General features: G+C 37.6%; 4 protein-coding genes across 4 annotated transcripts; all 4 read right to left on the bottom strand.

Annotated features, from left to right (window-relative positions):
* Window positions 1-16101: 16101 nt before the first annotated feature.
* On the bottom strand, window positions 16102-17031 carry LOC102910678 (olfactory receptor 5H19-like). The gene has a single exon (XM_006981593.3). It carries the CDS (start codon window positions 17029-17031, stop codon window positions 16102-16104), a length of 930 nt encoding a protein of 309 aa, XP_006981655.1.
* Window positions 17032-26247: 9216 nt separating this feature from the next.
* Window positions 26248-27543, bottom strand: LOC102910997 (olfactory receptor 5H19-like). The gene has a single exon (XM_006981594.2). The coding sequence runs from the start codon at window positions 27532-27534 to the stop codon at window positions 26605-26607; it is 930 nt and encodes a 309-aa protein (XP_006981656.1). The 5' UTR covers window positions 27535-27543; the 3' UTR covers window positions 26248-26604.
* A 6086-nt stretch (window positions 27544-33629) lies between these two features.
* On the bottom strand, window positions 33630-34553 carry LOC102911301 (olfactory receptor 5AC1-like). The gene has a single exon (XM_006981595.2). The coding sequence runs from the start codon at window positions 34551-34553 to the stop codon at window positions 33630-33632; it is 924 nt and encodes a 307-aa protein (XP_006981657.1).
* A 16279-nt stretch (window positions 34554-50832) lies between these two features.
* On the bottom strand, window positions 50833-51765 carry LOC102911598 (olfactory receptor 5AC1-like). Its single transcript, XM_006981596.3, has one exon. It carries the CDS (start codon window positions 51754-51756, stop codon window positions 50833-50835), a length of 924 nt encoding a protein of 307 aa, XP_006981658.3. The 5' UTR covers window positions 51757-51765.
* Window positions 51766-72089: the final 20324 nt, after the last annotated feature.

Here is a 72089-nt window from a genome sequence, read left to right on the forward strand (position 1 = left end):
CAATTGGTTACCAAGAATCAAATGGTCAGCTCTAAAAAAAAGTTACATGTATACACACACACACACACACACACACACACACACACACACACACACACACAAACAGAGAGAGAGAGAAAGAGAGAGAGAGAGAGAGAGAGAGAGATATACTAAGAAGGTTATATATTATATACTTAAGACCATATATAGTCACAGTTTTCACATATGTATGTAGATACAGATGATAGATCAATTAATAGATTGATCAGTTAATTGATGGATGATAGATGATAAGTGGGTGGATGGCTATATGATACATAAATAGATAGATAGACAGATAGATGGTAGATAGATAGATAGATAGATAGATAGATAGATAGATAGATAGATAGTAGATAGAATGATAGATAGATAGATAGATAGATAGATAGATAGATAGATAGATAGATGGTAGATAGATAGATAGATAGATAGATAGATAGATAGATGATAGATAGATAGATAGATAGATAGATAGATGATGGATGATAGATGATAGGTAGATGGGTGGGTAGACAGACAGACAGACAGACAGACAGACAGACAGACAGACAGACAGACAGATAGATAGATAGATAGATAGATAGATAGATAGATAGATAGATAGATAGATAGCAAATAATGTGACAAATGTTAATGAAAAGAGAGGATCTGAAGTTGAAAGATAGCAGTTTGGGGTACACTCGAGGGTTTGGATAGAGGATAGTAAATGGAAAATGATGTAATAATATTATAATCTCAAAAATATTTTAAAGGGACTTGGTTATTAAGTAACATTAGACACAAAATGTACATTTGAGTCAGTCTTTGAGAAACTGAATGCATCAGTGGGAATGGGGCCTGTGGGTGAGCACTGGGACACAACAGGTGCAATGGGACTCTGCTTGGAAGACAGTCTTTCTTGTAAAGTTGCAAGCCATGTTTCCCTTTATCATTTGCTCCTTATTCTGTTTCTCATCTCTGTGAATACAGTCAGGAATTTCCCTTATGCTGTCCCTCATTAAATCACAGAATAATTTTTTTTTATATTTTTCATGGATTGTGATAAATTCTTTCTTCCTCCACCTTCCCTGCTTCTTACTTTTCTCCTCCCTCCCTCCCCTCTCTTCCTGTTTCTTCTCCCCTTCATCCTCTCCCTCCCCTCTCCTCATGTCTTCTTTCTGCCTTCCGTCCCCTCTCTCTCTCCTCTCTTCTTTTCCTTCCCCTCCCCTCTTCCTCTCTCTTCCTTTCTCTCCCCTTTCCTTCCCTCCGTTCCCTCCCCTCCCCTAGCCTTCCTTTTCCTAGTCTCCTCTTCCTCCTCCCCTCCTATTTCCCTTTCTTTTCTTCCCTTTGCTCCCCACTCTTCTTCCCCTTTTTACCTTTTCACTCTTTTCTGTCCCTCCATTCCTTTCTTCCTCTCTCCCTTTTCCCTCCTTCCCCTTCTCCTTTCTCTTTAAATATTTAAATATCTACTTACTCAATGAGGAAAACTTTTCATGTATAAAATACCTACAACATACCTAGAAAAACAGACTATATAACATTTTTTTCCAACTTTTGGAATAAATTGATTCTATTAATATATTTGCGCATCATTACCATTTTGAAAATGATCACTATAAATTCCTGGAATTTAACACATTTTCACAGTTTAAGTAATATCTAATAATCCTCAGCGACTGGGAACTCAACTGAAGAGTTCCAAGCTGTTACTGAGTCACTCTGCTATTATCTTAATATTTTCTGACACGTGTGTAGCTCTCAGTCATGAGAACCTGGTTCTCAGGCTTTATGATTCCTGCCCAAGAACAAGAACTAGACACTTCCCAAAGAGCTTACCCAAGTGACAATTTTTTTAACTAGTTTTCATTCTACTTTTTATGTGCTTATTTGAAAAAAAAAAAACCTGCATAAAAACACTCACATTCGGGACAGTGAAATGGTCCATCTGGTGCATGCCTCCACTACGTGACTTAAGTGTGATCCAGGAGGCCCATGTGGTCGAATGAGAGAACTGACTACCACAGATCTCTTGTCCTATATACACACTCAAACAGTAGCATGTACATGCATTTACATGCACACAGGATAAGTAAGAACTTATAAACATGTAAGCTCAGTCTTTTTTTCTCTTCTATATTATCCCAATGGCCACATTCCATTTTTGTTAAAATTTACAACATAACATTGAACTCTTTCCATATATGTACATCACAATATTTGACTTTCATTATTTCTTTCTTTATATTTTTATATAGTGCTTTGTTGTGTGTTTAGCTAGTTTCTTATGGATAAGCATTGAAGCATTTGCCTATACACTTTATCTGCTACATCTCTACAGATACTTTTTATTATCACAGGTTTAAATTATTATTCAGCTACTTGTTTTATATAAGTGACAGTGTCAGGTTTTCCTTCTCAAACAAAACTAAAAATCTCGTGATAGGTGAGTTAACATTTGTATGAGTTTTGAGATTGGTACCTTTGGTTTGACCTCAAATATTATTTCACACAAAATTTAACAAATATATGTTATAGTTACTATTACCTTGTTGAATATAGTCTTTTACTTGCTCTTTATAAAAGTTCTTATGGTATTTTGGATGCTCTGTACTCTGTTTTCATTGTGCATTTTATGTTAAGACCTTGAATAAATGCTGAATTTCTCTTATCTGTATTGTAAACTTTTTTATTTGTATTAAATGACATTATTTTGCAAGTAGGAATACTTATGCAATAGAAGCTCATTCTTCTTTCACTTTCTATTCTGTTCAATTTAATTGTCATTAGTTTTATTCTGATTAATGACATGAGGTTTACAGAGGTGTAACATAACATAGTAAACATCTTCCCTTTCCATGCTCTTCCCCAAAATAATCACTGTCTAAAAATCCCACAAGCTTAGTTCTAGATCTGTGGCCATGAACCCTCCTCACATGTTAACCACCTCTGCCTGATGAGTCACTTCTTCCCTTTGCCATCACTGTCCCTCCTCCCCACTATCTGCAAATCCACAAGCCTTGTTCCAGACTATACCCTAGGAATCCCCCTTGTTACTAAGGCACCACTGCTGGGTGAGTAGCTTCTTCTTGCCTTTCCTATACATCTCCCCATCCTCTCCAATTCCAACCTGACTGTAGCAATCTCAACACCCACAGGTTTAGCTTCGGAGAGGTGGGCTTCAAACATGCTTTCTTCAAAAGCTGTCTTTGACTGTCAAGTCACTCCTTTTCTCTACTGTCCTTTCCCTTGCCCTCTGCCATCTCTGCACCTACAGGTCTGACTCCAGACCAATGGTTTGAGAGACCTTTTCCTGGTCCACTTAAACAGCTCATCTTCTAGCTTTCCCTGCCCTAGTTCAGGTCATGAAATTGCCCAATGTAGGGAGGCCAGATTATCACATCAGACACACAACCAAAGAAGGAAGTCTACATCCCTACATCAAATTGTAAAATCAAACCAACATGAGTGGCCGAGACAGCGTTCCTCTTGTTGAACCCATTAATCTTATAGAAGTATTCTCTAATGAGAACTACCTATGAACACCAAGACATAGAATTTAAAAGAATAATCATAAATTTTATCAAAGATTTAGGTAATTAAAAAAGGCACAAGTAAACATTTCACTGAACTCCAAAAGGAGGACAATAAATGCTTGAGTAATGACCTGCCCCCAAAATGAAAATATACAGCTGGGCTGAATGAAATGAAGAAGATAATTCTTTGAATACTGATATTTTATTGAATACTGAATTCAATTAAAAGAGAGGAATGTTGAAGTAGATTCAAGTTTAAATGAAGATGAAATTGAAAAACTCAAACTCTCAGTAAGAAAACTTGGAGGACACACAGACAATACCTGCCAGAAGCCCAATTAGGCTACTCATGGACCTTTTCCACTATTTCTGTTACCCCAGACCCAATCCTCAGGGTTTCCCTAAGTGCTACAACACAACACCAGCTGCAGATTCCCCTCCTCCTTGTCCATGCCTCCTGTGGATCCTAAAGACCACCCCCACTTGCATTCCCACATCTCTTCGTCATTGTGTCCCAGCCCCCAACTCAGGCAGCTATCCCTTGTTCAGTCACAGACCATGTCTGCCAGATGATCAGGTAGGCTGACAGCAGATCTTCTCTACTCTCTGTTTCCCCAGACCCAGTTTACCCTATAGGGCAGTGGTAGAATTCATTCACAACAGTGGTTGTTGTCCTGGGTCATGTATCAACAAGCAAGACAAGACAGTCTTGGTTCATATGCAGCCTTGTATGAGTAAATGTATGATTCTGAGAAAGAAAAGTGGGTTAGCATCCCACATCATCATTCTAGTGGATTTCAAAGTGAGACACTCCTGCAAAATAGTTAATTGTCCGTATTTTTCATTGTCTTACCAAGAAGGAAATATTTCTGTGTTCATATCTGTGTTTTATTTTGAGTAGTGAACTTACACATGTGTATATATGCCTGTGGAAGTCAATTGTCTTCTTCAAGTACTTCTTCACCATACTTTTTGTATCATGATCTTTCACTGAACCTGGAGCTCACATACTGGCTACGCTAGCTGGATAGAAAGCCCCAGGATACTTCTAGGGCTGCCTGTTCAACATTGCTATTAATTACAGGCCTCCATTCCATACATCTTTTTATTTAATTCTGTTTATTTATTTATTTATTTATTTAGTTAGTTAGTTAGTTAGTTAGTTAGTTTTCTTCCAGACAGGGTTTCTCTGTAACAGCTATGGCTGTCCTGGAATTTGCACTGAAGACCAGGCTAGCCTGAAACTCACAGAGATCAGCCTACCTCTGCCACCCAAGTGCTGGGATTGAAGGCATGCACCACACTGCCACACCCATATAGTTTTTTCAATGGCTGTTGGGCATCTCAACTCAGATCTTCATACTTCTTTGCCAAGAAATTTTCCACTTGTACCATCTCCAAAAGCATTGTATACTTCAACAAAAACTTTATTAATTCTTTGATAATTCTATTCAACTCATTTTGATCACATTTACCACATCTCTGCCCCACATTCCTCCCATATCTACTCCCTTTCCCTACTCCTTCCCACTTTATTCCTCTCCCCTTCCATTATTTTTTTTAAAGAAGAGACTAGATCATAGTAGATTCCTGGTCCTTTGATTCTAAAATCCAAAAGGGCCTGGACAGATGTTCTGCAGAATCTAGAAGACCACAGATGCCAGCCCAGACTACTGTGCCCAGCAAAACTTTCAATCACCATAGATGGAGAAAACAAGATATTCTATGATGCAGTCAAATTTAAACAATATTTATCTACAAAAATAAACCCTAAAGAAGTAAAACTCCAACCCAACAAAGTTAATTATAGCTATGAAAATATAGGAAATAAATAATCTCACACCAGAAAAGTCAAAAGAAGCAAAGCACACACATACACACCACTACCACTACCACCACCACCATCACTACCACCATCACCAAATAACAGGGATCAGCAATCATTGGTCATTGATATTTCTCAATATCAATGGACTCAACTCAACAATAAAAAAGACACAGACTAAAAAAATGGGTACTAGAACAGGATTCATTCTTCTGCTGCATATAGGATACACACCTCAACATCAAGGATAAAGACACTGCATCAGGGTAAAATATTGAAAAAAGATATTGCAAGTAAGTGGACATAACAAGTAAGTTGATGTAGCCATTATAATATCTGACAAGACAGATTGCAAACCAAAATTAATCAAAAGAGTTGGGGAAGGGCACTACATAATCATCCAAGAAAAAAATCCACCAAGATGACATTTCCATTCTTAACATCTATGCTCCAAACAAAAGGGCATGCACCTTTGTAAAACAAACACAACAGCTTAAATCCCATATTGACCTCACACACTGATAGTGGGGGACTTCAGTGTTCCACTCTTACCAATGGATAGGTCATCCAAACCAAAACTAAACACAGAGATTCTGGAGCTAACTGATGTTATAAACCAAATGAATCTAACAGACATTTACAGAATATTCCACCCAAACACAAAAGAATATACCTTCTCAGCACCTCAGGGAACTTTCTCCAAAATTGACCACATATTCCTATAATCAAGCTACAATCCACGACCCAGAGAGGTTAGGTAAAGAGGAGAGCTTTAGGAGGACCTCCCTTGGAAGGGGAAATAGAACAATTTTGTACATGTTCTGGGGGTAGGTAGGGGCTGGAGTGGGAGGGATCAGGTAGGGGTTGAGGCTGGGAGTACAAAGAAAAACCACTGAAATTTGGAAGAACTGAGGGGTGAAAACCCAGTACAGTGGAAAATTCCTAGAATCTATGAGGGTGACCTTGGTAAGGACTCTTAGTGATGAAGGATAAGGAGTCTGAACTGGCCATCTTTTGTAGCCAGGCAAGGCTTCCAGTGGTGATACTAGGTTGTCATTACTACTGTATTATATGCACACATGTAACAAGTATGTGAATATACTCATGCAAATTTTTAATTTATTTGTTATGTAAGTATAACTTTGTACATGTTTATAGACATATTATTTTCCATCAACCTGGCTTTGCAAGACGTAGTCTGTAATCAAGGTCATCCCAAACATAAAACTCACATTCTTTTGTTGTTTATTTTTGAGATTGTGATTTAATTAAATTTCTTCCTTCCCTTTCCTCTATCCAAATCCTCCCACATGCCCCTCTTTGTCCTCCTTAAAATTCATGGCCTCTTTTTTCCATCAATCATTGTTGTATACATACATATATTTGTATATACATATATTTCCCCAATATAATTTGATGAGTCTGTGTAATGTTACTTGCATGCATGTTTTCAGGGCTGACCATTTAGCACTAGGTAACCAATTTGTGTGTTCTTCCCTGGAAAAGACCACCTCTCCTGCTCCAGCTTTATTCACCTAGGGTTGAGGTCTCATGGACTTTTCCTATCCAGTTTGTCATGTTCATTGGTATCCTCCTTGTTATCTCACTTTGGGGAAGTCATGTTGGTGAATCTTTAGAGGTATAGTGTGACTAGGAGATACAACCTCACAGCACATACCCTGATCTTCTGGCTTTTTGCAATCTTTCCATGTCCTCTTCTGTAGTAATTCATAAGCCTTAGATACTGGAGTGTTTTGTAGATATATCCATTGGGACTGGGAGCCAGAACTCTGCATTTTGATTGGTTATGGTTTTCTATAGTTAATCTTTGTCTGTTAAAAAGAGGTTTCCATGATGAGGGGTGAAGACTACACATATCTGTGTGCAATAGGAAAATTTTTTATAGATTATTGTTAGGGGTTGTGTTGGTTTAGTAAATTAGTAGTTGTAGATTCTCCTCCAATAATCATGACTCACTATCACTGAGTACTTAACTAGATTTTCAGTATCAGGCATAGTTTCCCTCTTATCGAGCAGGTATTAAGTGCAACTGCAGAGTTATTGGTTGCCATCAAGGTATTTGTGCCATTACTGAATTCTTAGCATTATCATGCCATGCTCATTGTTGATGTGGTTCATAGTCATCATAGCTAAATAAGACTGCTGGTTGCTTCCCTCCTTTCAAAGCTTTTATGGCATCTTCTGGTACCATGAAAGCTAGTTCTCAGGGAAAATGTCTTCAGGTCAGTTTCATCTCAGGTATCTTGGGCCATGTTTCTGAAGTGTGTGGTATCTACAGCATGACTGAATTACATTCTATCTCTCGGGGTTAATTAAGGGCAGCAGCAATGGCTATATGTTTTAGGAATCTTAAGTTCTGGACAAAACTCTGGAAAGGGGTTCACAAGTCTGGATTTGGGGTTTTTGTTAGATGTTCTTTGGCTTTTACAAGGAACACCATCAATACACTGCAGTCTACATGCCCTACCCCCATACCCATCCATCAGAGACCCCAGCCACTTCCTGAGACTCAGAGACTAGCCCCTAACTTCCATCCTGCCCAGAGCTCCCATCTGGACCAGAGACACTGCAATCTCCACACCCTTCCCACACACCCATTGGCCCCAGACCTCAGCCACTTCCTGAGACTCAGATACCAGCCCCCAGCTCCCATCAGGTCCTGAAATCCCATCTGGACCAGAGGTGGTACCAGAGTTAATACCCAGAGCGGCCTGCCCTAACTAAGGTCCCATCGCTGGGCACCAGCCACTCCAAGGAAGACCTGCCCAACTTGGCCTAAAGTTCTGGCCAATGGGCCGGACCCCCACCCAACACCCTGAAGGTTCCCCTCTTCCAAGACCCCCCCCCGCAGACCTTGCAATCTCCACACCCTGCCCCCACAACCCTTCCACCCAAGAGCCCTGACACTTCCTAAGACTCAGAGACCAGCACCCAGCCCTCATCTGAACCAGAGAGAGGCTTCCTGAATCTGTCACCTCTGTCTGGAACAAGAGTGCAGATAAGACCAAGAACAAACCCATGAGGAGATGGGCAGATGTCAAGGCAGAAGTACATACAACAAAATAAAGAGCAATACAGTATCACCAGAACCTAGCCCTCCTCCAACAACAGCTAGACCTGAACATCACAAAGTTAAAGAAGCAGAAGAAAGCAACCTTATGAATAACATCATGAAGAGGGTAGAGACTTATAAAGAAGAAACCAAAAATGAAGTGGAGGAACAGACAGACAAAAAATGGGAAGAACACTATAAAAAACTAGAGGGAAGGACAAATAAAGCAGAAGAAAAAAATAAATACCTGAAAGAAAATTATGAAAAAGCAATGAAACAGATGAGGGAAACAGTTCAACCTGAAAAGGGAAATAGAAAAAATGAGGAAGACACAAACAGAGGGAATGCTGGAAATAGAAAATCTGAGTAAATGAACAGGAACTTCAGATGGAAGTATAACCAACAGAATGCAAGAGATGGAGATGGAAGAGGGGATCTCAGGTGTTGAAGATATGGTAGAAGAAATAGATTCATCAGTCCAAGAAAACACTAAAGCCAACAAAGTCATGACCCAAAATGTTGAAGAAATTTGGGACACCATGAAAAGACCAAACCTACGAATAATGGGGATAGAGGAAGGAGAAGAATACCAACTCAAAGGCACAGAAAATATATTCAACAAGATCATAGAAGAAAACTTTCCCAACTTAAAGAAGGAAAAGCCTATGAAGATACAAGGAGCCTATAGAACACCAAACAGACTAGACCCCCCAAAAAAAGTTCCCTTGCCACAAATAATTAAGCAACTAAACATACAGAATAAAGAAATAATATTAAGAGCAGCAAAGGAAAAAGGCCAAGTGACCTATAAAGGCAAACCCATCAGAATAACACCTGATTTCTCAATGTAGACTTTGAAAGGCAGAAGGCCCTGGACAGATATAATGCAGACACTAAGAGACCATGGATGCCAGCGTAGACTAATAAACCCAGCAAAAATTTCAATTACCATAGACAGAGTGAACAAGACATTCCAAGACAAAGCCAGATTTAAACAATACTTATCCACAAACCCAGCCCTACAGAAAGCACTAGAAGGAAAATTCCAACCTAAGGAAATCAGATACACCCTTGAAAACACAGGCAATAGATAATGCCACAGCAGTAAATCCAAAAGAAGAGAAGTACACACACATTACCACCAAAAAATAACAGGAATGAACAATCACTGGTCATTAATATCCCTTAATATCAATGGACTTAATTCACCTCTAAAAAGACACAGGCTTATAGAATGGATACGAAAGCAAGACCCATCTTTCTGCTGCCTGCAAGAAACACACCTCAAATTCAAAGATAGATACTACCTAAGTAGTATAAAAGTATAAAAGGCTGTAAAAAAATTCCAATTAAATGGTCTTAAGAAGCAAAAGGGTGTAGCCATCCTAATATCCAGAAAAATAGACTTCAAACTCAAATCAATCAAAAGAGACCAAGAAGGGCATTACATACTCATCACAGGAAAGATCCACCAAGATGAAGTTTCAATTCTGAACATTTACGCCCCAAACACAAGGGCACCCACATATGTAAAAGAAATAATACTAAAGCTTAAATCACATATAAATCCCCACACATTAAGAGTGGGAGATCTCAACACCCCACTTTCACCACTGGACAGATCTGCCAAAATGAAACTTAACAGAGAAATAAAGTATTTAACTGATGTTATGACTCAAATGGACTTAACTGATATCTACAGAACATTCCATCCTAACAAAAAAGAATATACCTTCTTCTCAGCACCCCATGGAACCTACTCTAAATTGACCACATACTTGGCCACAAAGCAAATCTCAGCAGATACAAAACAATAGGAATAACCTCCTTCGTTCTATCAGACCACGATGGCTTAAAGTTAGATTTCAAAAACAACAAAAATTACAGAAAGCTTACAATGTCATGGAAACTGAATAATGTTCAACTGAATCACCAATGGGTTAAGGAAAAAATAAAGAAAGAAATTAAAGACTTCCTCGAGATCAATAAAAATGAATATACCACATACCCAAACTTATAGGACACTGAGTGCTAAGAGGGAAATTCATAGCACTAAATACCCACATAAAGAAGTTGGAGAAATCTCATACTAGTGACTTAACAGCACACCTGAAAGCTCTAGAACAAGAGGAAGCAAAGTCTCTCAAAGGAAGAATAGATGCCGGGAAATTATCAAATTGAGAGCTGAAATCAATAAAATAGAAACAAAGAGAACAATACAAAAAAATGATGAAACAAAGAGTTGGTTCTTTGAGAAAATCAACAAGATAGACAAGCCCTTATCCAAACTAACCAAAGGACAGAGAGCAAGCATCCAAATTAACAAACTCAGAAATGAAAAGGGAGACATAACAACAGACAATGAGGAAATCCAGAGAATATTCAGGTCATACTTCAAAAACCTCTACTCCACAAAACTGGAAAATCTAAAAGAAATGGATAATATTCTGGATAGGTACCACATACCTAAGTTAAATCAAGACCAGATAAACTATTTAAATAGTCCAAAAACCCCTAAGGTAATAGAATCAGTCATTAAAAGTCTCCCAACCAAAAAAAGCCCAGGACCAGATGGTTTCAGCGCAGAATTCTACCAGATCTTCAAAGAAGAGTTAATACCAATACTCTTTAAATTGTTCCACACAATAGAAGCAGAAGGAACATTACCAAACTCCTTCTATGAGGCTACAATTACCTTGATTCCTAAACCAAACAAAGTTACAACAAAGAAAGAGAACTACAGACCGATCTCCCTCATGAACATTGATGCAAAAAAATACTCAATAAAATACTGGCAAACAGACTCCAAGAACACATCAAAACAATAATCCACCATGATCAAGTAGGCTTCATCCTAGGGATGCAAGGGTAGTTTAACAAAAGAAAGTCTTCTACACCGTATAAACAAACACAAAGAAAAAAACCCACATAATCATCTCACTAGATGCAGAAAAGGCATTTGACAAAATTCAATACCCCTTCATGATAAAGGTCTTGGAGACATCATGGATACAGGGAACATATATAAACATAATAAAGGCAATTTACAGCAAGCCAACAGCCAACATCAAATTAAATGGAGAAAAACTCAAAGTGATTTCACTAAAATCAGGAATGAGGCAAGGCTGTCCACTCTCTCCATACTTATTCAATATAGTACTTGAAGTTCTAGACAGAGCAATAAGACAACATAAGGAGATTAAGGGGATACAAATTGGAAAGGAAGAAGTCAAGGTTTTGCTGTTTGCAAATGACATGATAGTATACATGAGTGACTCCAAAAATTCAATCAAGGAACTCATACAGCTTATAAACACCTTCAGCAACATAGCAGGATACAAGATCAACTCAAAAAAAAATCAATATTCCTCCTATATACAATTGACAAACAAGCTGAGAAGGCAATCAGAGATACATCACCCTTTACAATAGCCACAAATGATATAAAATACCTTAGGGTAACTCTAACTAAGCAAGTGAAGGACCTATATGATAAGAACTTTAAGTCCCTGAAAAAAGAAATGGAAGAAGATGTCAGAAAATGGAAAGATTTCCCATGCTCATGGATAGGCAGGATTAACATAGTAAAAATGGCAGTCTTACAAAAACCAATCTACAGATTCAATGCAATCCCCATCAAAATACCAACACAATTCTTCACAGACCTGGATAGAATAATATTCAACTTCATATGCAAAAACAAAAAACCCAGGATAGTCAAAAGAATCCTGTACAATAAAACAACCTCTGGAGGCATCATGATCCCTGACCTCAAGGTCTACTATAGAGCTACAGTAATAAAAACAGCTTGGTATTGGCATAAAAACTGACATGTGGACCAATGGAATCAAATTGAAGACCCTGACATTAACCCTCACACCTATGAACATATAATTTTTCACAATGAAGCCAAAACTGTACAATGTTAAAAAGAAAGCATCTTCAACAAATGGTGCTGGCATAACTGGATATCAACGTGTAGAAGGCTGCAAATAGATCTATATCTGTCACCATGCACAAAACTTAAGTCCAAGTGGATCAAAGTCCTCAACATAAGTCCAGTTACTCTGAACCTGATAGAAGAGATAGTAGGAAGTAGTCTTGAAAGCATTGGCATTGGAGATCACTTCCTAAATATAACACCAGTAGCACAGACACTGAGAGAAATAATCAATCAATGGGATCTCTTGAAACTGAGAAGCTTTTGTAGAGCAAAGGATATGGTCAACAAGACAAAGCAAGAGCCTACAGAATGGAAAAAGATCTTCACCAACCCCACATCTGACAGAGGGCTAATATCCAGAATATATAAAGACCTCAAGAAATTAGACATCAAAATGCCCAACAGTCCAGTTAAGAAATGGGCTATGGAGCTAAACAGAATTCTCAACAGAGGAAGCTCAAATGGCTGAAAGACATTTAAGGAATTGCTCAACATCCCTAATCATCAGGGAAATGCAAATCCAAAGGACTCTGAGATACCACCTTACACCTGTCAGAATGGCTAAGATCAATGCTGGAGAGGATGTGGAACAAGGGGAACTCTCCTCCACTGCTGGTGGGAATGCAAGCTTGTATAGCTACTTTGGAAATCAATATGGCACTTTATTAGAAAATTGGGGATCAATCTCCCCCAAGACCCAGCTATACCACTCTTGGGCATATACCCAAGGAATGTTCAATCATACCACAAGGGCACATGCTCAACTATGTTCATATAAGCATTGTTTGTAATAGCCAGAACCTGGAAACAACCTGGATGCCCTTCATCTGAAGAATGGATAAATAAAATGTTTTATATATACACAAAGGAGTACTATTCATCAGAGAAAAACAATGGCATCATGAGGTTTGCAGGCAAATGGATGGATCTAGAAAAAATCATCCTGAGTGAGGTAACCCAGACTCAGAAAGACAAACATGGTATGTACTCACTCATAGGAGGATACTAGATGTAAAACAAAGGTTGACTAGACTGCTACTCACAACTCCAGGGAGGTTACCTAGAAAACAGGACCCTAAGAAAGACGCAGGGATTGCCCAATGACACAGACATGGATGAGATCTACATGAACAACTTGGACATGAGTGGGGGTAATGAAGGGTAAGGTTTGAGGGAAAGAGAGCTTAGGGGAATGGAAGATCCCAGCTGGATCAAGAACAGAGAGGGAGAACAAGGAAAAAGAGACCATGATAAATGAAGACCCCATGGGAATAGGAAGAAACAAAGTGCTAAAGAGGTCCCCAGAAATCAACAAGATACCCTCACAATAGACTGATGGCAATGGTCGAGAGACAGCCCAAACTGACCTACTCTGGTGATGGGATGGCCTAACACCCTAATTGTCATGCTAGAAATCTCATCCAATGACTGATGGAAGCAGATCCAGAGATCCATGGCAAGACACCAGGTAGAGCTCCAGGAGTCCAACTGGTGAGAAAGAGAAGGGATTGTATGAGCGAGAATTGTTAAGACCAAGATTGGAAAAAGCACAGAGACAAATAGCCAAACTAGTGGAAACACATGAATTATGAACATCAATAGCTGAGTAGCCCCCAACTTGACCAGGCCCTCTGGATAAGTGAGACAGTTGATTAGCTTGAACTGTTTGGGAGGCACCCAGGCATTGGGACTAGGACCTGTCCTCAGTGCATGAGCTGGCTGTTTGGAACCTGGGGCCAATGCAGGGACAATTTGCTCAGCCTGAGATGAGGGGACTGGATCTGCCTGGACTGAATCTACCAGGTTGAACTGAATCCCCAGGGGAGTCTTTGCCCTGGAGGAGACCGGAATGGGGGGTGGGCTGGGGGAAAGTCAGGGGTGGGGGGGGCCAGGGGGGAGGACAGGGGAATCTGTGGCTGATATGTAAAATTAAATTAAATTATAAAATAAAAAATTAAATTAAAAAAAGAAGGAACATCATCACTCAGTTGAGAAATGTTTATTAAAACTCTCTCTCTCTCTCTCTCTCTCTCTCTCTCTCTCTCTCTCTCTGTGTGTGTGTGTGTGTGTGTGTGTGTGTGTGTGTGTGTGTGTGTGTGTTTGCACTAGTTCTTTTTTAGGTGAATAGTTAATAGTATGATTCTTTATGGCTTTTTAAGATATCTATATTTTTACTTTACCTTCTCTCTCTCTCTCTCTCTCTCTCTCTCTCTCTCTCTCTCTCTCTCTCTCCTCTAAGTAGCCCCCTTTTCTGTCCCCCCCATCTGATCATTTATATCCTTCAATTCCCCTTGCTTTCTTCCCACCCTCTGTATTTACTTCCCTTCCCTCCTGAATCAGTCTCCCATATTTGCACTTTGCTGATTAATTGTAATGTTCACTTTTGCTCCTTTTCCCATCTGTTACAAAAAGCCACCTGAAACTGTGAATATTTACAATATCCACAATATCTTGCAACTATTTAGTCTTAGGTAATGTGCATTTAAAGCATCTTTTCCTCAACTATACACTCTAGTGACTCTTAGACAACCCGATTTTAAACTAAATCACTTCACAATTATAAAATATAGGCTATTGAGTCCTTTCCTTGATCTTTTATTTACATTTCCTCAATAAAATTCCCCAACTAATTCTTTCATAAAAACTGTTAGTTTCCTTATTGGATGAAGCATTTTGGATGGTGGTAAAATGCAGAGAACCAGAGAGAGCATCAGAGGCAGCTAGATAGTGATTTAAAGTGTACAGCACTCTGAGCACAGAGTGACCTTTGACAGTCCACCCACTGTCATAAATACTGCTTTAGCACTCCCATCGTCCTTTCCTTGTCTGTGGAACTGCAAGTTCAATGCTATAAGAAATGAAAGCCATCATTCCCAACAGAATTTAATAAAAAAAAAAAACCTTTTCAAATTTCTGCAATATTCCTAAAGTTTGTGTGTGCTTACGGAAACATAGCAGTTCCTCATCACATGTAACTCTCCTATGAGTCTCCATGCTATCAATAGCATCATATTTGTGTCCTTTCCACAGGACCTACACTGCTACAACAGCTAATGTATTTATGATATCGTAATGAATAAAATACAAACCTTCTATTAAAATGTTTTAATTTAATTTCTGTTATATTTATTTTATTATGCAAGAACATCTTATTAAAAGTCTTTATATGATTTTAAATATTTTTAATGGAAATTGGTACATAGACGAGAATTTATTTTAAATGCTAGCTCTGGGGAACAGGGATGTGTTCAGTGGGTAAGAGCATTTGCTTCACAAGATGAGTAACTGTGATTGCATCCCCCACAACATAACATACAAATATCAGCAAGAAAGAGTTGCAGACTTCAGTTTTGAGAAGATCATGGCCCCACATATGCCTGTAACATCAGTGGTGAGGGATGTTAAAAGGAGGATTGCTGGGGTTAGCAGGATGCAAACACAGCTATAGGGAAAGATCCTTTTCAAGAAAGTAAAACTATAGACTGGATGCCTGGTGAACTCTTTTGTCCTTCCCATATGTGTGCATGGTCAAATGGAATTATGCACATAAATGTGCACACACCATACACATATACCCCATACATTTATATACACATAAACCAGCAACAAGGACGTTCTAGGGTAGATAAGTGAAAAATATTCTAGACAGTAAACAAAATTTAGATACACAAAGCCTGCATGATTTTGTGGTGTTTTAATAAAAATACAACTGATAATAATCTGAGACCTAAGCATTTCTCTTTAATAATTTCACAAGTGAACTTTTTACTTGCTTATTTCTCAAACTGTAGATAATTGGATTTAGCACAGGAATTACAACAGTGTAAAATACAGAGTCCATCATATCTTGATCATCTACTTGTGGAGACGCAGGCCGCACATACATGAAAAGAAGAGAGCCATAGTATAAAGACACAGATAAGAGGTGGGCACCACAGGTGGAGAAGGCTTTCTTTATGCCTTTGATAGATTTCTGCTTTAAGATCGAAAACAGAACAAGTGTATAAGAGACAAGAATGGTCAAAATACTAAATACCTGAATTGAGCCAGAGAAAATAAAAAGCATTAGGTAATTGAGAGAAGGGTCAGTACAGGAAATCTTTAACAGTGGCATAACGTCACAGTAAAAGTGATGTATTATGTTAGACTTACAGAAAGTTAGTCTGAATAAAAAACCTTCATGAAGCAAAACATGAATAAATCCACCCACAAAGGACAATATTAGCAGACGTACACAAAGTCTGTTTGTCATGATCACTGGGTAGAGTAAAGGCTTGCATATGGCTATGTATCGATCATAGGCCATTGCTGCCAAGAGAAAACATTCTGTGGTTGCACTGATTCCAAATGAAAAAAACTGTATCAAGCATTCAGAGAAAGAGATCAGTTTACTCTTGGCAAAAAAGTCAAGTAGCATCTTTGGTGTGACTGTGGATGATAACCAAGTATCGACAAAGGCTAAACACCCTAGAAACAGGTACATAGGGATGTGAAGGCCAGGGTCATTCCAGATGAGGGTGATCAGACCAAGGTTCCCCACAACGGTGATGAGATAGATCACCAAGAACAGCAGGAACAGGGGAATTTTCCACTGTGGTTGGTGACTGAGTCCTGTGAGAACAAATTGTGTCAGCAGAGTTGCATTCTCTGTTCCCATGTCCTCACTGGATATCCCTGAAATGAAAGGCAATGAAAGTCACACAGCATTCACTATGAGTTTGTAAGGTGAATTTCTGGGTATTGAAACTTAAATGCAGCCATATGCTTATAAGAATGTTCTTTTACTGTATCCAATGTTATCGTGATAGATGGAAACTTTCCTTGATATTAAAAATGTGGAGAAATTTCATTTGTTTTGGTAGAAATTTTAGTATTTAAGTCATAGATTATGAGTCAAGAGAAAAGATGTGCTGTGCACCTGCACAACAACTTAGGGTAAAATGAACGGTCTCAACCAACCGCAATATAGTGGCTAACTTGCAGGTGAAAGCTAGTAGTAGCTGGCAATATGCTTCAACATTAATTCTAAAGTTATACAGTAGCAGAAAGAAATAGGTTTCAGGGGTGGGGGGCTGAAAGTAACAGTATTAGAAAGTCCTTATTGTATTCAGAAACTTTCAAAGCAGATTATATACCAGAATTATCTGGGAACATTTGTGTGAAATATAACTGTAGAAATTGTTGCATTAGTATAAAGCAGAGTCTAATAGTTTACCTTTTAAAAATATCCCCAAATGACTTTAAATTACATGTAGTCAAATGTGTATGTGGTAAGAAACTGGGGGTAATTAGAGAATAGAATGGTAAATCGCAAAGAATTCAATATAAAGACCTATTACTAAGCAGTGAGGTATGACATGCCCACTAGATAGTCAACCAAAAAGGAAAAATAAAAACCTTTTTTTTTGTGAACTTTGCACGGGGTCTTTTAAACCTGAGCTTGAGAAATCAGATACACTAGTCTGTTATTTTTATCGTGAGTAGGAGAGCTGGTCTACCTACCAAAGCTTAATCATGTGTGCCTTGTCCCATCTTTCCTTCTTGTGTGCTGAGTTACTCTCCTCTCAACCAGAATTTCTGTATTAGAGACAATCTCATTCCCAAAGAAACACTTCTTGTTACAACCATGAGCCTATGTCAGTCCAAGGAAAATATACAAATATACTTTGAGGAGAACGTAACCAGATAGTTTTAGGTTGTGATCACTAAGAAAATAAAGATAATAGAAGTAAAATGGTGAAGCACAACTGACTATATAAATCCCTGTATATTGAAAATTAAGAAGTTTTAATGGCTTTGGTGAAAACAGCTTCCTGCACACGATAGAGCCAATGTAGGAAAATAGAAGAAATAAGGGGAAATAGGTGGCTACATGGAACAGGAATGTTGTAAATAGTCTGATATGTGCAGGACAATCGGCACTTATCAAGGACCCATAGGATGCTAAAACCTATTACCTGTAGAGAGCTTCTCAATGAAGGATAAACCAGGGGAGATTAAAAGGGAAAGGGTAGGCATTATGGTGAGAAGAAGCACAAGAAAGAGAAGTACAAAAGCACACATATATAAAAGGAGGATTAATGGAGTTACCCTACAGTAGGGAGGGTACAAAACCCCAACCCGACACCTCATGCTAGCAAATAAAAATTGCAGTACCATGAAAGGGTCACCTCATTTTTTAGTTGTTTGCCAGTAAGGTCACAGAGACCCCCCAAACACCACAGCCTAGGCCCATCCCTGTTGGGACCTTCCAGATCTTGACAGCAAGATCCTGTTGCTGCATAAATCACATACTTAAGTCACAGACCATGGAGACATAGATTAAAATGCCAGCTTCATGAGATCTTGGAAGTCATTAGGGCAACATTCAAACATTTGAAAAGCCACCATTAAAGAGGACAATTCCAGATATTTTGCTTACTCATATTTAGTATTGACGTTAAAAATGCAGCTCATTCCTTGTTGTTTTCATTTGTATCCAACTACGTAGGAAACCAAAGCCAATTATAAAATTATAATGGAATAAGAAGTATTCTTGAACAACTATGAAAAACATGATAGATACTATTGAACTCATTTCTCACTTACACATATCTTGAAAGAAACCGCTGAGATACTTAAAATGTGTTGAGCTATATAAGTCAGAAAAAGATCATAACAGTGTAGGCGCAGGAAGGCAGTAATGTAGGTAGCAATTCTTCTCACAGTGATTCATCTTGGAAATTTAACTGCCCAGGCACCAAATCTGTTATTTATATGAACTCCACCCTTCAACACAAGAATCAGATTTTACCCCCGCAAAGTTTTTCTAGAAGAGGATCATTTAAAGAACTGAAATTCCCATTTGGGCTAAAGGTTCTCTGGAGAACTAGGTAAGGCTGCTCTACTGGGCACCGTAGATTTGGAACCCTATGAAATGCCCAAATTAGTCCCACAGAGTATCACACGCTTAAACATCATGAATTTCCAATGCTTGGAGATATTTGAATATTAACTATTAAAAATACATTTTTAGAGACCTCCAAATTCCTTCTCAAGGGTCCACTCTCGCAAAAGTGAGTCTCCCTGACCACCCTCTCCACGTTTCTCCCCAGCCCACAAATCTAGCCTGGATCCCACATCCAGTGCCCTAGATTAGTATGGCCACTCCCATCTGCACCACATAGGGTCTAGTCTGAACCTGTCACCACTCACAGGGCCTTTCTTTTCTGTACCCAACTTACCCACCCAGCCATAAATCCCACAACCTTCTCCAGTGTCTAGCCTGGACCCACTGTATCTGTCACAACCCACATGCCACTTATCTGTATCCAACCACTCCATCCAACCATATCCAACACCTTTCTCCAGTGTCTGTTCCAGACCACTATATCTGCCTCCATCCACAGGTCCCTTGTGTTACCAATGGGACTCCCCCTGCCCTTTTAATGTAAGCATTTAGTGCTATAAACCTGCCTCTTAGAATCACCATTATTGTGTCCCAAATGTTTGAGTATGTTGTGTTCCCATTTTCATTCAATTTTAAACGGTTTTTTTTTTTTTTTTTTTTGGTTTTTCGAGACAGGGTTTCTCTGTGTAGCTTTGCGCCTTTCCTGGAACTCACTTGGTAGCCCAGGCTGGCCTCGAACTCACAGAGATCCCCCTGGCTCTGCCTCGTGAGTGCTGGGATTAAAGGCGTGCACCACCACCGCCCGGCTTAAATGGTTTTTAATATCTTTCCTGATTTCTTTCTTGACCCATTTTTCATTCAATAGTGAATTGTTTAGTTTCCATGATTTTTCATACTTTTTATTGTTGTTGATATCCAGCTTTAATCCATGTTGGTCACATAGATTGAAAGACATTATTTCAATTTTCTCTTTTTATTTGCTTTTTTTAATTTTTATTATTAAGAAATTTTCTATTTATTTTACATACCAACCACAGAGTCCCCTCTCCTCCCTCCTCCCGCCCCCCCAGCCTTCCTCCAAAACCCACCCCCCATTCCGACCTCCTCCAAGGCAAAGTCTCCCATAGGGAGTCAGCAGAGCCTGGTACATTCAGCTGAGGCTGGTACAGGCCCCTCCTCCCTGCACCAAGGCTATGTAAAGTGTCCCACCATAAGCACTAGGCTCCAAAAAGCAGGCTCGCACACCAGGGACGGGTCCCGATCCCACTGCCTTGGTGGGCCTCCTAAACAGTTCAAGCTAAACAACTGTTTCACCTATCCAGAGGGCCTAATCTAGCACCATGGGGCTCCTCAGCTATTGGTCCATAGTTCATGTGTTTCCACTAGTTTAGTTGGTTGTCCCTGTACATTTTTCCATCATGAGCTCAATGTCCCTTGTTCATGGAATCCCTCCTCTCTCTCATTAACTGGACTCCTGGAGTTCGGCTTGGCACCCAGCTATGGATCTCTGCATCTTCTTCCATCGGTTACATTTGTGTTGAGACCTAGATTGTTTCCAAATTTGTGGTCAATTTTGGACAGTTTCATGAGCTGCTGAGGAGATAGTGTATCCTTTCATGTTTGGGTGAAATGTTCTGTAGCTATTTCTCAGGTCCATTTGATTTATGACAGTATTTAAATCCAGAATTTCTTCATCTGATTTTGGTCTGGATAACCAGTCTATTGGCCAGAGTGAGGTACTGAAGTCTCACACTATCACTGTGTGAGGATCAGTATGTGATTTTAGTTGTATTTGTGTTTCTTTATTTGTGTGCCCTGGTATTTGATGCATACATGTTTAGAATTGCAATATCCTCACAGTGGATTTTTCTTTTGTTGAGTAGGTAATATCCTTCCTCATATCTTCTGATTAGTTTTGGTTTAAAAATATATTCATCAGATATTAAAATTTCTATACCTGTTTGTTTCTTGGGTCCATTTCTTAGACTGCTTTCTCCATCCGTTTACCCTGAGATAATGTCTACCCATGATGATGAGATGTGTTTTTTGTATGCAGTAAAAATATGAATCTTGCTTTCTAATCTAATCTGTCTGAGTCTTTTTATTGGGCAGTTGAGACCATTAATATTGAGAGTTATCAATAAGCAGTGTTTATTGAGTCCCACTGCTTTGTTGTTAAGGTGTGTATTTTCCCTCTGTTTTTTAATTTATTCATCTGGGATTATTTATATCTTTTATATTCTTGGATGTGGTTAACCTCTTCAGACTGAAGTTTTCCTTCTGGTGCATTTTGTAGAATTTGATTAGAAGCTAGAAGTTGCTTACGTTTGTTTTTTATCTTTCTCTGTGGATTATGATTGATAGTTTTGCTGGGTAGAGTCTGGGTGGGCAACCATGTTCTCTTGGAGTTTATAAAACATCCATATGGGCCCTTTGGCTTTCAAAGTCTCCATTGAGAAGTCAGATATTATTCCAATAGCCCTGTTTTTATGTGTGACTTAGTCTTTTTCCCTTTTATTATTTAATATCCTTTCTTTATACCATACATTTTCTGTTTTGATTATTACGTGTCATGGGAAATTCTTTTCTGATCCTGTCTATTTGGTGTTCTGTCTGCTTTTGCCTTGCTAGGCATCTCCTTCTTCAAATTAGGGAAATTTTCTTCTTTGATTTGGGTTTCATTTCCTACTTCTATCCCTATTCTTAATTGCAGTTTTGGTCTTTTCAGAGTGTTCCAGATTTCCTGAAAGTTTTGTGCCCAGATTGTTTTTGTTGTTGTTGTTGTTTGATATTTGTTTGTTTTTTATTTAACATTTTCTTTGACTGAACTATTTTTTTTCTACCTTGTCTTCAATACCTCTGGTTCACTACTTCATTTCTTATAATCTATTGGTGAGGTTTACCTCTGAGGTTTCTATTTGACTTTCTAAAGTTTTCATTACTGGTTTTATTTCAGTTTGGATTTTTTTAGTGATTCTATTTGTACTTTCATGTTTTAAACTCTTTTCATTATTTCACTCAACTGTTTCTTTTTGTCCTCTGGGTCTTCATTAATGGATTTATTCATATTCTTATTAAGGACCATGAGCATATTTTGGTTTGATTTTTGAAGTTTTTCAGTAATATTGCCCTTCTCATGCCTTCGTGAAGAAATAGGGTTACTGAACGCTGGTGGAGGCATATTGTCTTTTCTGTTCACATTTGTGTTTTTATTCTGGGATCTAAGCATCCGATTGGATGTTTGGGGCATTTCTTTGTGTTGATATCTGATTTTGTCTTTGTTGGGTGGGTGTTCTGATCTTTGGTTGCTGTTGCCCTTCATGTGCCCTAGGCAAGTACGGTGGCTGCATTGCCCCTTTTAGAGAGTGTTTCTGCAGGTCAGTGGTACTGTAAAAGAGTAGAGAAAGCTAGGAAAAGAAGCTGAGAGGGTCTGTGGCAGAGCTAGGGGAAATTGGTTCTGTACCAAAACATGGAGTCCTAAGGAAGTAGGAGTTTGGTGAGAAGAACAGGTAATTTTTGTGTCCACATGACTGACACCTAGGATAACTAGTAAAACATCATTTCTAGATGTATCTGTCAAGGGATTTCTTTGTTCAGGGTGTTGCCTATTTGAATTGTTTGAATAAATAAGTGATTTGACCTTCTCTAAATGCATGGGGGCATCATTATGTCAACTGAGTGCCTCAGTAAAAAGGAACACGGAAAGGTTGAGTTCATTTTCCACCCATTTTAGCTATTGACATTCTCCTACCACGGGTACACATCAATTTCTTGCCTTCAGATTCAGACTAGATAACACCATTGGTTATCAGACCATCTGAAATTTGAAATAAGCATGGACTTCCTATTAATCTAGGAAGTAGAGAGCAAATACAGGAATTGTAAGTTCATATTGATATAAAGTTCATATTCAATTTCATAACCATTATTAATACAACATCATGTCATATTTGATAAAATTATTTTTCTATTGATAAAAAAGGAAATATATTATATAATTGCAAGTTACTGCCTTCAAGTAAGTCTTACACAAAATACACATTATCAAAGAAGTAAAAATAATATTCTTCAAGCAAATGGATGTTCTTTTTTGTTTGTTTTGGTTTTTTTTAGCTTTTAAAAAATTTTTTAATATAATTAAATTTTACATATCAGCCACAGATTCCCTTGTCCTCCCTCCTCCAGCCCTGCCCACCTCACCCCCCTGCTGGCTTTGTCTTGGAATGTCTTGTTCACTCTGTCTATGATCATTGAAAGTTTTGCTGGGTATATTAGTCTAGGGTGGCATCCATGGTCTCTTAGTGTCTGCATTACATCTGTCCTGGTCCTTCTGGTTTTCAAGTCTCCGCTGAGAAATTGAGTGTTATTCTGATGGGTTTGCCTTTATAGGTCACTTGGCATTTTTTCCTTTGCTGTTCTTAATATTCTTTCTTTATTCTTACATTCAGTTGTTTTGTTATTATGTCTCAAGGGGACTTTTGTGGGGGTCTAGTCTGTTTGGTGTCCTATAGTCCTCTTGTGTCTTCATAGGCATTTCCTTCTTTAAGTTGGGAAAGTTTTCTTCTATGATCTTGTTGAATATATTTTCTGTGCCTTTGAGTTGGTATTCTTCTCCTTCCTCTATCCCTATTACTCATAGGTTTGGTCTTTTCATGGTGTCCCAAATTTCTTGGACATTTTGGGTCATGACTTTGTTGGCTTTAGTGTTTTCTTTGACTGGTGAATCTATTTCTTCTACCTTATCTCAAGCTAGAAATCTTCTCTTCCATCTTTTGCATTCTGTTGGTTATACTTGCATCTGAAGTTCCTATTTGTTTCCTCAGATTTTCAATTTCCAGCATTCCCTCTGTTTGTGTCTTCTTCATTTTTTCTATTTCCTTTTTCAGGTCTTGGACTGTTTCCCTCATCTGTTTCATTGCTTTTTCATGATTTTCTTTCAGGGATTTATTGTTTTATTCTGCTTTATTTGTCCTTTCCTGTAGTTTTTTATAGCGTTCTTCATATTTTTTTGTATGACTTTTCATGTTCTTTATTGATTTCCTCCACTTTTTTTGTTTGTCTTTTCCTCAATTTTATTTTTGATTTCTTCTTTAAAAGCCTCTAGTATCTTCATAATGTTATTCTTAAGGTTGCTTCTTCCATTTTGTGATATTCAGGTCTTGCTGTTGGAGGAGGGCTAGGTTCTGGTGATGCTGTATTGCTCTTAATTCCGTTATATGTACTTCCACCTTGATGTCTGCCCATCTCCTAGTGGATTCGTTCTTGGTCTTATCAGCTCTCTTGATCCAGAGAGAGCTGACAGATTCGGCTTTTCAGGAAGCCTCTGGTCTGGATGGGAGTTCAGGGACCAGATGAAAGATGGAGGGCTGGTCTCTATGTCTCAGGAAGTGGTGGGGGGTCTCTCTGGTCCCAATGGGAGCTCTGGGGCTGGATGGAAACTTCGGGGCTGGATGGGAGCTGGGGTCTGGTCTCTGAGTCTCAGGAAGTGGTGGCGGTCTCAGGCAGATGGGTGTGGGTGCAGGGTGTGTAGATTTCAGGGTCTGTGTGGGGGGGTGTCCTGGATGTGACCTAGGGGCAGCTTTCTTTGGTCTTTTGAGACAGGGTTTCTCTGTATAGTTTTGGTGCCTGTCCTGGATCTCCCTCTGTCGACCAGGCTGGCCTCAGACTCACAGAGATCCACCTGGCTCTGCCTCCTGAGTGCTGGAATTAAAGGCTTGCGCCACCACTGCCCGGCGGCAAATGGATGTCTTATACATGAACTTTGAAAAATATAGACCAAAATTGACTCATCTTACTTAATAATATTTTTGTAATTAATATAATTTCCTTGTACTAACTATACTTAAACAATGCCACAGGATTTTCACTGTCAGCATCATACCTGGAGAGAAAGTTAACAAATGCCTACTATACTTCAAATATGTTGAAATTGATGCTACATTAAACACTGATCTATCTTACCAAGCATGGTGAAAGTAAAAGCAGATGGTATGGATCTTAATATTCTCTTACTCAAATTTAAATAATTAAGGTACATGTGTAGAAACTTTCCTTTGACTGACACATACTTATTTTATATAGAATTTTTACAAAACATTATTTTATATAGAATTTTTAAGAAAACAGCAATTTTTATGCCTGATCCCAAATCAACTTTATTAACATTACTGAATTAGAAAATTCTCAAGGTATAGCAAGTTAAGTTGTGTTTTCACAAGCTTTCTTGGTGACTTTCAATTTCAACTAAACATTTAAAGCCTGTTTTAAAAGAGTCAATCAACAAATAAAATAAATCAATGATAATCTTTAAAGAATTCTTGACATATTTCTGAAAACATGCTCAACAACATTCTGCCTTAGCAAGGACACAAGCCAAACTGATTGTTATCCCTTTGTGTCTTAGCTGGTTTTCTGTTCCAGTGATAAAACTCATGACTAAAAGAATCTTATGGCAGAAAGGATTTATTTCAACTTATAGATCTCAGTTTATCATCAAGTGAAGCAAAAGCAGGTACTGAAGCCAAGACCATGGAGGCATACTGTTAACAGCCCTGCTTTCCATGGCATTTCAGCTTACTTTCTTATATAACTCTTAGCCACCTATGTAAGAGTATCACTGTCCATATGAGTTGGACCTTCCCACATCAATCATCAATCAAAAAAATGTCCCCACAGGCACAGCCAAAGGCATGTCCACAGGCCAATCAGATACAGAAAATTCAGCAACTGAGCCTTCCTCTTTCCAGGTGACTGATATGTATTGGCAAAAACTAACCAGCTCACAGTGGTTGTTGATTTATACCTATATCATAAAGATAGTTTCTCTTTCTTTTATAAGGAGCATCAATAAGCTAAAAAGTAGAATGCTGATAGATAAATACATGCATAAATGTGCACAAAGAAAGAAAAATAATGAATCCTTTTAAATATTCCAGTTAATAAATTAGTAATATATTAGTAGTAAACAAGATTCCTACTATGTTGTTAACGTTTCAAAACTATATTTCAAGACAGGTAAATGTGATATGAGCTTCCAAACTGAAAAAAAATGATCTCATTGAAGTCTCTGCTATTCTCTATAGCAGCTGTAGTCATAATGAAGAACATGAAAAACAGTTTGAAGTGCTGCTACATTTATTTTTATCATAATATAATGTCTTTGTATGACTGAAAGCACACATAGAAATATTTGAAAGAAAAAGGCATTTACAAATTAATTCGTTAAAATGCTAGAACAGACGTGATTGGAACATACTTTAGATCATGAACAAGATACAACCATGCTAAGCCAACACAAGTTTGTGATATTTTGACAAAGAGATGACAGATAGCAACATGAGACTAAGCATTTCTCTTTAAGAATTTTGCCAGTGAATCTGTGATTTGCTTGTTTCTCAGACTGTAGATAACTGGATTCATCACAGGGATTATGACAGTGTAGAATACAGAGTCCCTCATGTCTTCATCCTGCACTTTTTGAGATCCAGGAAGCAGATACATGAAGAGAAGAGAGCCATAGTATAAAGACACAGATAAGAGGTGGGCACCACAGGTGGAAAAGGCTTTCTTTACGCCTCTGCTAGATTTCTTTTTTAAGACTGTACACAGAACAAATGTGTAGGAGCCTAGAATAGTTGAAATAGTGAATACTTGGATTGAGCCAGAGAAAATAAAGATTATTAGGTAATTAAGAGAAGGGTCAGTGCAGGAAATCTTTAGCAGTGGCATAACATCACAGTAAAAGTGATGTATTACGTTGGAATTGCAGAAGGTTAATCTGAATAACATGCCTTCATGAATTGAAGCATGAAGAATTCCAGTTACAAAGGTCAAGGCTATGAGACGTACACACAGTCTATTTGTCATGATCACTGGGTAGAGTAAAGGCTTGCATATGGCTGCATAGCGATCATAGGCCATTGCTGCCAAGAGAAAACATTCCATGGTTGCACACATTACAAATGAAAAAAACTGTATCATGCATTCAGAGAGAGAGATCAGTTTACTCTTATCTATGAAAGTGAGCAGCATCTTTGGTGTGACTGTGGATGATAACCAAGTATCCACAAAGGCTAAACACCCTAGAAATAGGTACATGGGGATGTGAAGGCCAGGGTCATTCCAGATGAGAGTGATCAGACCAAGGTTCCCCACAATGGTGATGAGATAGATCACCAAGAACAGCAGGAACAGGGGGATTTTCCACTGTGGTTGGTGACTGAGTCCTGTGAGAACAAATTGTGACAGAAGTGTTGTATTCTCTGTTCCCATGTCCTCAACTACAAGTCCCTGAAATGAAAAGCAGCAAATTTCAGACAGTATTTACTATGGAACTGTAAAGTAAAATTGTGGTAATGGATATGAAATACAGCCATATATTTATCAGAATGACCTTTGGATTTTCTTCAGTTTGGATATAATAAATGGAAATTATTCTTGAAATTTAAGAAATAATTTTAATTTGTTAGTTTAACTTTAACATGTGAACATTTTAATAGATTGAACAATAACATGGTAGCTTCTAAATATTCATGTAATGTGTGAAAAATCCAAAAAATCCATTGATTTGGTAGGAAAATTCAGTATCAGCATCATAGACTCACTGTTATTACAAAGATGTTTAAAGCACCTGAATTATAAAGTGAATTGAATTGTATGGTTTCAGTCAGTTGGAATATACTTCCTTGATGCAATGAAAATATAATAGATAATGACAGGAAGAAATATCTCAAAATTAATTGTAATTAATTATATAGTAGCAACAAAATGGGGTTCTGGAAGCAGAAACGAGGTTCAACAGTATTAGAAAACGCTTATTCTATACAGAAGCTCCCAAAGCAGATTTTATATCAGAGTTGTCTGGGGACATTTGTACAAAAGTAGATTGAGGGAACTGTGTAAATTTAATAAATAATAGAATAGAACACAGTTCAGAAAAAGCATGCCTCCCTTTATGGCCCTTTGAAGGCTGACTTTGCACTGGACTGGCCATAGTGCTGGCTGGGTTTTAGTCTCAAGAAATGATGAGGCTAGCCTACCCAGCTAGACCACAGGCCTATAGGTGGGTGGGACAGACAGAGGTCATATTGCCCCTATTGCAAGATCCTCTTAAGCAAATTACATTTTCAGAGTAAACTGTGTTAGTTCCAAAAGAAAAAAAAGTAACGAGAAATGTAACTACAGATATTGGTTTGGTAATTTATAAGTAATTATCTATCTACCTTTTAAATTTCTCCAGATGATTTTTTAATACATTTGAAGTTGACTGGTGTGTGTAAAGGGACATTGGAAGCTATTATGAGGACAAAGAGATAAACTGGAAATGATTCATGATAAAGAGGCTATACTATGTAGTGTTTTAATACATAAACTAATAAAATAGGAATAAGATACATTGGTAACTGTATAGAAGGTCTTTTACACTTTAGCTTGAGAATTTAGGTACACTACTCTGTTATTACAGAGCAAACAGGAGACAATAACTTAGTTTTTGGGTGTCTACCAAATCTTAATCCTAATTATTTGACTGCCTGGATCCCTTTCTGCCAAGTGCAGGAAGCCAAAACAAAGGAACTGGTTGAATGAGTGCCTAGAGATCTCCAAATCTTGAAAATTAAGAAATTTGTGATGTCTTAGGTGAAAACACCTTACTACATATCATAGAATTTATATAAAAGAATAACAGGATTAATGAGAAATAAAGAGCCATACAAAGAGGAACTGATATTTTTTTTTGTTCATATAAGGGTTTAATGAAATGGAATGATTATTAGGGGCTAGAGTTATGGGTTGATGGTTAAGAGTACTGTCTGTTCTTCCAGAGGACCCATGTTCAACTACCAGCATCCACATGGCATCTAACAAATGGAGGTAATTCCAGTTCCAGGGGATCCAACGCCCACTTCTGGCCTCTGTGGGTACTGTATTACATGGTACCCAGACATACATGTAAACAAAATTTACCTTTACTCAGAAACCTGGGCCAAGTCTCCTACACTTGAGCTGGGTTTAGAGTAATCATTCAGCTTGTGAGAGTTCTGTATAGTCCCATGGTTCTCTGGATTGCACTCTGCATATAAGATAATAATCTTCCCTATCTTTAATTTCAGATATTTCAACAGTCCTGAAGGAAATGATATTAAGAAGAAGGAATGATGTAGACTATTCTAGAAACTATGGAAGATGGTTGGCATTTGTTCAGTGCTTCTAGACTACAGTAAGAGGACCTTTTCCAAAAGGATAAAGAGTGACTGGAGAGAAGAGGAAGTTGGTAAGACAAGGAAATCACAGGAAGACAAGACAATGTCATTTGAGTAGGTGAAAGAGAGAGAAATGAAGAGAAACAGGAAGAGTGTGATGAAGATGTGGAGGGGTAACTGTGGAAAGGGGAGACAGAGAGTAGAGACGAAGTATTAGAAGACTGAAAACTAGAAGAAGGTGCAAGTTTCAGAGACTTGGGATTAATGTTTGTCTTAGCCTTGGTGTTTATGTCCTGCAGCCACTACTGAAAAATTTAACAAAGGACACCATCACATGAACAAAGAGGTAGCCTACATAATGGGAGAAAAATCTTTCAGAAGATTAGTATCTAGAATATACAAAGGACTTTAAAAACTAAACGTCAAGAAAAGCAATAATTTATTTTTTTTTAATGGGGCATGGAACTAAACAGAGTTCTCAAAAGAAACACAAGTGACTGAGAAACACTCTTTTAAATGTTCGAAGTCCTTAGCTATGAGGGAAATGAAAAGGAAAACTAGTTTAAGATTTCATCTTACCTCAGCTGGAATACCCAAGATTAATTAAACAAGTGACAGCATATGCTGAGGAGAATGCAGGAAAGGGGGATGTTTACTCACTGCTGCTGGGAGTGAAAACTGGTTCAGCCACTACGGAAATAAGTATGTAGCTTCCTCATAAAGCTGAAAATAGATCTATCACAAGAGCCAGCAATATATTATAATATATTTTAGGATAAACCCAAAGGGCTCTACGTCTTACTACAGAGGTACTTGTTTTTGTTTTGTACAAGTGAAAACATATTTTTCTATAGAATGTACATTTGTAAAACATAAATATTAAAATTTCCTTCATTATATTTTGTGTGGATTTGTGTGGTTCATATATAGTCACTGCCTAATATTTCTTCCTGTGTTTATATGCTGATTTTTATGACCATTAAAAGAATTAAAAGAACATTTTCCTAGAAATAGTATAATATTTCAACTTGAACCTTTATTTGAGAACGCATACTCACTTCACCAATTACTTTTGCCTTGCTGTTTTGTTTTAACAGAATAAAATAAGCAGGCTGACTCCTATATCCCGATGATAAACATGGTCCCAAAATTGATAGATTTTAGGTAAATTCATACTTCTCCTTCTGTAGAGGTTCAACTATAGCAAAAAAATTTAAATTCTCAAATAGCATGGCATATATATATATGACATATAATATATGACATATAATTAAATCATAAATGTAGGAAAAAGTAGTGAGAAACATTTCCTGCATATTTCCTATATGTATCTTTCTGTATGTATGTACATAAAGGCATATAAAAACAATACCCCATGAAACACATTCCATACATATTCTCTGTTATATATTTACTCACATACAATATAAAGTTGTAGATATAACCTAAAGAAATTATTGGAAGTAAAGTATCACATAGGGATGTGAACACTTTCATTACTTACCTTAAAAGACTTAGTCAGAAAATGTGACTAAACAGAACATGGTACATCTTTGTACTGGAAATTATCAGAATCATTGCTTATATGGCAACCATTATTACATGGATATTTAAACTGAATTTTAAGTTAACACTCTAATCCACAAGAACATAAAAACAAATAGCTGAAAATCAAAAGTATCATTTAAGAGAAAAATTCAAGCTACTTTGCTTATTAGTATTGAACCACGAAGTTAAAATATATATAATTTGTTGCTGCTGCCTTCATTTATAACAAGGCATGTAGGGATCCAAAGCCAAATATAAAATTATTATGAAAGAAACAGCATTCTTAATTCTCTAGCGAAGGGACAGTGCATGTGACAGGACCCTTTTCTCTTCTATCTATATCTCAAAAGATGTTGCTGTGATCTTCAGAAGCACTGTGCTTTCCAAAGCAGAACAGGCTGGGACATAGATAGAAATTCTTCCCCTGGTGACACACTTGAAAGTTTCATTGCTCAAGCCCGGGAAACTTTGTTTATATGAATTTCCCCTCAACAAAGAACCTACCAGTTGCATCCCTGTATGTTTTTTCCAGAAGACGAGGGGCTAGAGAACTGAAATTCCCCAAAGCTCAGGGTCCTCTGGAGGACCCTGTGAGGCTGCTCTACTGGGCACTGTGTGTTTGGACTCATATAAGAGGTCCAAATTGGTCCCTTAGGGCATCACACACTTTATACTAATAAATATCCAGTGCAGTAAGATATTAGAATTTTAGTACACAAAATTCTACCTTATACTATGGTTTCCCCTCAGAGACGGCAATTTTGGCAGGGTTAGACAAACTATATAGATGAAATTTCACACTCTGAAGGCTTTGACTAGGATGGTTTTGTGAGGGTTAATAAAAAACAAACAAATGACTTATGGCTAGAGCTCTAAATCCCAGCTGCTTAAACTATGGGTTTTGACCACCTATGGGACCATGACATCGTTGGCAACTCTGAAAAGGGGTTTGGGTTCATAACAAACAAAAATGGTTTTTTCAAGTTCTAACAAGCGGTGGAGCTGGGGTCTTTCTGGCAGTGCATGAGGAGTTGCAGTGGACTTCGCTTGAGCCTTGATACTGAACTCAAAAGGAGAGCTACAGATAACTAAGGAGAGCGGGAAATACTGTCTTCCCCACGGAAGCATATGCTGACTGGTTATCCAACACCAAACGGTCATCCCTAAAAACAAACATTAAGTGACATTATGTGGACAGAGCAGGTCAGGTGGTACTTGTGAACTTAGGACATATACACAAACAATTTTAAAAGTGGGGGATTAAAAGCATGCGCCTCCATTGCCTAGCTGGAAATTTTTACTTTAATATTTGAAAAATGAATCTCATAGGCTATATGGTATTGTGAAAGTTTTCTACATGTATAGATCAAACGTAAAAGACAATAAAATCAAATATTGTTATTGACAATATTTCTAGAAGACATTTTGTTCTTTAGCTATTAGAAACCTAATGTAAAGACTCTGAAGGCTATAATAAAGGAGTTATACTTCTCTAATAATGTATTTTTATCAATAGATTTGTGATAGAGGATTTTTTTCATACCTAAATATTTAGCTAAAATATGTGCTAAATTTCTTAACAATAACTAAATTGTTTTATAAATACTCACAAAGGACTTGTTTTTATTCTTCAATTATGAAACTTTAATTCTCCTTTTTTATGATTATTTTCCTTCATAAATGTTCCCAAGAAAGCCAGATTGAATGAGGAATATGATTATGTTGTTCACAGTTGATTCATCTAATTCTATGTAATAAACATAAAGTATAAAATTATGAGAATAAATTCCCTACCAGTAGTTGAGAGAGAATTTATTACTGTAGATTTTCATTCGTATCTTCCTAGTAAATTTCAAATAACTGGTATACTTTCCTTACCTTATGTTCAAATATTTTAAGAGTGGAAATGGCAACCACAAGGCAGATTTTTGTCATTTCTTCTACTATACCAAAATATTCTAAAATTTGTAAATTCTCAAATACCTCAGTACTTGGAATAGTAATAAAAATATATGTTGAGTTAGAAACATGAGCAATGATTTGTTTTAATACCCTATCCTTTTAAACTCATTCCAATTTCCATTTACCTTCCTAAGATCCTCCAATATTGTTTTGAACTTCTTTTCATTTCCCAATGTTTGTACTGAAATTCTACATTTCTTGGGAATATACTGTGGCAATAAATTTTTATCATTTCTATCACTCTATGCATGTCAGAAATCTAAAATGCCACACTAACTTTCTGGTCTATGAGAGTGGACTGGGATCGTTCAAGACAGTAACTATATTCCTGCCTTGATTGGAACCACCTTTTGTTAATCATTTTCATTGTTTCTGAGTAGTATTTCCAATTATTCCTCATAAATTTGGAAGTTCCTAAGAGTACTAAGTCTACAGATGCTAAATGCTCAGATGCACAGGCACATAGTGTTTCTGAATGCACTAACTGAGGGTTACATTGCCAAACTTCTCTGGGAAGTGTAATGAGAAGCTCACTTCCTTCACAGGGAGCTCATGAGCATCTGGTGACCTAGCAGAATACATTCTAATCCATCATTCTAGAGATCGTCCTGCCCCCTTCAGAAGGAAGATGTGTTCTGAAACTTATCTGGCAACTATTTATTTCTTCATTTTTCTTCTCAAGGCAGCTATTACCTCCTTGTTCCTCAGACTGTATATAAAGGGATTTAGAAAGGGGATTATTATTGTGTAAAATAAAGAATACATTTTGTCATTATTTTCACCCGACCCTGACCCAGGGCGCACATACATGAGGAAGAGGGTGCCATAGAACAAAGACACAGAGAGCAGGTGGGCACTGCAGGTGGAGAAGGCTTTGCTTCTGCCTTTCTCCGTCTTCGTTTTCAAGATGGCAAAAAGGACATAGAAGTATGAGATGATAATAGTCATAAAAGTAAAACCTTGTATAAAAGCTGAAAATATTAAAACCAGGAGAACATTAACTGTAGGATCCGTGCAAGAAATTTTGAATAACTGCAAAATTTCACAGTAGAAATAATGTATGATGTTGGATTTGCAGAAACTCAGTCTCACTAACAAACCCACATGCATGGCTGAATGCAGAAAACCAACAAAATAGGAAACATAGATAAACTGCATACAGAGGCCATTGGACATCACCACTGGATAAAGCAAAGGTTTGCATATGGCCACATAGCGGTCATAGGCCATCACTGACAGAAGGAAACATTCTGTGGTTGCGCTGGAGCCAAAGAAATAAAACTGGGTGAAGCAGTCAACCACGAGTGTTTTATGATCCTTAGATAAAAAATTGACAAGCATCTTGGGGGTCACAGAGGATGACGCACATGCATCAGCAAAAGCTAAACTTCCCAGGAATAAGTACATGGGAGTATGAAGATGAGCGTCCTTCCAGATGAGAGCAATCAGTCCAAGGTTGCCCACCATGGTGATGAAGTAGATGATGAGAAACACCAGGAAGAGCGGAACTTGCAGCCTGGGATGATCTGTGAGTCCTGTGAGGACAAACTCAGTCACCAGAGTCTGGTTACCTACTGTCATGTTCGTCTGCCCTGGACAATCACTACAATAAAATAACAAGTAAGAAACAGTCAAAAAGAAATGACAAAAATGTCATGACTTGTGCTACGAATGTATTCCTAACAGGAGCTTCTCATTTCATTCATGTTTATGTTTTTATCCATATTTGTCTCCTTTTTAAATTTTGTAATTTATCTTTAAATTAAAATATAATTACATCATTTCTTTCCCTACCTCTCAACCCCTCCAATGTTTCTCTCTTTTTTCTCTCTCAAGTTCTCAGCCCCTTTTTGCTTGTTTGTTTATAAATTTATTTATTTATATTTCTATACCATATACATATTCCTAAATATATAAATATAATATTTTCAGTTCACATAATGTCTACTTTTACATACACAGTATATCCTCAAAATAACTCATGCAATATGGGTGATTTAATGCAAACTCTTCTCAGTGTGACAGGTTTTAAAAGTTGTATTGTCTATGTTTAGAATTCAAATGCAGTAACAGATTTTAGAGATTTTTCTATAACTTCATTAATGTAATATTCCATTTATTCCTGTATTTTTATTACTTTATAAATGTAAATTTTACTATTTCCATGAAATTAAGAGTTTATTCATGACTAATACCTAATATCTGAAGGAACCCAGTTTTCTTATTTTGTTTTCCTTCTCAATATAAGTTTTCTATATAGTCTTTGATGGCCTGAAACTTGCCTTGTAGATAAATTGGCTTGAACACATAGTGATCCCCCTGCTTCTGTCACCTGATGGCTCAGTTTGCAAATGTGTGCTACTATTTTCTGCATAATATTTTTGAAAGGGAAAAAAATTTTTGGAGGCATGTATACATATTGCTGTGTTGTTTCTACATAAGCTAACGTCCTTATGTATAGATCATATTCCCAATGCTTAAGGAACAGAAAAATATTTTACCATGAAAAACGTTATAAAAACAAGGTTTATACTATTTTAAAATATAACTAAATGCTACATTTTTAAAAGTTAAAAATCTCTGTAAGTAACCAATTGTGAGATGTCAGTTTATAGTCACTGAAAATCCATGAGGAATGAATTTCAAAATTCTTACCTGTAAGTTATATTAAAAGAACTATTATATACATAAGCCCAATGTTTTTACTACTTCTTTAATTTTTTTAGTCTTTGCCCTGGAGGAGATGGGAATGTGGGTTGGGCTGGGGGGAAGGGAAGGGGGGTGGGATGGGGGAGAACAAGGGAATCCGTGGTTGATATGTAGAATTAAATTATATTGTAAAATAAAATAAAATAATAAAAAAAGAAAAAATAATCACAGCATTTCCCCATTCCCTTTCCTTGCTCTAAATCTTCCCATAAACCCCTCCTTACTCTCTTTCAAATTCATGGGCTTTCTTTCATTAGTTTTTAGAATGTTTTTAAGTTGAGAATTAAAGGAGATTATTTTTGCCCTGAATTAATTAATACAATTAACACACACACACACACACACACACACACACACACACACACACACACACACACAGCCTAAAGCCATATTTTCTCAGACTAAAATCAAAATAAGTAATGTTTGAGCTGTAGTTTGTACTTCAGTTAGAAAAACTTACACAAAAATTATATATGTCGAGGCTTTCTAATCATTCATTTATTTTCTATTACTGAAAATTTACATTGCTACTTCCTGAAAATTTTGTTACCTTCATGAGCAATAAAACATCTATTGCTATGGGTAATTATTTGTGCTAATAAATATTTTGGGTGCTGATTTTAAGATTATTTTGTATTTTCATATCTGGCTTATATACTTTGTTATCTGCAGACACACAGCAAAGCTATAAAAGAATCATGCAAATCTTTTTTACTCTTACCTAAATTTTTCAAAGCAGAAAATGGAACACTGCTAATTTTCAGGAAACATAAAAAAGCATAGAAAGAAACAATATTATTTGTGTGGAAACTCCACACTAGAAGAAGACATCATTTATTATTCCTATATCAAAATGAGACTTTAAAACACTTCAAAATTCCCTTAGTGCATCCCAGAGATCCCCAGGGAGATGAAGTCAAGGTTGTTCTGGGCTTGGTGAACTAATCACCAAATTATCTACCTAACTAGTTCCACAGTGTCCTGTAGGGGCCTGTAAAGTTTCAGGGAATCAGGGTTACAGTGAGCTTCCTCGTGTTTTCCCCTAGTTTTTCTGATCTTTTTTTAAATCAGGAATTTTTTAATTCATTTTTACATACCAACTACAGATCCCCCTCTCTTCTCTCCTCCTGCCCCCCAGCCTTTCCCCCACACCCATTACCTCCTTCGAAAATATAAGGCCTCCCATGGGGAGTCCACAGAGACTGGTACATTCAGTAGAGGCAGGTCCAGACCCCTCCGCCTGCATCAAGGGTGAAAGTCGATTTTTTTTCATGTAGTACATTCTGATTATGATCCCCCCCATCCCTCCCAGTTCCTGTCCACCTCCCCTCCATTCACATCCACATCCTTTCAGTCTTTCCTTACAAAACAAGGAGGCATTTAATGAAGAAAAATAAAATAAAACAAAAATGAACAATTTGAAATGAGATAAAACAAACAGAAAAAAGAGAGCCAATGAAAAATCACAAGGAGCATGTAAGTACAGAAATACACTCATTCCTATACACAGGAATCCCTTAAATCACAAAAACAAAAGCTGTAATATATAGCCAAAAGACCTGTAAGGTTTAAAATTAAAATTAAAACTGCACTGTCTCAACATTATGAGACAAAGAACTTCCAAAGGAGCCATTGAGTTCATTTTGTGTTGGCCTTCTGCTGCTGGGCATGAGACCTACCCTTCAGGGCTGTTGGTTTCCCTGGTTAGACTCCCTTGTCAAAAATTTCCCAACTCTTTTTACAAAGCCACAGTTACCCTGACACCTATATCACATAAAGATCCAGTAAAAAGGAGAATTACAGAATTTTCCTTATGAACAAAGATGGAGAATTTCTCAATAAAATACTTGCAAACCGAATCCAATAACACAAGAAGATCATCCACCATGATCAAGTAGGCTGTATCCCAGGGATGCAGGGGTGGTCCAATATACAAAAATCAATAAATGTAGCCTACCATATAAACAGACTGAAAGAAGAAAAACAGATGGTCATTTCATTAAATGTAGAAAGGGTCTTTAACAAAATCCAACATTCCTTCATGATAAATGTCCTGGAGAGATTAAGGATACAAGGGACATACCTCAACATCATTTCCCTGGTTTCTTTCTTAGTCCATTTACAAATTGTATACTGAAGGTTATTGATTTTTGTGTGTCAATTTTCTAAGCTGGAGAAGTTCCCCAAGGAATTTTTTGGGTCATTTGTGTATAAATCATATTAGCTGCAAATAAAGATACTTTGACTTCTTCCCTTCTAATTTGTATCCTCTAGATCACCTTCAGTTGTCCGACTTTAAGAACTGTACTGAATAGGTATGAAGGGAATGGACAACCTTGTCTTGTTCCTGATTTTAGTGGAATTGTTTTGAGTTTCTCTCCATTGAAGTTGATGTTGGCTATAGGCTTGCTTTAAACTGCCTTTATGGCAAATCAGGAGCTACCGGCCTCACAGCATCCTGTGCTCATGACAGTCCACCTTTGACATTCATGGCTTATTTTTAGCAGCCCAGAAGACCAGCTCCTAGAACTAATACCCAGGGTTACTCAGAGAAAGACTTCTCAAGAATGAGGATAGAAAGATTTCTAATCTATAATAATTCACACATTATCTGGGAGTAATTTTCTTTTATTCATCTTCATCTCTAATTCTCTGTTCTAAATCTTAGGATCCAATTCTCTTTAGTTCCAATTATCTCTTATCCTTCTTTTGCTTTACTCTGCTCATTCAGCTACATTCCTCATTTAGCACACACACACACACACACACACACACACACACACACACCTGCACACACACACACACACACACACACACACACACACACACACACACACTGCACAGCTCTTTCCACAGCAGCTTTCTACAAAGATCTACACAGGCCCCCTTCACAGCCAAACTCTGCACAAATAGAACTTACATTTTCAGGGTCATAAAGCATTTCTTGAGTGAACAGTCAGAGACAGAGTCAAACTGATACACATAAAGAATCACAGTTTCTCTCAGTCTAGGAAGGTCACATTGACCAGCCAGTGAGTAATGTTCAGCCATGCACATAGTTCTTTCTCAGACAGAAAGTGGCATCAAAATTCAGGATTTAACAATAGCAGCTAGTTGGCTGAGCCTCAAATGATAGTGGTATATGCAGAAAGAGAATTACTGCAGGGATTATGTCTACAAAAGTTCCTTCATGTCTGAACTTGATTTTGTCATTGTGCATTCTCAGGAAGTCTGCTTTGAATTTGTTCTGAGGCCCAAAATTAGCTGTTTTGTGACTGAGAATACTGTTACTTTCCTGTGTCACTTATGAAAAATATTCTAGTATTATCAGAATTATACAGCTTAAGCAGAAATCATCTTCCTGACCATCCACAGCTATGTGTGTGCCAAAAGATGTAAAACACACTAACAATGGGCTGTGGAAGGAACCCCACAGCTGTTCTTTTTAGGGAGGTATTGTGGTAGCTCATGAGAAAGTAACAGACAGAAAACAACTGGTTTCCACAGCCAGTGACCCCATGGACTTTGCCTAGTGGGGCTCCCCATCAGGGAGTTGTCTTGTGGGTCAACCTGACAAATACTAGTTGTTACCTGTGGTATATTCCCACAGCAGCCTATGTGATTGTGCAGAGACTGAATGGATGAAAGGAATGCAGTGAGAATCACCCTCACAACAGCTGCCATATCTATGAGACCCATCATCCCTGATTTTGTATGAAAATGCCAAGTACATACTTCTGAGATATAAAACTTTTCACTGTGTGCCTTCACGGTCCTTATGAGGAGGCCTTTAATAGTATCTTTAGACAGCCATGCTTTTCTTAAAAAAATAAATACTTACAAATTCTGTTCATAACATATGAAATTATGAGTGAGCACTATATTTATCTGGAAGATGTTGCCTAATAAAGCTTCAAATTTTTGATTAAATGTTAGCAACAGACTCTGGAAAAAATGCACATTTGCAAAAATGCTTCCTTGACTTGAAAAGACTACCTCAAATATTTTGAAATTGTGTAGCATGAATCCTAATTGGTCTTATTAATAAAAACCCAGAGTCAGCTATCAGATATCACAATTCCCCTTTTTAGTCTAAAATAAAAAGGGTTATAACAAATATATGAAAAACTATATACAATAAGTACAATGATTATACATAATATATACAGGCAATAAATACATCAACAATGTCTTGTCCATTTGCATTTGAAAGATTCAGAGAAAATACTCCATTATCTATCCTTTCTTGGTGAGTCCAAAGTCTTGTACCTAATTCACTTTCTATCCTAACTTGCATTTCCATGTAAAATATCATTTGATGTCTCTCAATCTTACACACTTTACACCTCTTTTGTGAGTTTCTTTTCTGAGTCTGGACAAGAAAAACTATAACATCTAGTCTTCAACTCCCTCAAAGACTCTAGATGGAAATAATATTCCCTGAGTAAACAGGAAGTGCAAGTAAGGGACTTCCAAAATAATGTGAGAAATGACAGAAACAGCTGGCTGCCTGGAAAGTCACCCAAGGTTCCTCTGCAATGTTGAGGTATCCATCTTTGGCCGACAGACCTAGCATATCTGACAGACTTATCTGTGAAGCAGGATTTTCTGAATGGCTATTCCACCCTGCCTTAGCAAAGTTAGGCAGTCCTTTTTTTGTGCCCTGCTTGTATCATTTGGACAGCATACTATCAGCAGTTGAAACAAGGGCATTTTCTTGCCTGGGGGCTGAATTTTGCCACAAAGAAAGTAAACTAAATGCTGGGAGGTGGTGGCACATGACTTTAATCCCAGCACTTGGGAGGCAGAGGCAGATGGATCCGTGTGAGTTTAAGGCTAGCCTGGTGTACAAAGTTTTAAAGAGTCAAAATAAAGCCAAAGGATTATGAAATTAGATATGAGATAGAATAGTTCCTAAATTTGGTTTTTCTTCTGTTCCATATCAGGTGACTCTTCTAACATGAGACTGTGATTTTTGAATTTTACTTTAACAAGCATGTTTGGATTTAGAGAAGAAGAGATCCACATTCCAACTCCAAAACCAATTTTAATTTTCAATTGAAATGGGACTACAAAAAGACCATTTGCATTATGTGTCTGTAGAGAAATGGAGAAACAAACACTTGGGCAGATATATGATATATATATTTTATCGTGTTGCAGATGTGATATACTAATAGGCTAATTTACTCTTTTTCTTGGGACATTTTTAATGATTTTTCCTTTTCCTTCACATGTCACTTTTATTCAGTGGTCTTCAGGTTCCTTACTTGGATGTTTCATTCTCTTGAAAAGACAAAAACAAAACCCTGCCCTAACCCTAACTGGGGAGTTACCCTTTTGGCAAATTATATCTGATCAAATGGAAAGCATTTGTTAGTCATATAAGTTAGTTTAGATTGAACAGCCACACTGTTTGATGAACTATCACCTCTTGTTCAAATCTAATCTTTACCAATTTTGATTTATGATGTCTCCTGTTTTCCCTATTTTATCTTCTAAAGCTGTTTTATCATCTAGAGTGTATGTTTTTTTACAATGAGCATTAGGTTCTTTAATTGCTCTGGGAAGGAGTTCCCTCCACAATGACAGGAAACAACTGAACTGAATTTGTTAAGGGAGGGTGGGGGAGCTTCAAGAGGCCCTGCAAGGCATTTCCCAATGGCAAAGGGTTACCTTGACTGTCCCTTGTTGATCTATATTCATTAGTCCAATGTCTGCCTTTGCCACACCTTTTGCATATTCCAGAAGGGAGAGGCCTTCTGATCAGATTATTCCTAGAAAAAACAATGTTTCTAGTAATACTCTGCTTACAATCCCTTTTTAGGTGACTTTGTTTACCACAATTGAAACACTTGACAATTTGATTTTTCTTCAAACCACTGGAAAACACCTCTCCTATCCAAGCATCATCATTGTTATGAGATTCAATATTAATTGTATCTTAGATCCATTCCTCCAAGGGTACTGATCTTGCCTTTAATGGCTTAATTACCCTTTAGAATTGTGCATTAGCATTTTCAAAAGCCAGAGATTCAATTATTATTTGTCTAGCTTCTGAATTTGGTATCATTCTACTTACTTTTGAAGTCAATCTTTGTAAGAAATCACAGAAGGTTTCTTTTGGGCCCTGCATAACTTTAGTAAATGACTCATTTTTCTTTCCTACTTCTTCAATTTGGTCCCAAGCATTCAAGGTTGCTGCATGGCATTAAAACCAGGATGTGGTCATCATATAGAGATTGCCTTTCTACGTTAGCATATTCTCCCACTCCAATAAGTTGGTTTTGGGAGATTTCCACACCTCTAGCCCTACTTCATTGTTCAATGGACTTAGCCTCATCTTTCTACAATGTCCTACATTATAACTGAGGACCAGGCTCCAAAACAGCTGTAAACAAATCTCTCCAGTCTTGAGATAATTCTATTACAAGTTGACCACGAGATTAACATCTGCTTCAAAAAAGGTGAATGCATGCCATATAAGACTATCACTTCCTTGAATCTTCTCAAATCTAACTTTAGCACAGGAATCCATTCAGCTCTTACACAGCCTTGACAACATCTATCATTTGGCAGTTCCTGTAAGGTTACTGGATAAATTAAGGTTGTTTGCTTGAAAACCTTAGGCTGTCCCTCTGTAGCCTTATAATGCAATGCTGAGATTGGTTCTCCTTTAAATTCCTCTGTCTGGGTCTGAATATCTCCCTAATCTGTTTTAATGAGTTTTTCTAAAACATGTATCTTGGCACTCATATTAATCAACTTTTTTAGTGATAAAACAAAAATGATCAAATAATATTGATAATTGACATTATGTAAATCCTATCTAAATTGATTATCCTCTCATCTAATTGTTCCATTTTCAAACTGTGCATTGTGTAGTCACAGAGACCTAACTCTCTCCATTGTAATAATGTTTCCCAATTTTAATGTCGAAAATGCTCTCTTTTAACTGATTCCTCCCTTTAAGAATTCCCAATTGTCCCACAAATCTGCCAACAATGACAATTCAGATGTGAGGCTGAGTGCTTCTGTGTAGAACAGTAGAAGCCTGAGTGGGTTTCAAGGCAGCTACCTAGTGTGGTAGCAACTCAAGGAGGGGTCCAGGGTGAGCCCACAACCTACTGAGAGAGAAGAAGCCAAAGAGCAAGTCATCTGTGTGGGGGAACATGTGAAAGTGGCTGACTCCTGCAGTTTTTGGAGCCCAAAAGCCTATGGAATTTGCTGCAGATAGGCTGCAGCAGAAACTTAGCTGGCAGGGTAATGACTCTGGCTGTGTGCAGCTCCTGCCTGTGCCAGTGGCTGCAAAGTCACAGGCTGTGGTGATATTTTATTTGTGTGAAAATAAATAAAGCATGCCTGGAGATCAAGGGGGGAAAGGCCAGGCATTTTTAAGTAAACATAGAAGTCAGGCAGTGGTAGCACATACCCTTAATCCAATCACATGGCAGGCAGGGTCTCTGTGTGTTCAAGAACACACTAGGGAACAGCCAAGCATGGTGAGACATGCCTTTAATCCCAGTATCAACCATAAAGACCTGGAAGTCTGTACAGACAGGCAGTGACAAGGAAGTGAGGTAGCTGGGTTAAGAGCCAGTGAGAGGGCAGAACAGCAAGGCAATAAAGGAGTGGGTAAGACAGGAAGTAGCTCACTTTTGGTAGCTGCAGGGTTGGAGAGGTAAGGGTGACTATCACTATTTCACTGATCTCTAAGGCTTTCACCCCTATATGGCTCTGTGTTTCTTATTTAATAAGACCATTTAGAAATTGGTATACAACAGGCAAACAGCTTTTTGTGAATTTGTGCTCCAAAAGTTAGGCAAAAGTGTAGCATGAATTCTTATTAGTCTTATTAATAAAAACCCAGAGTCAGATATCAGGGTGAAAGCTGAAAAATCAGAGCAGCCAGCTACTAGTTCTTACCTCTACAAAATCCTCAGCAGAAAGGTGCCTGGGCTCCTGTCTCCTCCTGCCTCATATTCCTTTTCTCTGCTCAGCCATATCCCTTCCTGTCTCAACCTCCCAAGTGCTGGGATTAAAGGTGTGTACTACCACCACCTGGCTCTGTTTCTCTTTTAGACTGGATCAGTCTTGGGTAGCCCAGGGTGGCCTTGAACTCACAGAGTTCTGTCTATCTCTGCCTCCAGAATGCTGGGATTAAAGGTACGTGCCACCAATGCCTGGACTCTACAGCTAACCCCTGGCTTAGTTCCACATTCTGATCTTCAGACAAGCTTTACTTGTCAGATCACAAACAAAACATACTACAAAACTGTGCATAATCTTCCCTTAGATAGGGTCATATTTATCTTTCTGTGGACATGTAAGGTTTTCTCATGCCTCCCGTTAAATTTAAATGCCAGATCAAGTGAAAGAAAACATGTTGACTGACATACAAAAGAACCAAGACAACTCCAGCTCAGAGAAATACAAAATGAAAGACATAAAAAATTTTGGACACTTTCAGGTTTGGTTCTTCCCCCATCCTCCTGAAGTTTTATTGGAATTCCTTAAAATTACATTTTGTTGTTGTTGTTGTTTACAGTACTACATTAAATATGGGCTTTACCAACTGATTGAAGCAAATGAAACACACTCGTCTCAGTGATGTTCTATACTAAATCAACATCTTCAGTTTTTGGAAAATGCATTTCTATGTAATTTGTGAATAACTCCAAATTATTTTGACCCTGAGAGTTGACATTTACTGTGCATCTCATATTTTGTCCTTACACCTTTGTCACCACTAGGTGTGTGTCCAGCACCAATGCGATGATGAAGCACTATAGTGTGACAATCTGGAATGTATCAAGCTTTTTCTTCGACTAATTCTGAAAAAAAAAAAAAACTACATCCCTAAAATCTATAGCAGCTGCTTTAAGCAATATTGCTGTGCCCTGTTATACTGTTGTAAGGTATAAATTTGTCATTTCTTTTGTGCTTTAGAATTAAGATAAAATACCTAATTGCCCAACTCATAAACAGCACATACAAAGAGACTAGACCAGATATAAAGTTCTAAGATGGGAGGGTTTGTAAAGTCTGTTTGAGCTTAATGAAAAGCTTTCATGAATTGTATCTAAGGGAGAGCTCTGTTGGTGCTAAGTTTGATTGGTTCACAGTGGAAAGGTCAAAAGGAAACTGAGAATCTTCAACCACAATTGGAAACAACCTAGATATCTTCCAACTGATGAATGGATAATAAAAATATGGTACATGTACACAGTGGAGTTCTACTCAGCTGGAAAGAACAGTGCGATCCTGAAGTTTGTGGGTAAAGTAATAAAACTGGAAATTTGATTTGCAATTCAGATATGTGTTCTCTCTGTGTAGATCTTATCTCAGAGGCTTTTAATTTGAGTATTTATCCTGATAATTATGGAAGCCACCGGTAGAACAGGACTATGGGGGAATAGGGAGAGCAGAAGAATCTGAGAGCAGGACAGTGGGACACAGGTGCTATGAAGAGAAAACAGGAAAAACTAGGAGGAAAATTATGACTATGGAAAGGAGATGGAGGTTAATACAGAGGGACAGGGAGAATGGAGAGATTAGGTAACTCTTGGAGTATTTGATTTTGCCATGGGGAAAGTTTAAATGGAACTACATTACAGGGGGCCCTAATGATTCCATCAAGAGCCACAGACTATCTAAGAAACACCCAGGCCCAGGCTTGGTAAATCTCACTTTGAATTTTTTGTGGGAAGTATGTCAAAGAGATTCACCAGACAATATACACTATTGCCATTGCCCTTGGTTGCCTCCCAGAAATTGAAGGTAAGACATCATTGCTAAAATCAACACACATTTTAGATACAAGGAAGACAGCTGAAAGTGAATTGGAAGCCTCCCCCATAAGAACAAATGAACAGTATCTGAAGGTTCTATGCAAGTTACCAAGGGAGAAAAATAATCAATAATCCAACCCAACTTTAAAAGCTACAAAAAATGACCAGCCTGGTAAAATGCCCACAATGGTAAGATAGTGTCAGTGCTATTTTGGGGAGTAACCAACATTTGTCTAAGTGAACATAAGGGCCACTCAGGAGGGAACTCCAGCCTGATATGGTAAACTTAGCTAACAACATGTGGCTGGAGATGTCATAGGATCTAGAGGAGAACCTACTACTGAAACTTTCCTACAGCAGTATAATTTCTAACTGTATTCTTAATTCCTACTTGTATAGTCATAAATAAGTTTAGCTCTTACTCCTCAGCAATGAAGAATCTTTCTTGAGCAGATGGAGGCTACTACAGATCCACAACCATTCTTCTGCAAGTCCAAGACTACCTACTGATAGGTTAGCCAATCCCAAGTGGTCAACTATAAGCTCATGTATACAAGAGCAAGAATAAATGGACTCAGGAGAGAGAGAGAGAGAGAGAGAGAGAGAGAGAGAGAGAGAGAGAGAGAGAGAGAGAGGGAGGGAGGGAGGGAGGGAGGGAGGGAGAGAGGCAATTATAATCATAGAAAAAATTTAAACTTGAGGGTAATATTATAGGAACACAGGAAAAGGAGGAGGGGAAAAGTTAAGAGTAGATAATGTAAATACATTACTCATGTATGAAATTCTCAAAACATAAATTTGAAGTTAAAACGATAGCCAGTGGGCTGTCTCCCATTCACTGTGAGTGAGACTACACAAGGACATAAATATTGCATTATTTTTCTGGAATGTTTATTTCTCAGTTTTCAGAGTACCATCCTTGATAACAAGTTTCATTTGTGTTAGATCATCCTCAAATTTGTTTACAATACATTGTAGTATAATTAATTTGCTGAATGCCCTATCAGCTCTTGTCTCTATACTGTAAACAACTATTTACATCTATCATCTAGCTTTCTTTGATAGTACCCACCATTTGCCACAATAAATAGCCCAACTGCTGGAGCCCACAAAAATAGGCAGCAGATGACAACTGATATTCATAAAACCAACCCACCAGATTAATAATTCTCTGGTGGAGGAACCTCATCAAGCAAGGCTTATGTGACCACTTCCTATGAATGAATGATTGCTTCTGTCTGTAATTTTCTTGTATGTGACCATAATTCTCCCTTAAGATAGCCACAGGACTCTTTCTGCAACTATTGGATAATCCACATTTATTGGGCACTGTTATTCCTGTGAATTGTTAGAGGGATGACTTCCTCCTATACTTTGTAATTTTGGTGAATAAAATAAGCCTTCATAGTTAAGCCTATGTTCCACAAAACAGTGAGAAATTTAGCAGTCTGTTTTCTATCATTAGCTAGTTGACAAGGCAATTACATACAATTAGCTGATTTAAAACCTCAGAGCAAATTCAAACTAGATTGAGTGTCTCTGTGAATGGACCATACATTAAACTATCACAGATAATGCACAAGGACAGGATTACAGGTGTCTGGTTTATTGAACCAAGGGTTTTAGACACAAAGCAACATAAATTGCTATGCCACTTTCTCTTGCCAAGTCTGGCTGATATCATGGACAAGTGTTAACTCCCTATCTAAATTCTTTAGCAATTAACACTCTGCACAAACTTCTTTTTTTTTCTTTTATTTTACAATACCATTCATGTCCACATAACAGCCACAGATTCCCCCGTTCTCCCCCCTCCTGCTCCCTCCCCTTCCCCCCCAGCCCACCCCCCCACTCCCACCACCTCCAGATCAAAGCCACCCCCGAGGACAGAGACCGACCTGATAGACTCAGTCCAGGCAGGTCCAGTCCCCCCTCCCAGATTGAGCCAAGCGTCCCTGTATAAGTCCCAGGATTCAAACAGCCACAGCCATCCCATGCATCGAGCCCAGGACCTGGTACCACTGCCTAGATGCCTCCCAAACAGATCAAGCCAATCAACTGTCTCACCTATTCAGAGGGCCTGATCCAGTTGGGGGCCCCCCAGCCCCTGGTTCATAGTTCATGTGTTTCCATTCATTTGGCTACTTGTCCCTGTCTGCACAAACTTCTAACCTCAATGCATGGTACAAGATTCAATGCTCAGCTAACTAACTGTTTGTGTCTAAATACTGAAATCTATGTGATTACAGGAAAGGCAATTAACCAACTCTGGAGAGAAACAGCTTTACATCCAGATAAACTGTGGGAAAGGTTCTACAAATAGCCAGGGCTGCAGAAGATGGTCTGGCCTCACATCCTTGAAAAAAGACTTACAAGTTTCCCTCCTTGTGATCTGAGGTTGTATGTAGAATAGAGAATATATTTTTAGGCTCGGGACACTTTTAAATGTCAGTCCTTACAGGAAGTGCAGAAGTGCCCATCACCATACATCCCCACTCCTTGTTTTAACAGCTTGTTTTCCATGGGTTGCCATGGATACTCACAAACTGCAGGGAAGGGACTCCAAGCCACAAGGCTTCACTTCCTTGGTGCAGAGAAAATAACACCTTTACATTTTGTTAATCACAAAATGTGATCCTATAATGTTAGTCTTAAGAAATGTAGATTAGTAGACAAATTTTTACTTCTTGTTTAATTTCTCTATTTTTTTTCCTTTGTAACCCTTTATATGCTGTCTCCTTAGGAGATAGTGTTACAGCCAAACCCCCTTTCACAGCCACAGCTGCAGCTGCCCACTAATTAGAAAGCTGACATGTTTATTTTGCATGTGTCCCTTATCATTTACTCAAGGAATTCAATGTAATCCTCAGATGTAGCTTTGGTAACCTTTTTTATCGCCTAAAATTTTGTTATTGAATGTGTATACAAGCTGTGTAGTACAAAGCAGCTGAAGAATTGGAGCTGGAAAGAATAAAATGAGTAACCCTCAGCATGTGGTGTGTGAGTTTTCATTCCCTCAGATAGGTATGGATTATTTCTAAGTCCCACAACTCTGAAGGCATTCTCTTTACCACCCTAGAGCAGTTCTGAGAGCTGGTCTCTCAGGCTGCAATACCCAACCACAAGTCAAGCCAAGATTACATGTGAATGATTAAGCTTTTCTCTGTGAAGCAATATGATATCTGAACATTTTTGTTAAAAGAATTCTGACATAATTATATTTGTAAATTTTAAAAGAATTACCTTCTTACGTAGATGAGTATTTACCTTCATGCATGTATAAGTACCATGTGCATGTTTGATGCTGACAGGAGTCAGGACAAGATCACAAGTCTGTGATCTCCTAGAAACTGGAGTTACATGATATTGTGAGCTGTAAATGAATGTGGAGATCTGAACCCAGGTCCTCTGCAAAAGCAACAAGTGCTCTCAACAAAGTGTATTTGTGTAATTTTAGTGATAGTAAAAGACATATGGAGCTAGGCAGTGGGGGCACACTCCTTTAGTCCCAGCACTCAGGAGGCTGAGACAGGCAGATCTCTGAGTTCAAGATCAGCCTGCTCTACAGATGGAGTTTCAAGACAACCAAGGCTACACAGAGAAACACTGGCTCAAAAACACAGAGAGAGATAGAGACAGAGAGACATTTTCGTAATATAGATTTTGAGTAGGTCTCTAATTGAAATATGTTATAGCACATATGGGAAGAAAGGTTAGAAAAAATTGCAGTGTTCACAAAAGAATTCAATATTGTTGAAATTGCCCGCATGTACAAATAATTTTTCATTTGGTTTTTAAAAATAGGATTTCTCTATGTAGCCCTGACTGTCCCAGAACATTACTCTGTAGACCAGGCTGACCTCAGTTTCAGAGATCTGCCTGCCTCAGGCTCCCAAGTCATGGGATTAAAGTCATGTGAAAACATGTATGGCTACAAATAATTTTTAAAAGACTATGAATTTAGTTATGTGAAATATTTTTCAAGAGCTTTTGCTACAGAGAAAATAATGGTATTTATTTTAGAATGAGCTACACACATTGACATTTTTCCTAATAATGCACATAGTCAACAGGGTTAAGTTATAAAATATATCATATATCTACATCTTTAAAAGATATCATATAGCTATGTATTTATAGGAAACATTCAGTATTGTTGGGACCACTGACATGGCAAGAGATAAGCTGCATCTAAATAGTAGAACAAGGCATAACTGTTAGCTTTCTAACAATTTAAATTTAATTCCTATGATGCAAATATTTCTCAAAAATAAATATACTGGAATAATACATTGTTTAAACGAATGAATTATATGTCTACAAAATAACACTCATACAAACTGCAATTTTGCAGTGTATTATTATCAATTAATTTATATATAATTTGTACCTGCAATCATTATCTACATAAGGTTGAGAATTCATTGGCACAACTTTACAGTTCAAAAATTTTGGTTCCAAAGAGTCTCTTGAATTCCACCTGCAGACTCTAAAATTGATAACAGCAATAATGTAATTGCTCAGAAGCTCTATGAAAGTGCTTTTTACTACAATAAATATTATAAGTAATTGAGTACATATTCACTATCATTGATTAGAAATATCATTCTGAGCAGGGTGGAGGTGGCACACGCCTTTAATTCCAGCACTTGGGTGGCAGAGCCAGGCAGATCATTGTGAGTTAGAGGGCAGCCTGGTCTACAGAGCAAGACCAAATATTGTTGCTGAACACTTTAACTTATGGCTACCCCATTTTTCTTCCTACACCCATCAATACTATTTTTATATTCAATTCAACTTTTCTTTTTTTCCTGTTATTCAATAGTACATTTCTTCTAGGGTATGCATTCCATCAAGAGAGAGGGTTTTTTTTTTTATCAATCTACCAATGCTGTTTAGTGTGGTAAAGGATCAAAAAACATATTAACTTCCAGGTCTAGAGGACTAAATTATTCATTCCTACAAATTGCTAATTATGTTTGTTAGCAATTGTTAGAGTTATACCTCAGCCAATGTGTCTCAGGATGTCTTAGTAAGACCAAATTCACATCAGAAAATTTGGAAAGGACAAAGAAAAAAGACAAATTGAATAGCTAAAAGCTCAGATAAACAACAGGATATTATTTCTAGGCAAGACATTCATGAATTGTGCTGTCACAACTTCACTGACACATATGAAAGAAACTAACAGAGCACCAGACACAAAATTCAAAGCTGGATGTGCCCAGCAGAGCTTACTGAGCCACCAGTGAAATAGCAGAGTCCTAATAAGTATTTAGGAACCGTTTTCTTTTCTATTGAAATTGTCATCTTATTTTTCATATATGTGAGGGGTAAATATCTGAAAATCAGCACAACTATTATTTCCTTACTACTCTTCTAAATGCACCTATAACCTCTTTGTTCCTCAGACTGTAAACAAATGGATTGAGCAGGGGAATTATTACTGTATAAAATAAAGAAAGCATCTTCTCTTTGTCTCCAACTGGTCCAGACCCAGGGCAAACATAGATGAGAAAAATAGTCCCGTAGAACAAGGAGACAGAGAGCAGGTGCGCACTGCAGGTGGAGAAGGCTTTTCTCTTTCCCTTCTCAGACTTCTTGTTCAGGATGGCAAAGAGGACACGGACATAGGAGACCATGATGGTTAGAAAGGTGAAGGCTTGTATAGAAAGTGAGAAGACTGAAAGCACAACAATGTTAACTGAAGGATCAATGCAAGAAATGTTGAAGAGCTGTAAAATTTCACAATAGTAATATTGTATAATGTTGGATCTGCAGAAAGTCAATCTAAGTAACAAACCCACATGAACTGCCAAGTGCAGAGTACCAAGTAAGTATGTCACAGCTATAAACTGAGTACAGAGTCTATTGGACATCACCACTGGATAAAGCAGGGGGTTGCATATGGCCACATAGCGGTCATAGGCCATCACAGACAGGAGGAAACATTCTGTGGTTGCACTGGAGCCCATAAAATAAAACTGAGCAAAGCACTCGACCAGGGATATTTCATGACTTTTAGATAAAAAATTGACAAGCATCTTGGGGGTCACAGAGGATGAAGTGCATGAGTCAGCAAAGGCTAAGCTGCTGAGGAATAAGTACATGGGGGTGTGAAGGTGAGGGTCCTTCCAGATGAGAGCAATCAGTCCAAGGTTGCCCACCATGGTGATGAGGTAGATGATGAGGAACAGTAGGAACAGGGCAGCGTTTAGTGTGGGCTGATCTGTGAGTCCCGTGAGGATAAACTCAGTCACCAGAGTATGGTTTTCTTCTGTCATGTCTGACCCGAATAATCACTAAAATGAAAGAATCAGTAAATATAGAGTTTATATATATATACATATATATATATGTATATATATATACATATATATATATTGCTATCCTTGTTACTAGTATATTCCAAATGAATGTTTTTTATACTAGGACTGAAAAAAGCTGGTCATTGTCTACTTTAATATGCATTGAAAATTCTGCATAATACAAATTTCAACAAACTACACCTAAAGTAATATGTGAATTTAGTGGAAATCCTTTTAGGTTTTTTTTTTTTTTTTTTGAGGGGAGGGGTTTCTCTGTGTAACTGCCTTGGATGTCCTTGAACTCACTCTATAGACCAGAATGGCCTTGAACTCACAGGGATATACTTGCCTCTGCCTCTCAGGTGCTGGGATTGATTAAAGGCATGATCCATCACCACCCAGCAGTGGAAATCCATCTAAATCTTATAAATACAGTATGTGTTTTCCATATTTAGAACTGTATAACTTGTTAAACTCACATGACTAAAACAGATTGCTATATCAAAAGTATAAACAGTAAGATCAGTTGAGTGTATCTTAATTGATATGAAACTGTAGTTCAAAGATTTAATAATCAAGATATTCAGACATTGCATAATAGAGAAGTGGGTAAGGAATTAGAAAAGATTTCAGATTCTAACATAAAGGGGATAAAACATAAGTAAATATGTGTTTTCATACAGTAGGAAAGGGTAACTGATGTGGTAGATTACTCTGTCCCTGTCAGCCATACATCTGGAAACACAGAATGAAATTTCTACTATATACTATGCATATACACACATAAAATGAACACATAAACACATGCTCATGTTTGTGATTAGCATAAATTAAAGTACGTCAAAATGCTCACTGAACACTAAGGTGAGGAAATGAATGCTTTCCCATATAACTTGTAGAATATTAATTGCAACAGCCTTTGGGAAACAATTTTATAAAACTCAATTTATTTGAATAAAATATACTTACTAGTCAACCTACCATTTTTTCAGCTATACTTTAGAAATCTAAGCACTACTGGATTAAAAACAGATATACAAAGAATATGCGATTCATTTCTGGCCAAGGAGTAAAGAACAGAAACAGGTGTATATGTCATGGTACATTCAAAGAAATCAGCCACAGGAAAGGACTATTATTAATTGTATTGAGAATTATGAGAATCACTATTATCTCAAAAGATGTTAATATATAGAAATAAAATTGCTATGATCACACTGTAGCCAAATAAGCTATGATTTTTAAAATATTCCCTTAAATTAAAAAATATAGATAAAATATAATAAATTTAAGATGCAGATTTTTATGGCCTGTGAGTAGAGGCTAGGATGAGAGAAGGAGAGGTGGGAAAGAAGGATAAGTCAACTAGGAATTTCATAAGACCAGATTCATATAAATTATACTTTACACAAAATTGTATCTATGTGTGCATGTTCACATCACTATGCATGTATTAAATGGAGGGTGAAAAATTGTCTCAAACATGTTAATAGTTTATAAACCTGAGAAAAATTGAAGTCCTTATACTGTCTTTTTCAGGAGATATTTTGTAATGTGAAAATTAATAATTAATAATTTAATTTTTTATGACTAAAAATAAAATGTAGATATAACCTCTAGAAAATTGTCATATAGCTTTAGATGTTATAGGTAAGGAAATTTTCATCATTGAGTATTGATAAAAGTTTGTAACACTCCAACTTACCTATGATTATAGATGTAGGGATTTTAGGGAAAAGATTTTAGATATCTTTCAATTTCAATGACATTCTTACAAAGATATTCCCTGGGTGAACCCTGAGTGCATCTGCTTAGAATATAAATTTATACTTTTAAAATTATATGAATAAGGGGATGTTTTTGACATTTTGTAGTATCTGTAAGGACTTCAAAATGTTTTATGTGAAAAATTTTAAATTAAAATGGACAAATAAAATCATAAAGATTGTTATCCTATATCCAAATACCGAAATATGTATGGGTGCTAAAAGGTGGAGAAATTGACTTTCATATAACCTTAAAATGAAGACAAGTTTTCTTCTAAGAATTGAATATCAGCATAAGGAATGATTTCTGAGCTGCTGTTCTAACAAAATTAAATCAAACATTTGAGAATTTTTACTTTTAAATGCATATAGAGTCGTAAACATACAGCATGACAAAATATAAAAATTCCACCCTAAGATACTTGGCCAGATGTAACTACTCCAAATGTCTTCAGTTATTGATTGCTATGTATAATTTAGCTTAGAAGTAATAATTTTAACTTAACAGTTAAAATAAGATTGCAATAACAATTATTTAACTTAACAGTTACATGATGCACTAGAAGACAAGTGGAGTCTGTGGCAGTGGCTTTCTTTATCTTTCTCATGATTCTGTGAATTTGAAGAAATTTTATTTCACTCAACCACAAACACTTAAGACAGAATTTCTCATTCAGAAATAATACAAATAAATAAGAGTCACAGCATAATCACATCTCAATTAAGAAAACCTTTCACACTACAAAATATGCTATGAATACATTGAGTTTTTTTTCTCATCATTCAATTTTTGGCCTTCATTTTCTGAATCAGTGGGAAAATTCTCAACAATGGTGTTACTGATGCAGTCATAATCCCAATTGATAGATATTCTTTCGAACTACCTTTTGTGTGCGTCTGTCTCCATTTCAGTTGCTGATTTTTATAAAATCATCTAGAAATTTTTAATGTCTTATGAAAATATTTTGTACAAGTTACAAAGGTGCAATAAACAATAATCCGAAAGTTTTCTTTCTCACCCAATTCCTGTAAAATACCGGGCAACTGGAAAAATACTAATTTTCTGGAACTTATTTTAAATGTATGGGGGAAAGTAGTATTATCTGTGAGCCAAGTTCCCCTTAGAAACTCCAAAATGGAGAGACTTAGCATCTTTTCTTCCACTGCAAACAGATTCTTTAAATCATCTTCAAATTCTCTAATGTTCCCAAGGCATTCCCAGCAGGATAAAGAAAAGTTGTTCCATTGGGCATTGAGAACAAGTCATCATATCATACACATAACTAGTTGCAACAATAAAAATGCATTGTGTCCTCAGAGCTCACAGGGGAGACTGTTTTTAAAATGTCACTGAGCAAAAAGTTTTCCCTCCAACCCCAATGTACTTTCAGTGTTCTTAGTCCAGAAGCAGGGCCACCAAACAAATAGACACACAAGCCATAAACAAGAGACACATTTTGGACATACTCTAAGCTTAACTCTGTTGTTTCAATAAAGGCCAACCCATCTTGGCTTGAATTATTTTATACCTACTGCTTTCTAGCTATAAAGTCACAGTTCACTTCAGAATCATTGCAATAATTTCCACTGCCCAAACATATACACAATTCCCTAATAACATCATTTCTTGTAACAGAGCCATCAAATTCACATGATGACCTTGAGAAAATTCACATATCTTCACCACCACCCAAATATTCTTCTCATGTAAATGTATAACTTTCTGTAAAGATAAATTTACAAGTAAGTTAATATGCTTAATTACCATTATCAAACAACGAGAAACGTTAATCAAAGATTTTTTTGTCTATCTACAAATTATTTACTATATTATATGCATTTTCTTTCGATCCAAATGTCTTAGTTGATTGACAGCATGGGACTTTGTTCTCAACTTAGTTCTCTTTTAGTGGAACTTTGGTTCTCCATCTTTTTTTTTTTTTTTTTTTTTGGAGACAGGGTTTCTCTGCATAGCTTTGCGCCTTTCCTGGAGCTCACTTGGTAGCCCAGGCTGGCCTCGAACTCACAAAGATTCACCTGGCTCTGCCTCCCGAGTGCTGGGATTAAAGGCGTTTGCCACCACAGCCCGGCTATTCTCCATCTTAAGGATAATGTACAATAATAATATGGAATAAGGATAAATATTTCTAATTCGAAAAAATTCTTTTTTTTTTTTTTTTTGGTTTTTCGAGACAGGGTTTCTCTGTGTAGCTTTGCTCCTCACTTTGGAGACCAGGCTGGCCTCGAACTCACAGAGATCCACTTGCCTTTGCCTCCCGAGTGCTGGGATTAAAGGCGTGTGCCACCACCGCCCGGAGAAAAAATTCTTACTACACTTGGTATATAGAGTCTACACTCCTCTCTAGTTACTCAAGCCAGCTCCACACCTGAAATACTTCAATGCCTTAGTCTTATCTGAATCAAGTTTTCTGTAGAAATAGTCCAGAAGAGTTTAGGTAAGACCTGGATTTTAGCAGAAATATAAATGGCATGTATCACTCTCAATCTAAAGCTAAACCAACCCATATGGCCACACTTAACTGTAGGTAAGGCTGTTTCTAAAAAGGAATGCCATGAGCTTTGGTGATAAGCTCATGGGACACGTTATTCTTCTGTGTTGTTGTGTGTTTACTTTTCTCTTCTCAGTCATCTGGTCTACAGTTCCTCTACACATAAGACACTCAACCTCTTCTGAAAAAATTCAAATTCACTTTTCCTTTCACAGCCCTCTAGTCACATAGAGTAGGTGTCTAGATGAGATTGTAGCACGAATCTTAAAAGATCTTACTAATAAAAACAAACCCGGGGCCAGGTATTGGGGTGAACGCTGAAAGATCAGAGAAACAGAACAAGCCACAGCTAATCTCACCTCACCACTTCTCAGCCGATCCTGTTTCCATGAATCTTCAGACTGAAAGCTTCTGAGTCCTCATGCGAATTGATCTCAGCTGAACTGCTACACAAAAGCCTAAAAGATTCAAAAGGGTCTAGTTCCTGGTCCTCACTCCTTATATACCTTTCTGCTTTCTGCCATCACTTCCTGGGATTAAAGGCGTGTGTCAAATCATGCCTGGTTGTTTCCAGTGTGACTTTGAACTCACAGAGATCTGGGTGGATCTCTGCCTCTGGAATGCTAGGATTAAAGATGTGTGTGCCACCATTTTTTGGTGTCTATGTCTATCTAGTGGTTGTTCTGTTCTCTGACCCCAGATAAGTTTATTAGTGTACACAATATATTGGGGGGACACAATATCACCACCTGAGATCTTTTTTCCCCCTGCTAGCTCTTATTCTTTCATTTTTATTACTGTATTAATTACTTGGGTGGCTCTGACCAATGTCTGACCAAACACCTTAAAGTTGAAAAGGTTTATTTAAGCTCATGTTTTCACTGAGTTCCACCAGTCATTCTAAGGATGGCAGGATGGGTTGCTCTGTCCATGTCATTTGGGAACATGAAATCGCAGCTGTTCCTTTTTTATTTTCTTTCTTTAACTTTTGTTTTATTTTTGAAATTATAAGTACAACATTTCTCCTTCCCTTTCCTCCCTCTAAAACCACCCTTCCTTCCCGCCTCATACTCTTTCAAATTCACTGAATCTTCTTCCATTAATTGTTATTGCCTATATATGTATGTGCAAGTGCATACAAATTCCTAAATACAAACTGTCCAGTCCATATAATATTACTTCTATGTATGCTTTAAAGGCTCACTTTTGGACACTGGACAACTGTAGCTGGAGTTTTTCTCTATGTCTTGCCAAGCCCTGGCAGTCCTGCAGCCCACTTATAAAATAATCACTTAGAAGCTTATATTAATTAAAATTGCTTGGCCATTAGCTCAGGTCTACCACTGACTAGCTCTTACATTTACACTAACCCACAATTCTTATTTATGTTTAGTCATATGGCTTGGTACCTTTCCCCAGTTCTACCTTTACATCTTGCTTCCTCCGTGTCTGGTTGACTCCTGACTCAGCCTTCCTGTTCCCAGAATTCTCCTCTCTCTTTGTCTTGCCTATACTTCCTGCCTGGCTAATGGCCAATCAGAAGTTTATTTATTAACCAATCAGAGCAACACATTCACAGCATACAGAGCCTTATCCACTGCAGACAACCAATCGGTATGCTCCTCCCTGAGGAGGACCACGTCTCTGCTTTTCTCAGTTGTCTATAGTTCTTGTGTGTATTCTTTTTCTTATAGTCTACAGAGAGCAGAGTGATAGACTGCTCCCATTATTCAATAAATAGCAAAATTAAGATAAACAAGACATAGAGAAGTATATTTTCTTTTATCACAATTAAGAGACTTTAAATTATTAAAATTCTCATTCTTCTTTTTAATGAAATGTGTATATATGTATAATTAAAACCACAAAAATAAAATGAGATTATTAACCCAAATTGTTAACAGTTGTTGTCTGGGTGCAGGTGAGAGAATAGAACAAAGGAAAAGAGAAGAAAAAAATCAAAGTATTATTCAATTTATTAAATAAGTAAAATAAGTATTTATACATGGGTGTGTATACATATGCTTATTCTTGTAAATAACATTACCTTAAATGTTTATATGTTTATGGGTATACCTTCTGTGAAGGTATATGTGTACATCTTTGTGTATTTATGTGGAAACTGAGAATTAATCTCATATGTCTTTCTTCAAGTACTCTTTACTATGATTTTTGTTTGTTTCACTTGGTTTGAATTTGCTTTTGATTTTTTAGGGTTTTTGTAGACAAGGTAACTCACTGGTTTGGAGCTCCCTGAGCTGGGTAGACTGACTAAGCATGGGTCCACCATTAAGACCAGATTTTTATATGGAGGCTGCAGATTGAATTCAGTTTTTTGGGCTGGCAAAACAAGAATTTCACTCACTAAGCCATCTCTTCAGCTCCTAAATATAGATTCTTTTATACATACAATGATTCGGTATTTTACCTACACATGATATGAAGTTGTCTTTTCACATTTTCTTACTTGGGGTCAATTATAGTCTGAAGAAAATTAAATAAAAATTCTTGCAATAAGCACTCATTAGATTTAAATTCTACCCTCTTGTAAGCAATGTGAGATTTTTGTTGAGGAGTTTATGTCATATTTCTTCCTGATTATGACATGAAATATCCCCCCTCAGTACTATAAATCTTGTCTGTTTCTTAGTAACTTAGTAACTGCCTTTGCTCTGGATGGACTACCATGTTTACCAAATCCTTGCATCCCTGCAATCCTTTACTGTACATCAGGGTTAATATTTTAGTATGTTCATTTCTTCATTTCATCCTATATGAATTACATTATCTCACAGTGTCAATGAATAAGAATATATGCAGTATAATAAGGCAGTTTAAAAAGGAGGGGGAAAGAAAGAAAACCTGAGGGATACAGAGCTCAAACCAACCATCTTCGGTAATCAGGCAAGGCTACCAGTAGTGGGACTGGGACATAAACCCAGCCACAAAATCTTAAAACTACAATTCATCATGCCTGCAAGATGTGCTGGGGTAGCAGTGGAGTAGAACTTGTGGAAATGGTCAACCATTGACTATTCCAACTTTAGGTCCAAGCCACAAGAGGGAGCTCAGCCTGACTGCCTGGATAACAAAGAACTAGCTGCTGGATAGTCCAGAGACCTAGGATACAATCAAACAGCACTAGCCAAAAGAAGAAAAAGTCAATTAAATGATTCCTAATGACTCTGCTATACACATATATCAGTGCCTAGCATGAACATCATCAGAGGAGCTTTATCCAGCAACTGATAGGAGCAGATGCAGAGACCCAAAATCAAATATTAGGTGGAGCTCAGGGAATTCCCAAGAAGTGGAGGAAAGATTGTAGGAGCCAGAGGGGTTGAGGACACCAGGAGAATACAGCCCACACAACCAAAGTGTTATCAAACAAAGATAAAATTCCTTCCATTGTAAAAATGTTTCCCATTTTTTAAATTTTATTTTATAATTTAATTTAATTTTACATATCAGTCATGGATTCCCTTGTTCTCCCTTCTCCCCCCTCCCATCTTTCCCCCAGCCGACCCTCATTCCCATCTCCTCCATGGTAAAGACTCTCCTGAGGATTGAGTTCAACTTGGTAGATTCAGTCTAGGCAGGTCCAGTCCTGTCCTCCCAGGCTGATCCAAGTGTCCCTGTATAAGCCCCAGGTTCCAAACAGCCAACTCATGCACTGAGGACAAGTTCCAGTTCCATTGCCTGGATGCCTCTCAAACAGATCAAGCTAATCAACTGTATCACTTATCAAGAGGGCCTGATCCAGTTGGGGGTTCCTCAGCTATTGATTCATAGTTCAAGTGTTTCATTTGGATATTTGTCCCTGTATTTTATCCAACCTTGGTCTCAACAATTCTCACTCATACAAACCCTCCTCTTTTTTGCCAATTGAACTTCTGGAGCTCCACCTGGGGTCTGGCTGTGAATCTCTGCATCCAGTTCCCTCAGTCATTGGATGAGGTTTCTAGCATGACAATTAGGGTGTTTGGCCATCCTTTCACCAGAGTAGGTCAGTTCGGGCTTTCTCTCGACCATTGCCAGTAGTCTATTGTGGAGGTATCGTTATGGATTTCTGTGGACCTCTCTAGAACTTTGCTTCTTATTATTCTCATGTGGTCTTTATTTATCATGGTTTCTTATTCCTTATTCTCCCTCTCTGTTCTTCATACAGCTGGGATCTCCTGCTCCCCTAAGCTCTCTTTCCTTTGAACTTTGCCCTTCATTACCCCCACTCACGTCCAGATTGTTCATGTAGATCTCATCCATTTCATCCATTGGGCGATCCCTGTGTCTTTCTTGGGGTCCTGTTTTATAGGTAGCCTCCCTAGAGTTGTGAGTAGCAGTCAAATCATCTTTGTTTTACATCTAGTATCCCCCGATGAGTGAGTACATACAATGTTTGTCTTTCTGAGTCTGGGTTACCTCACTCAGGATGATTTTTCTAGATACATCCTTTGCCTGCAAACCTCATGATGTAATTGTTTTTCTCTGCTAGGTAGTTCAACATTGTGTATATGTACCACATTTTATTTATCCATGCTTCAGTTGAAGGGCATCGAGGTTTTTTCCAGGTTCTGGCTATTACAAACAATGCTGATATGAACATAGCGAAGCATGTGCCCTTGTGGTATGATTGAGTATTCCTTGGGTATATGCCCAAGAGTGATATAGCTGCATCTTGGGGGAGATTGATTCCCAATTTTCTAAGAAAGTGCCATATTGATTTCCAAAGTGACTGTACAAGCTTGCATTCCCACCAAGAGTGTAAGAGTGTTCCCCTAGTTCCACATCCTCTCCAGCACAAGGTGTTTTCAGTGTTTTTAATCGTAGCCATTCTGACCAGTGTAAGGTGGTACTCAGAGTCATTTTGATTTGCATTTCCCTGATGATTAGGGATGTTGAGCAATTCTTTAAATGTCTTTCAGCCATTTGAGCTTTCCCTGTTGAGAATTCTCTGTTTAGTTCTATATAATCCATTTCTTAATTGGACTGTTGGGCATTTTGATGTCTAATCTCTTGAGTTCTTTATATGTTCTGGATATAAGCCCTCTGTTAGATGTGGGGTTGGTGAAGACCTTTTCCCATTCTATAGGCTGTCACTTTGTCTTGTTGACCATGTCTTTTGCTCTACAAATCTTCTCAGTTTCAAGAGGTCCCATTGATTGATTGTTTCTCTCAGTGTCTGTGCTACTGGTGTTATATTTAGGAAGTGATCTCCTATGCCAATGCATTCAAGACTACTTCCTACTTTCTCTTCCATCAGGTTCAAACTAACTGGATTTATGTTGAGGTCTTTGACCCACTTGGACTTAAGTTTTGTGCATGGTGACAGATATGGATCTATTTGCAGCCTTCTACACGTTGATATCCAGTTATGCCAGCACCATTTGTTGAAGATGCTTTCTTTTTCCATTGTACACTTTTGGCTTCTTTGACAAAAATTATATGGTCATAGGTGTGCAGATTAATGTCAGGGTCTTCAATTCGATTCCATTGGTCCACATGTCAGTTTTTATGCCAGTACCAAGCTGTTTTTATCACTGTAGCTCTATAGTAGAACTTGTGGTCAGGGATTGTGATGCCTACAGAGGTTGGTTTATTGTACAGGATTCTTTTGGCTACCCTGGTTTTTTTTATTTTTTTTATTTTTTTTATTTTTCCATGTTAAGTTGAGTATTATTCTTTCTAGGTCTGTGAAGAATTGTGTTGGTATTTTGATAGGGATTACATTGAATCTGTAGATTGCTTTTGGTAAGATTGTCGTGTTTACTATGTTAATCCTGCCTATCCATGAGCATGGGAGATCTTTCCATTTTCTGACATCTTCAATTTCTTTTTTCAGAGACTTAAAGTTCTTGTCATATAGGTCCTTCACTTGCTTAGTTAGTGTTACCCCAAAGTATTTTATATCATTTGTGGCTATTGTAAAGGGTGATGTATCTCAGATTTCCTTCTCAACCTGTTTGTCAATTTTATATAGGAAGACTACTGATTTTTTTTAGTTAATCTTGTATCCTGCTATGTTGCTGAAGGTGTTTATAAGCTTTATCAGTTCCTTGGTTGAATTTTTGGAGTCACTCATGTATACTATCATGTCATCTGCAAATAGGGAAAGCTTGACTTCTTCCTTTCCAATTTGTATCCCCTTAATCTCCTTATGTTTTCTTATTGCTCTGGCTAGAACTTCAAGTACTATATTGAATAAGTATGGGGAGAGTGGACAGCCTTGCCTCGTTCATGATTTTAGTGGAATTGCTTTGAGTTTCTCTCTATTTAATTTGATGTTGGCTGTTGGCTTGCTGTAAATTGCCTTTATTATGTTAGGTATGTTCCCTGTATTCCTGATCGCTCCAAGACTTTTATCATGAAGGGGTGTTGGATTTCAGAAATGTCTTTTCTGCATCTAGTGAGACGATCATGTGTTTTTTTTTTTTCTTTGAGTTTGTTTATATGGTGTATTACATTGATGGACTTTCATATGTTAAACCACCCAGGCATCCGTGGGATGAAGCCTACTTGATCATGGTGGATAATAGTTTTGATGTGTGGAGTCTGTTTGCCAGTATTTTATTGAGTATTTTTGCATCAGTGTTCATGAGGGAGATGAGTCTGTAGTTCTCTTTCTTTGTTGCATCTTTGGTTTAGGAATCAGGGTAATTGTAGCCTCATAGAAGGAGTTTGGTAATGTTCCTTCTGTTTCTATTACGTGGAACAATTTAGAGAGTATTGGTATTAACTCTTCTTTGAAGATCTGGTAGAATTCTGCGCTGAAACCATCTGGTCCTAGGCATTTTTTGGTTGGGAGACTTTTAATGACTGTTTCTATTTCCATAGGGGTTATTGGACTATTTAATTAGTTTATCTGGTCTTGATTTAACTTAGGTATGTGGTACTTATCCAGAAAATTATCCATTTCTTTTAGATTTTCCAGTTTTGTGGAGTAGAGGTTTTTGAAGTATGACCTGATGATTTTCTGGATTTCCTCATTGTCTGTTGTTATGCCCCCCTTTTCATTTCTGATTTTGTTGATTTGGATTCTCTCTCTCTCTGTCTTTTGGTTAGTTTGGATAAGTGCTTGTCTATCTTGTTGATTTTCTCAAAGAACGAACTCTGTTTTTTTCCTTTTATTTTATTTTATTTTTACAATACTATTCAGTTCTACATAACAGCCACAGATTTCCTTGTTCTCCCCCTTCCTGACCCCTCCCCTCCCCCAGACCACACCCCCATTCCCACCTCCTCCAGAGCAAGGCCTCCCCCGAGGACTGAGATTGACCTGATAGACTCAGTCCAGGCAGGTCCAGTCCCCTCCTCCCAGATTGAGCCAAGTGTCCCTGTATAAGTCTGTACAGCAGATGCCTGATCAAATGGCTACACAAAATATTTGGGCTACAATTGAAATGTTGGATTTAAAAAGGTTTAAGGAAGCAATAGTATCTTATGGCATGCATTCCCCATATGTAAAGCAAATGTTAAACTCTTGGTCAACATATAATAGGATTGTACCACAGGACTGGTGGGACCTTGCACAAACTGTTCTGGAACCCAGCCAGAGACTTCAATTTCTAACGTGGTTTAAGGATGAGGCTAAAAACATAGAAAAACAATGGAGGGATAAAGGAATACAAGTTTGCCAGGATCACCTTACTGGAGAAGGCCAATATGCTTCAGTACAAACACAATGTTTATATGATGTCCAAACCCTAATTTTATGTCAAACGGCAGCCTTGAATGCATGGGACAGAGTTGAGGAACCAGGAATAAAATCTGAGTCATTTACAAAGGTGATGCAAGGTCCAAAAGAGTCTTTTACAGATTTTTTTTACAAAGACTGGCTTCAGCAGTAATGAGAATGGTCTCGGATTCAGAAGCTAGTAAGGCAATAATTGAATCTTTGGCCTTTGAGAATGCGAATGAAGGATGCAAAAGAATAATCAGGCCATTAAGGGCAAGATCTGCACCTTTGGAATATTGGATTAGAGACACAGTTAATGTTAAGGCTGATGAGCATGATGATATGTGGGTAGGAGAAGCAATTTCAAAAGGTGTGAGGAATGTTAGATGTTTTGGATGTGGAAAGCAAGGACATTTGAAAAGGGTCTGTAAACAGGTCATTTCTAGAAACAATGTTTCTTCAAGGAACAATGGCAACAGAATGCCCCTTCCTTCTGGATTATGCAGAAGGTAAGTAAGGGAAAACACTGGACCAACAAATGTAGATCAACAAAGGACAGACAGGGTAATCCTTTGCCTCAGTTTTCGGGAAACTCCCAGAGGGGCCTCACACTGCATTGAGACTGCAGAATTTATCCCTGATGCTTCAGAATTAACTTCACTATTTATTCAATTACAAGATACAATCAGGAAAAGGAATCATCCTTTACATATAACTCACATTCGATCCCATACTGGTCTGCCAGGCCCTCTAGCACAAGGCAATGATGAGATTGATAAATTATTGATAGGAAATGTGCTGGAGGCCTCAGAATTTCATAAAAAACATCATGTCAATAGTAAAGGCTTAAAAAACAATTTTTCCATAACCTGGCAACAAGCAAAAGAAATAGTAAAGAAATGTCCTACTTGTTCCTTCTATAATCAAACGCCATTACCAGCAGGATGTAACCCAAAGGGTACTCAGAGGAATGAAATCTGGCAGATGGACGTGTTTCAATTTGAAGAATTTGGAAAATTGAAATATGTACACCACACCATCGATACTTATTCAGGATTTCAATGGGCAACTGCTCTGAGTTCTGAAAAAGCTGATTCTGTAATCACTCATTTGCTAGAAGTTATGGCCATCATGTGTATACCTGCACAAATCAAAACTGACAATGCTCCATCATATGTCTCTGTTAAAATGAAACAGTTTTTTGCTTATTACAATATAAAGCATATTACAGGCATACCACATAATCCTATAGGTCAAGCAGTTATAGAAAGATCAAACAGAACTCCAAAGGATATGCTAAATAAACAGAAATGGGTAACAAAAACCCCCAGAAATAGACTGCATAATGCTCTTCTAACTTTGAATTTTCTCAATGCCAATAAGAAAGGAACAACAGCTGCAGAGAGACATTGGATAATAGAAAAAACTACAGAATTAAATCAGCCTATATACTTTAAGGATGTGCTGACCTCAGAATGGAAACCAGGGTATGTATTACATTGGGGATGAGGTTTTGCTTTTGTTTCTACAGGAGAAGATAAGCTGTGGGTACCATCAAAATTGATAAAGGTTCGATTTGAACAAGAGAGACCTCTTAATTAGAGGAGGTGATAGTTCATCAACCATCATGAACATCCAATTTAAACCAACTTGTACCAGTAACACATGCCTTTTCATTTAATCAGATAATAACTTGTCAAAAGGAAACATTCCCAAAATTAGTCTTGCGGAAAGGTTTTTGTTTTTGTCTTTTAGGAGAATGAATGTTAAGGAATCTGAAGAACATTGGACAAATGAGACAATTGAAGAAAAGGGACAAGTCATCTATCCCAAGAAACAGAGTTAAACGGCGTACAGGTATATATTATCTAAAAAAAATTATGTCTTTCTAAATGTTTGTTTCTGCTTTTCTCTAAAGATTTAACACTATTGGTCTTCTAATAGTCCCAGTTCAATTAAAATTTAAAGCTGACTTTGGAGTTGGAGAATGGCTCTCTCCTTCTTTAAACTCAAGCATGTTGTTAAAAGGAAAATGCAAACTCCCTGTATCATGCCAGAATAAAAGAGCCATCTTCTGCTATGGGACAGGATAAAAGCCAATTTAATTAAGGGACTATTCTATTACTAATCTCAACTCTTTGATTCTATTCTGATTCTTTAAAATTTTTTTAAAGTATGAATTTTATATCAAAATTTACAAGATTAACATATATAGATATATATACATTTTAAACTTTGTTAAGATATGAATGGTCATATAGAGTACTAATTAATTCTTTAAAAAAAAGGCTTCAATTAGCTGCATTTATATCTCTTTGTGTTCGAGTCTCTTATCAGTTTTCTGCAGGAAATCACGGCCAGGCCTAACATCAACTGAAGTCTCCAGAAAGAAGATGGGGCCCCACAACAACAACTCCACATGGACAATAATAATATCAATAAGCTGGTAAACATCATCCACAGATCAGCTTTGAACTACAAGGTGCTCAGAGCAATTTTGAGATGACTAGCTGAGATGATCCAGTCTCAAAGACTACTTGAATAAGGACTTGAGATAAACCCTGAACTTTGGCATTATGCATAGACTGGATAATGAAGGATATAGTTACCTTTCCTAGAATTTGACAATTAACCTAAAATTTTTCTTTCAGGGTAAAGAAAACTTCACCCATACCCAGCAGGAAGCAATTTTAAGAATACGATGCCCACATTCCCAAAGAGGTGGTGTGGGGCGGGTCGGTTTTTGCTCTTTTTTATTGATTTTTGGTCTGGGATAATTTTCAATGTTTAGGGGGGTTGGTTACAAGTTGTTGTCAAGGGTTAGGAAAAAGGCTAAGCAAAGGAGATTAGATTTAAGGTTCTTATTTTTTTTAAAAAAAAGGAAGAAAGAAAGAAAAGAAAAAGACAATTACTAGTTTTAAATACTTTACATTGGATTGGATTGTTTTATATTGTATACAAATTTGAAACTGATATTGTTAGAAAATGCTATATGTATATTTCTAATTATATTCATACCATTCATTTAACAATGTAATGCAATTTTCTGATCCTTGAATGTTATTATTACCAACTATTATGATATAAAGAAATGAAAGTTAGTAGACATTACAATAGAACCTGTAGTCATATTAGATATGTTTTAAAACTTGAGCAGAGATGTTTTAGACAGGTCATCTTCAAACCCTTCAGACATCTACAGAATATGGCATTTAAAATGTTTTAATAACTTAGAAAATTTTTCTTTTTTGAGACATGTCGGCTCCTGGCAGTACCAATCTACTTCAGAGAAAATATGGGCATTGAAGAAACTGCATATGGAGTCAACTTTCATTCTGGCAAAAGTTAGCCACTGGACAACAAAGTATCCTCGAATCAACAGGACAAAATGGACAGACAGAACACGAAACAAGAGACTACTGATTCTTGCCAAAAGAAGTGTGGTTATGGCTTTATCAAAAGGCATCTTCTGAGGCCAGGACAATATGGCACCATCCCTGAAGTGGCCTTCGCAATCCGGAAAAGGTACAATGCCCTTTTCTTCAAAGGCAGCTTAACAGGCAGAGGGCCGATGGCTTCTGTTGTGCAATGGAACAGCAGCTGAAAGCTCAACGGCTCTCGATAGTAGACTGGCATTTAATAGAGGGATGTGGAGAAGAAGGGGATGCTGAGATGAAACCATATATACACAGCCAAGAAGAATGGACAGCTGAATTCAAAAACTGTCAACAATTTCCAGAATTTAAAATCCTGAATCATGACAGGACATTAGTGGAATTCAGGTGTTTCTGGTACATGGACTGTTCTCACCCAATGTGAGGTTGAACTGTTGACCTTATGTACATCCTACTTCACAAATGAATCTGTCAGATACGCTAAGCCTGTAGGCTGAAGATGATGCCCCAACACTGTGGAGAAACCTCAGGTGACTGCCCAGGCAGCTGGCTGTTTCTGTCAACTCACAAATTTTTTGGAAGTTGCTTGCATGCACTTCCTGTTTTTATTTTTGTTAGCTAATATTATTCCCTTCTTGGGTCTCTGAGGGAGTTGAAGATTAGTTAGTTATGGTTGAAGATTAGTTAGTTATAGTTGAAGATTAATTAGGATAGAAAGTGAATTAGATACATGTTCGATTTACCAAAATAGGATAGATAATGGAATTATTTTCTCTGATTTGTCAAATACCTGTTTAGGTATTTATTACTTGTATATATTGTATATAGTTATTGTACTTTTGTATATAGTTTTTCTTATGTTAGTTATAACCTTTTGCTTTTTTTCCTTTTATTAAAATAGAAAAGGGGAAATGTGGTGGTATTCTAATTGTACTGAAATGTGGTTTTGATTGTATGTTAATAAATAAAGTTGCCCGGGGGTCAGAGCTATTAGAGCCGTAGACAGAGTGCGGCGGTGGTGGCACACGCCTTTAACCCCATAGATCTCTGTGTGTTCAGGGATACAGCCAGCATTGGAGACATATGCCTTTAAGACATGGAGGGCTGTACATACAGACAGTGACGAGGCAGTCACGTGTTTGGGTTTACAACCAATGAGAAGGCAGAGTGACTATGAAACGACTTACACACAGGGAAATAGCTTTCTTTCAGGAAGCTGGAACCATGGCAGGAGGAAGGGTGAGATTTTAGCTCTGAGCTCTGACCTCTTGGCTTTCTCTTTTACATTGGTTCTGTGTTTCTTATTTAATAAGACGGTTGGTTACATCTACATTGCTGCATATCCGGATGGCTACACTTGCTTGCTTCTTAAGACCCTTTGATTGGAAAGTCTTTTCCCTGCCTTTTATTCTTAGGTAGTGTCTATTTTTGAATTTGAGGTGTGTTTCTTGTATGCAAAAGAAAGATGGGTCCTGCTTTCATATCCATTCTGTTAGCCTGTGTCTTTTTATAGGTGAATTAAGTCCATTGATATTAAGGGATATTAATGACAAGTGATTGGTCATTCCTGTTATTTTTTGGTGGTAGTGTGTGTGTGTGTACCTCTCTTCTTTGGGGTTTACTGCTGCGGTGTTATCTATTGCCTGTGTTTTCAAGGGTGTATCTGACTTCCTTAGGTTGGAATTTTCCTTCTAGTGCTTTCTGTATGGCTGGGATAAGTATTGTTTGAATCTAGCTTTGTCTTAGAATGTCTTGATCACTCTTTCTATGATGATTGAAAGTTTTGCTGGGTATATTAGTCTAGGCAGGCATCCATGGTCTCTTAGTGTCTGCATTACATCTATCCAGGGCCTTCTGGCTTTCAAAGTCTCCATTGAGAAATCGGGTGTTATTCTGATGGGTTTGCTTTTATAAGTCACTTGGTCTTTTTCCTTTGCTGCTCTTAATATTCTTTCTTTATTCTGTACATTTAGTTGTTTAATTATTATGTGGTGAGGGGACGGTTTTTTGGGAGTCTAGTCTGGTGTTCTATAGGCTTCTTGTGTCTTCATAGACATTTCCTTCTTTAAGTTGGGAAAGTTTTCTATGATCTTGTTGAATATATTTTCTGTGCCTTTGAGTTGGTATTCTTCTCTTTCCTCTATCTCTATTATTAGTAGGTTTGGTCTTTTCATGGTGTCCCAAATTTCTTGGACATTTTGGGTCATAGCTTTTTTGGCTTTAGTGTTTTCTTTGACTGATGAATCTATTTCTTCTACTGTATCTTCAATGCCAGAGAACCTCTCTTCCATCTCTTGCATTCTGTTGGTTATACTTGCATCTGAAGTTCCCATTCTTTTCCTCAGATTTTCTATTTCCAGCATTCCCTCTGTTTGTGTCTTCTTCATTTTTTTCTATTTTCCTTTTCAGGTCTTAGACTGTTTTCTTCATCTGTTTCATTGCTTTTTCATGATTTTCTTTCAGGCATTTATTGTTTTCTCCTGCTTTACTTGTCCTTTAGTTTTTATAGCGTTCTTCCCATTTTTTGTTTGTCTGTTCCTCCTCTTCATTTTTGATTTCTTCTTTATAAGCCTCTAGCATCATCTTGATTTTATATATAAGGTTGCTTTCTGCTGCTTCTTCCATTTTGTGATGTTCAGCTGTTGTGATGGTCTAGCTGTTGGAGAAGGGCTATATTCTGGTGATGCTGTATTGCTCTTCATTTTGTTGTATGTACTTCTGCCTTGATGTCTGCGCATCTCCTTGCGGATTTGTTCTGGGTCTTATCAGAGCTCTTGGTCCAGACAGAGCTGACAGATTCAGGAAGCCTATCTCCCTTATCCAGATGGGAACTCTGGTGGTGGTGGGGAGCTGGGGACTGGTCTCTAAGTCTCAAGAAGTGGCTGGGGTCTCAGGTGGATGGGTGTGGGGGCAGGGTGTGCAGATTGCAGGGTCTGCTGGGAGTCTTGGAGAAGGGGAACCTTCCTGGTGGGGTTGGAGGGGATCCTGCCTGGTGGCCAGAACCTGGGTCCAAGTTGGACAGGTCTTCCCTGGAATGGCTCATGCCCGGGGATGGGATCTATGGTCACACCTCTCTGGGTCTGAGCCCATGCACTTACCTCTTGTCCAGATGGGAGGTCAGGGGCAGGATGGGAGCTGGGGGCTGGTCTCTAAGTCTCAGGAAGTGGCTGGGGTCTCCGGTGATGGGTGTGGGGGCAGGGTGTGCAGATTGCAGGGTCTGCTGGGAGTCTTGGAGAAGGGGAACCTTCCCAGTGGGGTGGAGGTGATCCTGCCTGATGACCAGAACCTCTTGTCCTGATGGGAGGTCCAGGGCAGGATGGAACTCCCATTTTTTAAGTGGGAAAAAAATTCTCTTTTGACCAATTTCTTCCTTTAAGATATCTTAATTGATTCACTAAGTCTGCAGACTGTGTAGAAGAGTAGAAGTCCAAGGGAGTTTCAAAGCAGCTACCAAGTGTGGTAGCAGTATGAGATGGGAATCCAGAGAGAGCTCACAAACCACCAGGATAGAAGAGGTGAAATATTCAGCCATCTGGATCCAGATGGTTAGGGACTCTAGGCCACGTGGAGTGTAAAGAGGCCACGTGCTGATCAGGCTTAAGCCAGGGCGTATAAGGCAACAGACAAGCAGCTATTTATGAATATTATTTGTTTGATCATTTTTATTTTAGCATTGAAAGGTTGGTTAATTTGAATGCCACGATAAAAGTTTTAGAAAAACTTGGTAAAATATATTATAGAGATGTTCAGACCAAGACAGAAGAATTTAAGGGTGAACCAATCTCAGCATTAAATTATACAGTTACAGACAAACAGCCTGTTTTCAAATTTAATCTATCCAGTAACCTTACAGGAACTGCCAAATGTTCAAGGATGTGTACGAGCTAACAGGACTCCAGTGCAACTGTTAGATTTGAGGAGATTTAAAGACACTATAGTATCATATGGTATGCATTCTCCATTTGTAAAGCATTTGTTAAACTCTTGGTCAATTTGTAATAGAATTATCCCTCAGGATGTTCACAGACAGGTATACCCATAATCATAAAAACATTTACATATACACAAAACCTACAGTAAATGTTATTTACAGGAATAAGCATATATATACACATACATATATAAATACTTATTTTACTTATTCAATAAATTGAATAATACTTTGATTTTTTTCTTCTCTTTTCCTTTGTTCTATTCTCTCACCTGCACCCAGAAAACAACTGTTAACAATCTGGGTTAATAATCTCATTTTATTTTTGTGGTTTTAATTATACATATATACACATTTCTTTAAAAAGAAGAATGAGAATTTTAATAATTTAAACTCTCTTAATTGTGATAAAAGAAAATATACTTCTCTATGTCTTGTTTTTTTAATTTTACTATTTATTGAATAATGGGAGCAGTCTATCACTCTGCTCTCTGTAGACTGTAAGAAAAAGAATACACACAAGAACTATAGACAACTGAGAAAAGCAGGAGACATGATCATCCTCAAGGAGGAGCATACCGATTGGTTGTCTGCAGTAGATAAGGCTCTGTATGCTGTGAATGTGTTGCTCTGATTGGTTAATAAATAAACTTCTGATTGGCCATTAGCCAGGCAGGAAGTATAGGCAAGACAAAGAGAGAGGGGAGAATTCTGGGAACAGGAAGGCTGAGTCAGGAGTCAACCAGACACGGAGGAAGAAAGATGTAAAGGTAGAACTGGGAAAAGGTACCAAGCCATATGACTAAACATAAATAAGAATTGTGGGTTAGTGTAAATGAAAGAGCTAGTCAGTGGTAGACCTGATCTAATGACCAAGCAATTTTAATTAATAAAAGCTTCTGAGTGATTATTTTATAAGTGAGCTGCAAGACTGCCAGGGCTTGGCAAGACATAGAGAAAACCCCCAGCTACAGTTGTCCAGTGCCCAACAGTGAGCCTTTAATGCATACATAGAAGTAATATTATATGGACTGG

Source organism: Peromyscus maniculatus, chromosome 12 (genome assembly GCF_049852395.1).
Source record: "Peromyscus maniculatus bairdii isolate BWxNUB_F1_BW_parent chromosome 12, HU_Pman_BW_mat_3.1, whole genome shotgun sequence".
NCBI classification, from domain to species: Eukaryota; Metazoa; Chordata; class Mammalia; order Rodentia; family Cricetidae; genus Peromyscus; species Peromyscus maniculatus.

What these genes read in the sequence shown, in the direction of transcription:
- LOC102910678 (XM_006981593.3), bottom strand. Translation starts at nt 17,031, where the DNA reads ATGGGAACAGAGAATGCAACTCTGCTGACACAATTTGTTCTCACAGGA.
- LOC102910997 (XM_006981594.2), bottom strand. Translation starts at nt 27,534, where the DNA reads ATGGGAACAGAGAATACAACACTTCTGTCACAATTTGTTCTCACAGGA.
- LOC102911301 (XM_006981595.2), bottom strand. Translation starts at nt 34,553, where the DNA reads ATGACAGTAGGTAACCAGACTCTGGTGACTGAGTTTGTCCTCACAGGA.
- LOC102911598 (XM_006981596.3), bottom strand. Translation starts at nt 51,756, where the DNA reads ATGACAGAAGAAAACCATACTCTGGTGACTGAGTTTATCCTCACGGGA.